At 43.1% G+C, this 72,089-nt stretch overlaps 1 protein-coding gene and 1 long non-coding RNA gene across 5 annotated transcripts; both read right to left on the minus strand.

The window, feature by feature from the left end:
- Window positions 1-13,995: 13,995 nt before the first annotated feature.
- On the minus strand, window positions 13,996-14,642 carry LOC123413591. Its single transcript, XR_006613769.1, has 2 exons — window positions 14,373-14,642; window positions 13,996-14,295 (listed from the first exon to the last, which is right to left on the minus strand). It is a non-coding gene; the product is annotated as an uncharacterized LOC123413591 (long non-coding RNA).
- A 20,973-nt stretch (window positions 14,643-35,615) lies between these two features.
- LOC123407281 lies at window positions 35,616-40,853 on the minus strand. 4 transcript variants are annotated; one of them, XR_006612580.1, is made up of 7 exons: window positions 38,200-38,287; window positions 38,007-38,120; window positions 37,789-37,930; window positions 37,332-37,439; window positions 36,751-36,863; window positions 35,787-35,858; window positions 35,616-35,687 (listed from the first exon to the last, which is right to left on the minus strand). XR_006612580.1 is itself a non-coding variant. In XM_045100383.1 (5 exons), the coding sequence occupies exons 1-5, from the start codon at window positions 40,826-40,828 to the stop codon at window positions 39,642-39,644; spliced, it is 537 nt and encodes a 178-aa protein (XP_044956318.1). In that variant the 5' UTR covers window positions 40,829-40,853; the 3' UTR covers window positions 39,362-39,641. The 4 variants fall into 4 exon arrangements, 1 of the variants encoding a protein (XP_044956318.1); XR_006612579.1 differs by having other exon boundaries at window positions 35,616-35,858; XM_045100383.1 differs by lacking the exons at window positions 35,616-35,687; window positions 35,787-35,858; window positions 36,751-36,863; ... (2 more) ...; window positions 38,007-38,120; window positions 38,200-38,287 and adding exons at window positions 39,362-39,648; window positions 39,737-39,768; window positions 39,863-39,913; window positions 40,263-40,431; window positions 40,551-40,853.
- Between the last annotated feature and the right edge of the window lie 31,236 nt (window positions 40,854-72,089).

The following is a 72,089-nucleotide window of genomic DNA, read 5'->3' on the forward strand; positions in this document are numbered from 1 at the left end:
TTTCATAACCCCGTTTGGGGCTTTTTGCTATGTATCCATGTCGTTCAGGCTCAAGAGCGCTGGGGCGACTTACCAGCGTTGCATCCAAAACTGTCTCCGCGGCCAAATCGGACGCAACGTCCACGCTTACGTTGATGACATTGTGGTTAAAACTCGTAAGAAGGAGACGCTCTTGGAGGATCTCAAGGAAACTTTTGACAATCTGCGGGTGTATCAGATGAAGCTTAATCCCACCAAATGTGTTTTTGGCATTCCCGCACGAAAGTTGTTGGGTTTCTTGGTGTTCGACCGCGGCATTGAGGCCAACCCGGACAAAATCGAAGCAATTACTTCGCTTGGGAAACCAGCAAATATAAATCAAGTTCAACGCATGGCGGGTCATATCGCGGCTCTAAGTCGCTTTATAAGCCGCCTGGGGGAGAAAGCTATTCCCCTCTATCAGTTGCTTAAGAAAGATGATCGTTTCGTTTGGACGGACGAAGCCAGTGAAGCTTTTTAAGCCCTGAAGCAGTAGCTGGTTAACCCGCCAGTTTTGGCCGCCCTGACTGAAAAGGAGCCGATACTTTTATACATCACGGCAAACTCCAAGGCGGTGAGCGTGGCAGTAGTTGTCGAATGGAAGGAAGAAGGAAAATAGTATCTGGTACAACGCCCGGTGTATTTCATCAACGAGGAGTTAACCCTCTCCAAACAACGTTACCCGCACTGGCAGAAGTTGGTTTATGGGGTCTTTATGGTGAGTCGGAAGCTCAAACATTATTTCCATGAACATCCTATCACGGTGGTTAGCTCCGCCCTCTTGGGGACATCATCCAAAACCAAGAAGCAACAGGGCGAATCGCCAAATGGGCGACAGAGCTTGGGCCATACCACGTGCGGTATACACCTCGCACGGCCATCAATTCCCAGGCATTGGTCGACTTCATCAATGATTGGACCGAATTGCAGATTCCGGAAGACATGCCTGATCTCACGTACTGGACTATTTATTTTGATCGATCCAGGCAATTGGAAGGCTCGGGGGGTGGCGTGGTGTTGATTTCGCCCCAGGGAGACAAGTTCTATTATGTTCTCCGACTCATGTTCCCGTGTACCAACAACGTTGCGGAGTATGAAGCCTTGCTTCATGGTTTGCGACTCGCCAATGAGATGAACCTCACACGCGTCAGATGTCTTGGCGATTCTGATCTGCTGGCTCAACAAGTTTCAGGTACAAGGGACTCTCGGGACCCCTTGATGGCGGGTTACAGAAGGGTCGTGTCTGATGTGGCGGGTCATTTGCATGGCTATCAAGTTGATCATATCGACCGGTGACTTAACGAAGCAGCTGATGCCCTTTCACGTCTCGGCTCGCAACGTAAGCCGGTTCGTCCTAATATTTTTCTGGATATTTTCCATAATCCTTCCGTGAGGTTGCCCTCAGAAGAGGAGTTGGCGATACCAGATCGTGAGTCCCAGTTTGTGGCGGCTCTCCGTGTTACGCTGGATTGGGTTCTTCCTTATTTGGCATACCTTACACGAGGCGAGTTACCTTTGGATGAGGTGTTGGCTCGCCAAATCGTTCGTCGGAGAAAATCCATGGTCATCATCAACGGCGAATTAGATAAGCAAAGTACTTCTGGGGTATTCCAACGATGCGTTTCTTCCGATGAAGGGTGTGTAATTCTGAACGACATCCATGCGGGAGATTGTGGGCATCATGCCAAGTCACGTTCCCTGGTCTCAAAGGCGTTCCGACTTGGATTGTTTTGGTTGACGGCTCATGCAGACGCAGAAGAGATAGTTTGTCGATGTGATGGCTGTCAGCGTTACGAACGACAGGCTCATGTGCCGGCTCAAGAACTAAGGATGATACTGTTGGAAATATGCCCTAGAGGCAATAATAAATTAGTTATTATTATATTTCTTAGTTCATGATAATCGTTTATTATCCATGCTATAATTGTATTGATTGGAAACACAATACTTGTGTGGATACATAGACAAAACACTGTCCCTAGTAAGCCTCTAGTTGACTAGCTCGTTGATCAAAGATGGTCAAGGTTTCCTGGCCATAGGCAAGTGTTGTCACTTGATAATGGGATCACATCATTAGGAGAATCATGTGATGGACTAGACCCAAACTAATAGACGTAGCATGTTGATCGTGTCATTTTGTTGCTACTGTTTTCTGCGTGTCAAGTATTTGTTCCTATGACCATGAGATCATATAACTCACGGACACCGGAGGAATGCTTTGTGTGTATCAAACGTCGCAACGTAACTGGGTGACTATAAACATGCTCTACAGGTATCTCCGAAGGTGTTCGTTGAGTTAGTATGGATCAAGACTGGGATTTGTCACTCCGTATGACGGAGAGGTATCTCGGGGCCCACTCGGTAATACAACATCACACACAAGCCTTGCAAGCAATGTGACTTAGTGTAAGTTGCCGGATCTTGTATTACGGAACGAGTAAAGAGACTTGCCGGTAAACGAGATTGAAATAGGTATGCGGATACTGACGATCGAATCTCGGGCAAGTAACATACCGAAGGACAAAGGGAATGACATACGGGATTATATGAATTCTTGGCACTGAGGTTCAAACGATAAGATCTTCGTAGAATATGTAGGATCCAATATGGGCATCCAGGTCCCGCTATTGGATATTGACCGAGGAGTCTCTCGGGTCATGTCCACATAGTTCTCGAACCCGCAGGGTCTGCACACTTAAGGTTCGACGTTGTTTTATGCGTATTTGAGTTATATGGTTGGTGACCGAATGTTGTTCGGTGTCCCGGATGAGATCGCGGATGTCACGAGGGTTTCCGGAATGGTCCGGAAACGAAGATTGATATATAGGATGACCTCATTTGGTTACCGGAAGGTTTTCGTGCATTACCGGAAAGGTTTCGGGCTCATCGGTAGTGTACCGGGACTGCCGGGAGGGGTGCCGGGGACCATCGGGAGGGGTGTCACGCCCCAAGGGGTCTCATGGTCTATGGGAAGAGATAAACCAGCCCCTAGTAGGCTGGAATAAGTTCCCACTAAGGCCCATAAGGTTTGAGAAGGAAAAAAACACAAGGTGGAAAGAGTTTCCAAGTGGGAAGGTGGAATCCTACTCCAAGTAGGATTGGAGTAGGACTCCTCCACCTCCAATTTCGGCCAAACCTTTAGGTTTTGAGGATGCCTCCTCCCCTCCCTCCCACCTATATATACGGAGGTATTAGGGCTGATTTGAGACGACTTTTCCACGGCAGCCCGACCACATACCTCCACGGTTTTTCCTCTAGATCGCGTTTCTGCGGAGCTCGGGCGGAGCCCTGCTGAGACAAGGTCATCACCAACCTCCGGAGCGCCGTCACGCTGCCGGAGAACTCTTCTACCTCTCCGTCTCTCTTGCTGGATCAAGAAGGCCGAGATCATCGTCGAGCTGTACGTGTGCTGAACGCGAGGTGCCGTCCGTTCGGTACTAGATCGTGGGACTGATCGCGGGATTGTTCGCGGGGCGGATCGAGGGACGTGAGGACGTTCCACTACATCAACCGCGTTCTCTAACGCTTCTGCTGTACGGTCTACAAGGGTACGTAGATCACTCATCCCCTCTCGTAGATGGGCATCACCATGATAGGTCTTCGTGCGCGTAGGAAAATTTTTTGTTTCACATGCGACGTTCCCCAACAGTGGCATCATGAGCTAGGTTCATGCGTAGATGTCTTCTCGAGTAGAACACAAAAGTTTTTGTTGGCGGTGATGTGCGTTTTGCTGACCTCCTTAGTCTTTTCTTGATTCCGCGGTATTGTTGGATTGAAGCGGCTTGGACCGACATTACTCGTACGCTTACGAGAGACTGGTTTCATCGCTACGAGTAACCCCGTTGCTCAAAGATGACTGGCAAGTGTCGGTTTCTCCAACTTTAGTTGAATCGGATTTGACCGAGGAGGTCCTTGGATGAGGTTAAATAGCAACTCATATATCTCCGTTGTGGTGTTTGCGTAAGTAAGATGCGATCCTACTAGATACCCATGGTCACCACGTAAAACATGCAACAACAAAATTAGAGGACGTCTAACTTGTTTTTGCAGGGTATGCTTGTGATGTGATATGGCCAACGATCTGATGTGATATATTGGATATATGAGATGATCATGTTGTAATAGATAATATCGACTTGCACGTCGATGGTACGGCAACCGGCAGGAGCCATAGGGTTGTCTTTATAACTAACGTTTGTGCTTGCAGATGCGTTTACTATTTTGCTAGGACGTAGCTTTAGTAGTAATAGCATGAGTAGCACGACAACCCCGATGGCGACACGTTGATGGAGATCATGGTGTGACGCCGGTGACAAGAAGATCGTGCCGGTGCTTTGGTGATGGAGATCAAGAAGCACGTGATGATGGGCATATCATGTCACTTATAAATTGCATGTGATGTTAATCCTTTTATGCACCTTATTTTGCTTAGAACTACGGTAGCATTATGAGGTGATCTCTCACTAAAATTTCAAGACGAAATTGTGTTCTCCCCGGCTGTGCACCGTTGCTACAGTTCGTCGTTTCGAGACACCACGTGATGATCGGGTGTGATAGACTCAACGTTCACATACAACGGGTGCAAAACAGTTGCGCACGCGGAACACTCGGGTTAAGCTTGACGAGCCTAGCATGTGCAGACATGGCCTCGGAACACATGAGACTGAAAGGTCGAGCATGAATCGTATAGTTGATATGATTAGCATAGAGATGCTTACCACTGAAACTATTCTCGACTCACGTGATGATCGGACTTGAGATAGCGGATTTGGATCATGCACCACTCAAATGACTAGAGAGATGTACTTTTTGAGTGGGAGTTCTTAAGTAATATGATTAATTGAACTAATTATCATGAACATAGTCTAATGGTCTTTGCGAATTACGATGTAGCTTGCGCTATAGCTCTACTGGTTTTATATGTTCCTAGAGAAAATTTAGTTGAAAATTGATAGTAGCAAATTTTGCAGACTAAGTCTGTAAAACCGAGGATTGTCCTCGTTGCTGCGCAGAAGGCTTATGTCCTTAATGCACCACTCGGTGTGTTGTACCTCGAGCGTCATCTGTGGATGCTGTGAACATCCGACATATACGTTTCTGATGACTACACGATAGTTCAGTGCAAAATACTTAATGGCTTAGAAGCAAGGCACCGAAAACGTTTGAAACGTCGCGGAACATAAGTGATGTTCTAAAGAGATGAAATTGTGATTTCATTCTTGTGCCCTTGTTAAGAGGTACAAGACCTCCGACAAGATTCTTTGTCCACAAAGTAAAGGAGAAAGGCTCAATCGTTGAGCGTGTGCTCAGATTGTCTGAATACGACAATCACTTGAAATCAAGTGGGAGTTAATCTTCCAGATGAGATAATGATGGTTCTCCAAAGTCACTGCCACCAAACTGTGAGAGCTTCGTGATGAACTATAACATATCAAGGATAGATACAATGATCCTTGAGCGATTCGCGATGTTTGACACTGCGAAAGTAGAAATCAAGAAGGAGCGTCAATAGTTGATGGTTTGTAAAACCACTAAGTTTCAAGAAAGGCAAGGGCTACAAGGGATACTTCGTGAAACGGCAAAACAGTTGCTGCACTAATGAAGAGACCCAAGATTAAACCCGAAACCGAGACTAAGTGCTTCTGTAATGAGGGGAACAGTCACTGAGGCGGAGCAACTCTAGATACTTGGTAGATAAGAAGGCTGGCAAAAGTCGAGAGAAGTATATTTGATATACATAATGTTGATGTGTACTTTACTAGTACTCCTAGTAGCACGAGGGTATTGGATACCGGTTCGGTTGTTAAGTGATTAGTAACGCGAAATGAAAGCTACGGCATAAACGGAGACTAGCTAAAAGCGAGGTGACGATACGTGTTGGAAGTGTTTCCAAGGTTGATATGATCAAATGTCGCACGCTCCCTCTACCATCGGGATTGGTGTTGAACCTAAATAATTGTTATTTGGTGCTTGCGTTAAGCATGAACGTGATTGGATCGTGTTTGTTGCAATACGATTATTCATTCAAAGAGAATAATGGTTACTCTATTTGCTTGAATAATCACCTTCAATGGTTTATTGAATCTCGATTGTAGTGTTACACATTGCTGCCAAAAGATACGAGTTAATGATGATAGTACCACTTACTTGTGGCACTGCCGCTTGAGTCATGTTAGTATAAATTGCATGAAGAGGCTCCATGCTGATGGATCTTTACTCACCTGATTTCGAATCACTAGTGACATGCAAATCATACCACATGAGCAAGGCTTTGTTTTCATTGAGATGAAACAAGATAGTAACTTGTTGGAAGTGACACATTTTGATGTATGCAGTCCAATGAGTGCTGAGGCACGCAGTGGATATCATTATGTTCTTACTTCACTGACGACTTGAGTAGATACAAGAGTATTTACTTAATGAATCACAAGTCTGAAATATTGAAAAAGTTCAATTCCGTTTCAGAGTGAAGTTCGTCGTAACAAGAGGATGAACTGTCTACGATATGATCATAGAAATGAATATCTGAGTTACGAGTTTTTGGTACACAGTTAAGACAATGTGGAAACTGTTTCACAGTTCATGCCACCTGGAACATCATAGTGTGATGATGTGTCTGAACGTCATAGCCACGCACTATTTGGTATGGTGCATACTATGATGTCTCTTATCCAATTACCACTATCGTTTATGGGTTATGCATTAGAGACAACCGCACTCACTTTAAATAGGGCACCGCGTATTTCCGTTGAGATGACACAGTATAGACTGAGGTTTAGAGAAATCTAAACTGTCGTTTCTTGAAAGTTTGGGGCTTCGACACTTATGTGAAAAAGTTACAGTCTGATAAGCTCGAACCCAAAGCGGATAAATGCATCTTCATAGGATATCCAAAACAGTTGGGTACATCTCCTATCTCAGATCCGAAAGCAAAGTGTTTGTTTCTAGAAACGGGTCCTTTCTCGAGGAAAGGTTTCTCTTGAAAGAATTGAGTGGGAGGGTAGTAGAACTTGATGAGGTTACTGAACCATCACTTCAACCAGTGTGTAGCAGGGCGCAGGATGTTGTTCCTGTGGCGCCTACACCAATTGAAGTGGAAGCTGATGATGGTGATCATCAAGCATCGAATCAAGTTACTACAAGCCTCGTAGGTTGACAAGGTCGCATACTACTACAGAGTGGTACGGTAACCCTGTCTTGGAGGTCATGTTGTTGAGCAACAATGAACCTACGAGTTATGGAGAAAGCGATGGTGGGCCCAGATTCCGACAAATGGCTGGAAGCCATGAAATCCGAGAGAGGATCCATGTATGAAAACAAAGTGTAGACTTTGGAAGAACTACTTCACGGTCATAAGACTATTGAGTAGATATGGATCTTTAAAAGGAAGACAGACGATGATGGTGATTAGTCACTATTAAGAAAAGCTCGACTTGTCGCAAAGATGTTTCCGACAAGATCAAACAATTGACTATGATGAGACTTTCTCACTCGTAGCGATGCTAAAAGTCTGTTAGAATTATGTTAGTAGTTGTTGCATTATTTATGAAATATTGCACGTAGGATGTCAAAACATTGTTTCCTTGACGGTTTCCTTGAGCAAACATTGTATGTGATACAACCAGAAGGTTTTGTCGATCCTAAGGATACTAACAAGTATGCAAACTCCAGCGATCCTTCAATGGACTGGTGCAAGCATCTCGGAGTTGGAATAAGAACTTTGATGAGATGATCAAAGATTTTGGGTGTGTACAAGGTTTATGAGAAACTTGTATTTCCAAAGAAGTGAGTGGGAGCACTATAGAATTTCTGATAAGTATATGTGGTTGACATATTGTGGATCGGAAGTAATGTAGAATTTCTATAAAGCATACAAGGTTGTTTGAAAGAAGTTTTCAAAGGAGTACCTAGATTACGCTACTTGAACGTTGAGCATCAAAGATCTATGGACATAGATCGAAAGCGCTTAATAGAAGTTTCAACAAGATGCATGCCTTGACAAGTTTTTGAAAGAGTTCAAAATAGACCAGCAAAGAAGGAGTTCTTGGTTGCGTTGTGAGGTCTGAATTTGAGTAAGACTCAAAACCCGACCACGGCAGAATAAGGAGAATAGACGAAGGTCGTCTTCTATGCCTTAGCCGTAGAATCTAAAGTATGCCATGCTGTGTACCGCACCTGATGTGTGCCTTGACTCAAAGTATGTTGAGAGGTACAGAGAGTGATCCATGATTGAATCACTAGCAGCGGTCGAAATTTATCCTTAGTAACTAATGGACTAAGGAATTTTTCTCGATTATGGAGGTGGTTAAAGAGTTCGTCGTAAAGGGTTACGTTGATGCAAGCTTTGACACTAATCCGAATAACTATGAGTAGTGAAACGGATTCGTATAGTAGAGTAGATATTTGGAGCATTTCCGAATAGCACGTAGTAGCAGCATCTATAAGATGACATAAAGATTTGTAAAGAACACACGGATCTGAAAGTTTCAGAACCGTTGACTGAATCCTCTCTCACGAGCAAGACGTGATCAGACCCCAGAACTATATGGGTGTTGGATTCGTTGGAATCACATGGTGATGTGAACTAGATTATTGACTCTAGTGCAAGTGGGAGACTGTTGGAAATATGCCCTAGAGGCAATAATAAATTAGTTATTATTATATTTCTTAGTTCATGATAATCGTTTATTATCCATGCTATAATTGTATTGATTGGAAACACAATACTTGTGTGGATACATAGACAAAACACTGTCCCTAGTAAGCCTCTAGTTGACTAGCTCGTTGATCAAAGATGGTCAAGGTTTCCTGGCCATAGGCAAGTGTTGTCACTTGATAACGGGATCACATCATTAGGAGAATCATGTGATGGACTAGACCCAAACTAATAGACGTAGCATGTTGATCGTCTCATTTTGTTGCTACTGTTTTCTGCGTGTCAAGTATTTGTTCCTATGACCATGAGATCATATAACTCACGGACACCGGAGGAATGCTTTGTGTGTATCAAACGTCGCAACGTAACTGGGTGACTATAAAGATGCTCTACAGGTATCTCCGAAGGTGTTCGTTGAGTTAGTATGGATCAAGACTGGGATTTGTCACTCCGTATGACGGAGAGGTATCTCGGGGCCCACTCGGTAATACAACATCACACACAAGCCTTGCAAGCAATGTGACTTAGTGTAAGTTGCCGGATCTTGTATTACGGAACAAGTAAAGAGACTTGCCGGTAAACGAGATTGAAATAGGTATGCGGATACTGACGATCGAATCTCGGGCAAGTAACATACCGAAGGACAAAGGGAATGACATACGGGATTATATGAATCCTTGGCACTGAGGTTCAAACGATAAGATCTTCGTAGAATATGTAGGATCCAATATGGGCATCCAGGTCCCGCTATTGGATATTGACCGAGGAGTCTCTCGGGTCATGTCCACATAGTTCTCGAACCCGCAGGGTCTGCACACTTAAGGTTCGACGTTGTTTTATGCGTATTTGAGTTATATGGTTGGTGACCGAATGTTGTTCGGAGTCCCGAATGAGATCGCGGATGTCACGAGGGTTTCCGGAATGGTCCGGAAACGAAGATTGATATATAGGATGACCTCATTTGGTTACCGGAAGGTTTTCGTGCATTACCGGAAAGGTTTCGGGCTCATCGGTAGTGTACCGGGACTGCCGGGAGGGGTGCCGGGGACCATCGGGAGGGGTGTCACGCCCCAAGGGGTCTCATGGGCTATGGGAAGAGATAAACCAGCCCCTAGTGGGCTGGAATAAGTTCCCACTAAGGCCCATATGGTTTGAGAAGGAAAAAAACACAAGGTGGAAAGAGTTTCCAAGTGGGAAGGTGGAATCCTACTCCAAGTAGGATTGGAGTAGGACTCCTCCACCTCCAATTTCGGCCAAACCTTTAGGTTTTGAGGCTGCCTCCTCCCCTCCCTCCCACCTATATATACGGAGGTTTTAGGGCTGATTTGAGACGACTTTTCCACGGCAGCCCGACCACATACCTCCACGGTTTTTCCTCTAGATCGCGTTTCTGCGGAGCTCGAGCGGAGCCTTGCTGAGACAAGGTCATCACCAACCTCCGGAGCGCCGTCACGCTGCCGGAGAACTCTTCTACCTCTCCGTCTCTCTTGCTGGATCAAGAAGGCCGAGATCATCGTCGAGCTGTACGTGTGCTGAACGCGGAGGTGCCGTCCGTTCGGTACTAGATCGTGGGACTGATCGCGGGATTGTTCGCGGGGCGGATCGAGGGACGTGAGGACGTTCCACTACATCAACCGCGTTCTCTAACGCTTCTGCTGTACGGTCTACAAGGGTACGTAGATCACTCATCCCCTCTCGTAGATGGGCATCACCATGATAGGTCTTCGTGCGCGTAGGAAAATTTTTTGTTTCACATGCGACGTTCCCCAACAGATACCTATCACTTGGACTTTTGCGGTCTGGGGGTTAGACATGGTTGGCCCCTTTAAGATGTCATCCAATAAAAAAACTCATCTACTGGTGGCGGTTGATAAATTCACCAAGTGGGTCGAAGCAGAACCTGTTGGCACCTGTGATGCAGAAACAGCAGTCAAATTCTTGAAAAAACTGATCTTCCGGTTTGGATATCCACACAGCATTATCACTCATAATGGTACCAATCTATGACAAGGTCAGATGCAGGAGTTTTGCCACCGTGAGCATATCCGGCTTGATGTATCTGCGTTCGCTCATCCACAATCTAATGGGCAGGAGGAACGGGCGAATCAGGAAGTACTGCGAGGAATCAAGCCCCGACTTATGGTTCCCCTGGAGTGCACCTCAGGGTGTTGGGTTGAGGACTGGCCTTCAGTATTATGGAGCATCCGAATCACCCCAAACCGTTCTACAGGTTTTACACCCTTTTTCCTGGTGAACGGAGCAGAAGCCGTTCTTCCCAGTGACATTAGGCATGACTCGCCCAAAGTCACTGCTTATGTGGAACAGGACAACGAGTTGGCACGTCAGGATTCTTTGGACGCTTTGGAGGAAGCGCGTGACTTGGCTGCCGCCCATCGGCTATTTATCAGCAGGACTTGCGGCGTTATCATAGCCGCCGGGTCAAGAGCCGAACTTTTCAGGAGGGCGACTTAGTGCTCCGTTTGATCCAAGATCGCACTGGCATGCATAAGTTGTCACCACCATGGGAAGGACCGTTCGTCGTCAGCAAAAACCTTCGCAACGGGTCATACTATCTGGTGGATCTTCGGCCTGATCGGCCAACCACGGAGGCTGAGTCAACTCGCCCCTGGAACATAGCCCACTTGCGGCCTTCTTACACTCGAGCTATTGGCTCCGTTTTTTCTTCTCTCGTCTTTTGAAAAATTGTAAGTCTTTCATTTATATAAAGCAATGAAGTTGATGCCCACGAATTCTGGGTCTTTCCTGCAACTTCATCTTATTGAAAGCCTGGATATTTATTGCTCTTCGACAAGTCGCCCAAGCATGGATGCTATCCATACCAGAGAGCATAAGTCGCCATGTTGTGTTTGTTACAACACTGGGTATCGATAAGCCAAAGAGGATCAAGTCGCTGCAAGCGCGTGATTCAAACATGGGCGCCTTATATGATTTTGGGGATTAGGCCGGCTTACTTGGGGGATATCATCTCTCAAGTCATTTTGTGGTAAGAGCGTATACGCTTCTACAATCCTATGAGCGGTCTTTCCCCTAATCATAGGTCATATGGGGGCTTCCTCTCACTGAGATCAGCCTTACTACCCATTTGGCTAGCAAAAAATTACCGCATTACAAATGGTTATACTGGACTGTGTGATGGCCGAATCGCCATATGGACCCATGAACTCTTGGCGAGTTAATCCTCTCTGTGGACCCTGAACTTGCCTTGGTTAAAACATGCATGGTACCGGCTAGCGCCCCACATGGAGAATAGAGAAACCATTGGTTCATTGAACCTGCTTCACTAAAGCTTGACTCGTGCCTGATCAGCCGGTCTAAATACTTGAGCTTTTTTACACAAAAAAGTCTCCCTCGGGTAGCACTTGAGTTTATCTAACTCGTCCTATCCTGTCGCGACTTGAACGAGCCGACGAAATTCTTACTTTCACCTTCCTGGCACTGCCACAAGGTTTCACAAATTTTTTACGACTCGCCAGATCTTTTTGGAACCAGGCTCTTCTGCATATAATTCGCGAGAACATATTGAGTCGGTATCATTTATTATCATCCATTATTCACTGAGGTGGTTTGATGTATGTTTTTAGCCCAACAGGTTGATGATCAAAATCTCTACTGACATGGCGGGTCAAGCATCATAAAGCGCCCCGAGGGCGATACAAGGTTTTTTCAATATCGCAGCAAGGAATTGTTTTCTACACTAACCTATTACATGGCTCGGATGACCGATTCAGTAAAGATCTATTCTGGTGGTGCCTCCGGGTCAGCTTGCCCTGAGCTCTGGCCGACTTCAAGTTGTAAGTCACCCAGCACCCAATTACATTTGGATAGAGCGGCAAATTCGTCTTCATCATTCAAAAATGCCGAGAGGTCCGCCTCCAAATCAAAAGGGTTTCTGGGCCGACGAGGAGTCAAGCTGGTTGTCACAAAGGTTGGCGAGTTTACTTTCTTGTTCTTCTCGTCATAAGCAGCTTGGTATTTTGACAAGTCCAAGCTTGCTGCTAGCTGAGTTGCCGCCAAGCGCGATTCCTTGACGACACGCTGATAATCATCTTGAGTAAATTCTGACTCGTCGTCCTTGAGCTGTGGGAAGCCGGCTGCTACTTCTTCGGGTTTCAGTTCTGGAGCATACGCCAAACACCGACTCAGCGTAGTCAGCACCCCTTTCTGGGCGGCTGATCGGGTTAGCTCACCTATCTGAGGCGGAAGGGTACATAAGCAGCCAAGCATCTTTTTGATCGATGTGATTGGTTACTTGGCGCCCATCACTGCTTTCACGGTCAGCACACTCCCAGTATACAGCTGCTCAGTCAATGTGTAAATCGCCTTTAGCCTCAAGATGCAGTCGTCCTGAAGGTTGGCGGCTCTCGGGCTTGCATAAGGGATGATAATGGTCAGCGTTTTTCACACTAATTTTTTCTCTTGCAAAGTACAAAATCAGGGATTTCCTTCTTACCAAAGATGCCCTGTGTCATGTTGGAGATATGTTTCTTTAAGCCGGCCAGCTCTTGTTGCACGGTTTCTAGCTTTGCTTCAGCCATTTCCGCTCGCTTTAGCGTGGCGGCCTGGTCAGCTTGGGATTTCTTGTTGGCGGTTTTCAACTTTTCCATATCAGCTAAAATCAGCTGGTATTTTTCCTCTGCTTTAGCCCACGCATCTTGCTTGTCGGCCAAACTTTTCTTTAAGTCGCCCAATGTCGACTCAGCTTGGTCCAGTGATTCCTGTCAAACATATTATCAAGGGACAAGTCTCAGAATTATTGCAAGCAACACCCCTGACACCTGGGGGCTAATGTATAATTTTTTAGACAAAATTATACCAATCAAGACCCGGCTCATCTTTCAAAAGATGACCCGACCCTTGGGAATTATAGGTCGAAAGGTTTTTCTACAATCAAGACCCGACTCATCTTTCAAAAGATGAGCCGGCCCTTGGGGGTTACAGGTCGAAATTTTTTCTACAATCAAGACCTGGCTCATCTTTCAAAAGATGACCCAGCCCTTGGGGTTTACAGGTCGAAAGGTTCTTCTACAATCAAGACCCGACTCATCTTTCAAAATAAGAGCCGGCCCTTGGGGGTTACAGGTCGAAAGTTTTTCTCTACAAATCAAGACCTGGCTCATCTTTCAAAAGATGACCCGGCCCTTGGGGGCTAATGAGAAGGGTATGCATTAAGGTGTACCTCATGTTTATTCTTCATTATATGGAGGAGACTTTTCTCCAGTTCATAACTTGTTTCCAGGCGACTTGCGAAGCCGGAGCAGAGCTCTTTAAACTCAAGATTTTCATATTGGGAGAGTTTTGCCTTGGAAATTTCATGTCCAGTAGAAGGATCGGACGATGTTGATACATGTTTCGATAAGACTGTCGAAGCCGGCTTAGAAAAGCTAGTACCAGTAATGATTACAGTGTTAGGATCTTCAGTCGCCTTGAATGGATTTGACGGGTTCGGCGTTTCCATGCCTTCCTTGGAAGAACCTGGAAGGCCAACCTGATCATCAGGTATATCTTTCGCCCGGTCAGCACGAGCCGGTGCTGGCATTTCTTTAAGTTCTGGAGCCGGGGTGGAAGTTGAGCCGCCAGGCTTTCTCTTCTACGCTTGTGCTCTAAAGGAAAAGAGGGTCATGCTTAAAAGCAAGCATCATCAGTTTCAGGAAGAACATAGGTATTATAAAGAACTTACCCTGGTACGCGAACCATTGGCGAAAGGGCTGTCATCATTGAGTCGCCTGATGAAGGGGGAGAAGTCTGCAAAGAGTAATATCTTAAAATATGAGCGGGTTACAAGTATGATCCAAAAGAAAATGAAGGTGGACATCGATAAAGGATACCTCATGCTGCCGTTTCTTAGTGGGAGTCTTCACTGGTAACCCGGACACTAAATCTCCTAAGTGGCTCCGAGTCTTCCGATAGGAAGCGTGTTGTGATTTCTTCAAGAGAAAATTAGGATCGAGACAAGCATTCGGGTGAGACATGGGAACTTTCCCACAAACCCGCCTTGCCGGCTTAGGCGGAGGAGAAGGTGAGTCAGATGAAATAGAAATTACCTCTACGCCATCATATTGACTTTCGTTATCATTATTCTATACGTAGGATATGCAGAGATATAACCTCAAATTATAGCAACGGATGTCAAGACAAAGAAGATATAATTTTACCTCTGAAGACACGTCGCCGATTTGGGATTCGTTCACAACGGACGATTCAGTGATGGCGGCTTTGCTTTTACCCTTGGTTTTCTTTTTTGGAGGCGGCCTGGCTTGCTTCAGGGCCATCTTCTTCGGCCTCTTGGACCAGAATCGGTCGCCTTTCTGAAGTGGAATTTTTATTATGCGAATCAGAATCCAAGTAAGTCGGGAAGAATGAACCAAAGGCGGGTTAAATTATTTACCTTAGGAGCCGGGTTAATCTTGCAGAATGGCTTGAGCCCTATTTGGCTACACTTGGCCATGGGCTCGCCGTTAACTTCTTGATAATGGTCACAATATCATCTTCTGTGAGTGATGTGCGGGAGTAGCATTGGGGGTGGTCCAGAGTGCCATCAAACTCACACATCAAGCCGTCTCGGCGACTCAAGGGAAGGATGCGCCATTCCACCCAGCAACGGATCAGATCAACCCCAGTGAGACCATTGTTCGTTAGAGATCATAACTCGGATAGAACCGGAAAAAAACCCGACTCCTCTTCTTCGGTGAGCTTGTCTGGAAGTTTAAAGTTTGTAGGTAGGCGTTCCTTCCTATAGCCAAGGAGTTTGTTTTCACTCGGAGGAGAAGTTTCCTGGCAATAAAACCAAGACTCGCCCTAGCCTTTGGGATGGCTTCGCATGGCGAGTGATGGGAATGAGCTGTCCCTACGACGTTGAACGTTGACACCTCCAAGTTCTAAGCTACGGCCATTGGCAAACTCGGTGTGGCGATTCAAATGAAAGAAGTACCAGAACAAAGGGACTGAAGGTTCCATCTGCAAGTAGGCTTCACAGAATACTTGGAACTGACATATGTTGCTAATCGAGTTTGGGCCTAGGTCTTGGAGGCGGACATTGATGAAGGGCATAGCATCTCTCAGGAATTTTGACCCTGGCGGCTTAAACCCCCATTCGAGGTGTTCAGCAAAAACCACTATTTCCCTTCCTTCGGGTTGGGGATTTCTTCGCCTAACCCGGATCGCCATCCGATAACTTCTTTCGGGTCAAGATTCCCCGTCTTCACGTAATCATTGAGGAAAGCGTCGTCAACTTTGGTCGGGAGCCAATCGGCCTTGAAAACGGTACCCATAGCTACAGAGGAAAAGGTCACGGATAAATTAACTCGCCGAACGCTTGCTGAGTGGCTAAGAGGATCTATTAACTGGTGGAACATTTGTCAAGTGACTAAGGGAATCTGTTGACTCGCCAATAAGGGACCAGGTCTTGATAGAAGGGCGACTTAGGAATTTCCTATTGTTTAGGGGAGACAACTCAGAGCCTCAGAGATGTTCATTAAAATGGTAAAGTGCGGATCTATAAACAGGTTTTTACACGGCAGGCAGTAAAATATAGATCTACGAGTAGGTAAAAATTAATAGAAAAGAGCGTGGATAAGGTGAAACAGCCTATGGCTAGGGTAAAAATAGTGAGGTTGATTTGACACAAGCCTTTCCTAGTTCCTTGACAGGAGCTAATCGATTGAGAATATGGTCGATATTACCGCGCCTATCACTACTGCGAATCAATCAACATATATGAAGGTATTCGAGGTGCTCTAAGGAACCGGCAGATGATGAACATCGAAGAGCTAAGATTTGTTTCTAATGGAGAAGGGATGACCTGATGATGGCGTCCGTAGGCGACCGAGAGAGATTTGAGGTGCGTGTTGCCACTACAACAAAAGTGATAATTTATGACGCTCATTCCGTGACGATTCATTGAAAAAATGTCATAGTTTGTGAAATTAAGAAGATTCCCTGACGTTTTTTCACTGAATCGTCATAGAATGCGTGTCACAGATTATCACATTTGTTCTAGTGTGCATCCTTGGTCGGCCTGGAGACGCGTCGAACGCGGTGGCCGGAGATGGAGTTTCCTCGGGCGGCGATGGAGCTCTTGGTGTGGTTGCGAGGAAGAAGAGGCCAACGAAATGGGTAGGTCGAGATATTCTCTGCCCCCTTTCCCGAGCCTATTTATTGGGTCGGGTGCTGGAATCGAGGCGTCTCGCGCGGGAACTGAAGACAGGATAAAGATTTGCCATAATAGCGCCAAGATTTTTAGGATATCTGTGCCGAGAGATCCGTTGGGGATTGCGTCATCATTTTTTCCGAGATCGAAGGGATAAGATGATGTCATCAAGAAACGGTTCGGCGACTTGGATGTTTCCGCAAAAGGTGGCGGTTTAGACGTATGATATATAAAAAAAAGCAAAATGAGTCGTTCCTGCCTAGGTAAGAGTATTGGCGTGAACAGGTTCAAGTCAATCTGGGGCCTAATGTTGGGGATATTATTTGCTGTGTGACCCGCCCTAGCTGGGCCGGGTCACCAAGCGGGCAACTCATCCTTTGGCGATTCAAGATTTGGCCATGTAGGCCCAGGAGCTGGATGGCGGTTCAAGATCATCATGGAGAATCAATCATCGGGGAGTTATCCAGTCTTGGAAAGCATGGTGGCTTAGAGATAGAAAGGATCATGACTTGTATGATGGCAAGGACTCTTGTAAACCCTAAGGGCTCGACCTGTATATGAAGGCGAGTCCAAGGGAAGGAGGGCGGAAGTTAGAAATCATCGAGAGCTAGGTCAGGTGAGTTACGCCCTCCTTGTAATCGAAACATCATCAATACAACACAAAGTAGGACGTAGGCTTTTACCTCTTCACGAGGGGCCGAACCTGGGTAAATCTCTGTCTCGCTCCCTTTCAACCCCTTTGAGTCACCACCAAGGTGCGATGGATCCAACACTAAGTCCTTTCACGAGGACATCTGCCGTGACAAAACCACGACAGTATCCGTCCTTCCAGTTTCCTTAGCTGAAGCATTTTCTTCACCTAGAGCAGATTCATCAGCTGGCGTAGATGCAACAACTGGAATTTCCTTAGCTATTTCCTCAATAGACGGTGCATCAGCACGACTTTCTTGAGGCATTTCCTCATCAAGGGTGGTTTGTTCTTCCTCTATCTCAGGCTGCTGTGGTATTGCTGGCGGGGCATCCTTTTTGTTGCAGTCATCAACTGTGCTTGTTGCAAACTTGATGAAATTGTTCTTGAGACTTTGACGATCAAATAGCTTGGTATACTTGTCTGACAAAGTCTTCAGTCCTGCCTGGGTTGACACAAGAGCATCAGGCGTCAGGCTGAGGAGAATTTGTCTGAGGAATTTCTCCTTCTTCAACTTTGCAGCCTTTGCTTGTTTGGCTTGCGTTTCCTTCCACTTGGCCTCGTTGATGAATGTGGCCACCATATGGCTGATGCCCGGGGGAAGTTTCAAGTCATCAATGGGTGTGTTGGGGTCATCATACCAAACATTGATGTAGTCCAACAGCACTTTTGGGTCCATGGCCAAAGGAAGGGGTCTGCCTGAAGCTTGAGCGACCCGCTCCTTCTTGTTCCTGATGATTGCCTGCAGTGTCTGGTCACCAAATTCATCACTTCCTTCGGATGCAGAAGGGACTTTGATGACTTTGCTTGAGATGGGTGTGTTTCCTCTTCCAGTAGTCATCTTAGTCTTCAATGGTGTTGGTGAACACTTTGTCTCTGAGCTCGTTGCAGAAGGAACAGAGGAGCTGGGGATAGTAGGAAGTTGCTTCACAATCTGCTTGTGTTTAGGCTTTGAAGCCTGTGTTGTTGCTGAGGGTTTTGGCGTAGACCCAGGCGCAGCCTTCTGAAGCAATTTCTCCTGAGGCTTTGAAGCCTTTGATTTCTGTGGCACATGCTTCACTTGAGGAATGGTCGTGCCAGAAGTTTCAACGGCTGAGGAGGTGGCTGCGGCAGTAGCAGTAGCAGTATATTCTTCATTAAATTTCCTCACAGCAGCTTCTGATTGCTTCTGAAGCTTTGACAAGTGTTTTGTGTTTTCCTTAGGATAGTCATCAATCGTCTTGAGGCTTGAAGGATGGGCATCCTGATGATCTTCGAGAGGAGACCTTTTGATAGGTGGCTTAAGAGCGAATTTCTTCGCGTACTTTAGAGTGACGAATCGATATTCCTTCCACTCCTTAGCCCACGGACGTTCTATCTTTGGGAGCCTTATTTTCCTCTTGGGCATTGTTTCTTGTTGATCTGGTGTGCAGTATTCCAAGTATATATCCTCAGTGATATCAATGGTAGTGTTTTGTTCGAGCTTCTTGCCACCCTTTTGCTTCCTGTCATCTTCCATTTTCTTCAGCTGAGGCTTTTGCTGAGGAACTTGAACTCTTGAGGATTCTGATGACACTGACAGATTTTCTTCAAGAAACGCTGCAAATGAGTTAAGTTGATGAGAACCTAGAGATTCATCGGCTGACATTTTGTACCTGTGAACAGAGTATAGTTGCGAGGAATTTGGAGAGGTCATATGCGTTCTCAGATTTGAAGAAATTGAAAATTTTAAAGTTGAGGAATTTGACTAGTAGGTTGAGGAATTTTTCTAAGCACTCTGATCTTGGGTTCTAGAATTGTACAGATTCGAAAATTAGCATAATTGAGGAATCTCGTGAAGACTTTTAGTTGCTTAGTGAAATTCATCAACAATTTGAGGAATAGAGACTGATAGACGTTGAGGAAAAACAGATTCCACGAATCGAATGTAAAATAGTAGATTGAAAGGCACTGTAAAAATATGGTTTTATTTACCCAATATAGCACGCACAAAAGAACAGAAGAAGAAGTTGTACTAGATGCTCTTCGGTGCGAGTCCAGCGCGCCCTAACTTGGCGAAGAAGACGGCTACGGTGGCGGCGGACGAAGACGTTCCGGTTCTGGTATGATTTCGGCGATGGAGAGGTCGAGGCAGTGAAGCTTTTCCTTGCCGACGACGAAACTTCTAGCGGTGGCGCTAGGTCTTTGTTATAGCGGAGAGGAGGTCCAGAGAGAATGAAGAGTTTTGACTGGAGGGGGTAAGGACATATTTATAGCTCAGGTGAAAACTGTCCGGGCGATTCTTTCGGAACGAACTACCCTTGTCCTTTCGTCTCCGCGGGACACGTGTAGCAAACGTTTAAAGCGGTGGACATCGTGCTTACTGGATCGCGGGAAGTGGGGTTCAGTTACAGTGAAAAAACATTTTTGAGGATTTGAGGATTCTGTTACAAAATCATCACTTGACAAGGATGCAGTGAGGATTTTGAACAAAGTTTCAAGTAGAATGCATATGAAGAATTGAATAGACTGGGTGAGTATAGCATAGAGGGGAGTAGGGTCCGATCACATTCACTTAGATGAACTATCAAGTTGAAGAAATAGCTATAAGTTAATGTTGTTGAGGACTTTGAAATCATAGTATATATATATATAGGCAAATGAAAATCGTCAAGTGTTTTTGAAGGTTTTGACTAACTTGAGGATTTTGTGACAAGCGTCATGTTGATGAATTTTTTCTTTGAATAAAAACAAGTTTGATTAAAATCAACTTTGAAGAACATCATCTTTGAGGAAAAACAACTTCGAAGAAAATCAACTTGAGGAATTTCAAAGTTGGGTGGTGGCGTGACCCACCGTATAAGAATGATGATTTCAGGCGTCGCGTACAATTGTCGTAGGGCCGTGAGAACCAAATTCTTTATTAATTTCCTCACACTAAGAGTGAAATTATTCATTGGTTCAAGAAAATTGATTCTTCGTGTGTGTCACATCTAAGTCATCAATTTTGCATAAGTGTTAGGATGTGTGCATGTTTTTACAAAACATTTGAAGATTCTAAGATATTTAGCTCACACCGCAACTTGCAAAACCTTTTATCATACAAGGGCTTAGTGAAGATATCTGGTACTTGATCGTCAGTCTTCACAAGGTCGATGAGGATATTGCCCTTGAGGACATGGTCCCGAAGAAAATGATGACGAATCTGGATGTGCTTAGTCTTCGAATGTTGTACTGGGTTGTACGCAATCTTGATTGCACTCTCGTTGTCGCAATAGAGAGGCACATTTTTCATGTTGATGCCGTAGTCCTTGAGTGTTTGCTTCATCCATAGTAATTAAGCATAGTATGAACCAGCAGCATGTACTCAGCTTCGGTAGAGGAGAGAGAAACGATGTTTTGCTTCTTTGAGGACCAGCAGACTAATGATCTTCCGAGGAAATGACATGTGCCTGAAGTTGACTTGCGATCCACACGGTCACCAACATAGTCAGAATCAGAATATCCCACAAGATGAAGATTTGAGCCCTTGGGGTACCATAAATCTAGTGTTGGTGTGTGAGCTAAGTATCGAAGAATATGCTTCACAGCCTTATGGTGTGATTCCTTTGGTTTTGCTTGAAAATGTGCACACATGCAAACACTAAGCATTATATCTGGCCTAGATGCACACAAATACAATAAAGAGCCAATCATGGAGCGCTATACCTGTTGATCGAATTCTTTACCATTTTCGTCAGTGCAGAGGTGGCCGTTGGTAGGCATGGGAGTCTTGGCACCTTTGCATTCATGCATGTCGAATTTCCTCAGAACATCCTTGAGGTATTTCTCCTGTGATATGAAGATCTCGTTGCGTTGTTGACGAATTTGAAGGCCTAAGAAGAATTTCAGCTCCCCCATCATAGACATATGATATTCTTCACTCATCATGTAAGCAAATTCATCAGTGTAACGTTTGTCGGTATAGCCAAATATGATGTCATCGACATATATTTGGCACACAAATAGTTCATTATCATAGGATTTAGTGAAAAGAGTTGGATCGAGTGAACCATATTTGAAGCCTTTCTTCATGAGGAATTCCTTCAATGTATCGTACCAGGCCCGAGGGGCTTGCTTGAGACCATAGAGCACCTTTATGAGTCTGAAGACTTTGTCTGGATTCTTTGGATCCTCAAAACCTGGGGGTTGAGCAACATATACATCTTCCTCAAGCTTACCATTGAGGAATGCACTTTTCACATCCATTTGATATAAGATAATATTATGATGATTAGCATAAGCAAGTAGTATTCGAATAGCTTCAAGTCTAGCAACAGGTGCAAAAGTTTCATCGAAATAAATTCCTTAAACATGTGTGTGGCCTTGGGCTACAAGTCGTGTCTTGTTCGTCACCACTTGACCATACTCATCTTGGATGTTTTGGAAACTCCACTTGGTGCCGATCATATTGTGCTTGCGAGGATTTGGTCGTTTGACGAGCTCCCATACATCATTCAGCTTGAATTGAAGAAGTTCGTCTTTCATGGCTTGAATCCACTCCGGTTCCATGAAAGCCTCAGCAACTTTTGAAGGTTCTGATAGACACAAAAGAAGAATGCCCACAAAACATAAGTAATTGTGAAGCTTTTGAGTGAGTGAGAGGACCTAGCGCGTGGATGTCCTCGAGGATTTTGTCAAGTTCTACTTCATTTGCAATCCTCGGATGAGCTGGTTGAGGATTTCGTCTGGGCTGAGGAATTGGTTCTGGAGCAATTTCGTCAGGAGCATCTTCTTGATTTTCATCAGTGCTGGGAATGATTTCTTCAGCAATTTCCTTAGTAGGAACAATGTCTTCATTAGCTTTGAGCTTTATTGCTTCCTCAGGAGACAACTTATCTGGGTCAGGAGGCAATTGCTCTCTTTGCGAGCCATTAGTTTCATCGAACCGCACATCTACAGTTTCAACAACCTTGTTGTGATAGGTGTTAAAGATTCTATAGGTGTGTGAGCCCTTTCCGTAACCAAGCATAAAATCCTCATGTGCCTTAGGTGCAAACTTTGAGCTATGGTGAGGATCTCTAATCCAGCATTTTGCACCGAAGACTTTGAAATAACTTACATTGGGTTTCTTGTCAGTGAGGAGTTCATATGAGGTTTTCTTGAGGAATTTGTGAAGATATACCCTGTTGATGATATGGCAAGCAGTGTTGATTGCTTCAGGCCCGAAACGACGAGGAGTCTGATATTCTTCAAGCATGGTCCGTGCCATTTCAACCAGAGTCCTGTTCTTTCTTTCGACGACGTGATTCTGTTGAGGAGTATAAGGAGCAGACAATTCGTGAGTAATACCAAGTTCATCAAGATAATTATCAAGACCAATATTTTTCAATTTTGTTCCATTATCACTCCTGATGTGTTTGATCTTGACGCCGAAGTTCGTTGAGGCCCTTGAGGAAAATCGTTTGAACACTTCCTGCACTTCAGTTTTATACATAATGATATGCACCCAAGTGTATCTAGAATAATCATCAACTATGACAAAGCTATATAAAGATGCACCGTTTGTTACAGTGGCATAATGAGTAGGTCCAAATAGATCCATGTGAAGCAATTCAAATGGACGAGTAGTGGTTATGACTTCGAGGGGTGCTTGGCTCTGGCCATTTTTCCAGATTCACAAGCACCGCAGAGGTAGTCCTTGAGGATTTTCACTGATTCGATGCCAATGACATGCTTCTTCTTCGCCGACGTGTGAAAATTCCTCATGCCTGCATGACCAAGTCTTCGATGCCATAGCCACCCTTCTGAGGTTTTTGCTAGTAAGCATGTGGTTGGTTGAGGACCTGTAGAGAAATCAACAATGTACAAATCCCCTCTTCTAACACGTCCGAAGACTTTGGATCTGTCAGATTCCATGATGACAACACATCTATATTTTCCAAAGTTAACAACCATATCAAGATCACGAAGCATTGAGACTGACATGAGGTTAAACCCAAGGGATTCAACAAGCATCACTTTGTCCATATGTCTGTCCTTGGTAATAGCCACTTTGCCAAGTCCCAATACCTTGCTTTTACCTTTGTCAACATATGTGATATGCTTCAGGGGTGATGGAGTCAGTGGCATGTTCATCAGCAAGCTTTTGTCACCAGTTATGTGGTGTGTGCAGCCACTATCAAGAACCCACTCACTGCTCTTGGGTTTGTCATCCTGCAGATGAATTAGTACAGCTTACCATCTCATATGCTTCAAACTTGAAGAATATGATATCAATTTCATCGGATAGGAATTTCATCATAAACATTAATTTTGAGGACGTGTGAAATAATTCCATTTCATCAATATTAGCTTGCGTCCTATCAATCATTTTCCTCAGGTCTCCAGCAAATTCTTCAGATGATGATTTTCATCTGGAGACCTGACCTGTAGAAGTGATTAGTTCAATTTCTTCACCACCCACATCTCAAGGGGTGGTAAAGAATTCATCATCCTGCGAGCACCATATGATAAAGGGGGCATCGAAGCTAATGCACTTCTCTTAACAGTTGGGTGGTTAAAGTACTCAAATGAATATGCAGAGAATTTCTTTGAGGATTTACGAACATAATGATTTGAAGAATAATGCTCGTGTTCATATTCCTTGTAAATTCCATGCATGTTAGAAGCATTAGCACGGGTACGAGCATAGTTTTGACCAGTTGAGGATTTTGATCCTCTAGAAGACTTTGGTCTTCCTCAGGAATTTGATCTGGGGTTCAAATTCTTCACAGGTGGTGTCATGAGGACATTCACTTGAAGATTTTCAAGGCAACTTTTGGGGACCCCGATTTTCCTCAGGGGTGGTCCATTCCTGCAGTTAGTTCCAACATATTGAGCAAATACTTCACCATATTGATTTTTGAACAGTTTGTAGTTGGAGTCAAATGACTCATCTGAGGAATAGGATAATTCATATGCAAAGCCTATTAGATTGGATGGATCAACAGAAGGCCCTTTAGCAGCAACCCATGAGGTTTTGGGATACTGCTCAGGTTTCTAGTATGATCCATCAGCATTCAATTTCCTCTCAAAGGCAATTCCTTCTTTCCTCGGGTTCTTGTTCAAAATCTTCTTTTTGAGCACATCGCAAAGGGTTTGGTGCCCTTTGATACTTTTGTACATGTCGGTCACATACAATTCCTTCAGCCCTGTATTTTCATTAGTGACATTTGTGGTTTCCACAAGTGCGGAATTTGATACCACGGGAGCAATTGAAGAATTTGTAGCAATAGAAGCATTTGATGATTCTGGTGAAGAATTAGCAGTTTCACGTTTGATGCATTTAAGACATGGAGGAATGAGTTCAACCTAAGCGGCACTGATCTGTTGAGCGAGTAATGAGTCATTTTCGATACGAAGATCATCATGACAAATCTTCAGCTTCTCAAGATCAAGTTTCCTTTGAAGAAATTCATAGGAAAGTTTCTCATGATCAGCGAGGAGTGTGCCATGACGATCTTGAAGATTATCCACTCTAGACTAAAGACTTTTCAAATCTTTAGTGAGGATTTGGGTAAGACTCATTTCATCATTCAACAGGTCATCACTTCTATCTAGCAGTTTCTGAAGCTTTTCGAGGGCATTTTGTTGTTTAGTTGCAATGATAGCAAGTTTACTGTAACTGGGTTTTTTATAATCATCAGGTTCACTGTCACTTGAATCAAAGGAGGTAACATCATTCGATACCTTTGAACCTTTTGCCATGAAGCAATAGGTTGGAGCGAAGTCATCAGCATAGTCATCAGTGTGGATGGTATTGTCATTTTCTTCAAGGTTCAAGATTGACTTGCTGACGAATGTGGTGGCAAGTGCAAGACTAGCCTGTCCAGATTCTAAGTCTTCATCAGAACACTCCTCTTCATCACATTCCTCAGATTCTACCTCAGAATCCATTTCCTTGCCAATAAGTGCCCGGGCCTTTCTGAAACTAGTCTTCGTGTGCAATGAGGACTTTGAGGATGAGGATTTTGAAGATTTCTTCTTTTTCTTCGAGTCATCAGAACTTTCATCCTTGTATTTCTTCTTCTTTGATTCCTTCATCCAACGAGGACAATCAGCAATGTAGTGACCTGATTACTTGCATTTGTGGCAGGTTCTTTTCTTGTAGTCCTCAGATGAAGATTCTGATTTCCTCATATCTCTTCTTGAAGATTTACCAAACTGACCACGTCTTGTAAACTTCTGGAATTTCCTCATGAGCATTGCAAGCTCCTGTCCAAATTCTTCAGGATCACCAACACTGCCATCCGAGTCTTCTTCTTCGGATGAGGAAATTGCTTTGGCCTTCAATCCATGAGGTCTAGAATAGCTTGGTTCATATAGATCTCTCTTTTCTTCTTGTTGGAATTCATGAGTATTGAGTCTTTCGAGTATATCAGCAGGATCAAGCATCTTGTAGTCTGGTCTTTCTTGAATCATCAGAACTAAAGTATCAAATGAAGAACCAAAGATCTTAGGAGTTTCTTCACAACTTCATGATAAGTAATGTCTCGAGTTCCCAGTGCTTGCAGTTCATTTGATATGTCGGTGAGGCAATCAAGGATATCTTGGCAGCTTTCATTGTCAAGCCTCTTGAAGCGATTGAAGAGATTTCGAAGAACATCAACACGAGAATCACGCTGGGTTAATACTCCTTCATTTACTTTGGACAACCTTTCCCAGATTAGTTTTGTTGATCCCAAAGCACTCACTCTGCCATACCAACCTTTGCTCGGATGGACACAAATTATATTCTTCGCTTGAGAATCAAGTTGCTTGAATTTCTTCACATCAGCGACAGAGACAGTAGCACTGATGATAGGGACACCATGTTCCACAATATACCAGAGATCATTGTCAATAGCTTGTAGATGCATCTACATATTGGTCTTCCAGAAGGAAAATTCCTTTCCTTCGAAAGTAGGACATCCTGCAGTAACCTTGATCATGCCTGGAGTCGACATAACTAAAACTCTAGGTGGTTAAACCAAAATCACACAGAACAAGGGAGTACCTTACTCTGATACCAATTGAAAATGCGTTATATCGACTAGAGGGGGGTGAATAGGAAATTTTTAGAATTTCATCACTGAGGAAATTCCTTTTGAGGAAATTCCTCACTGATGACAAACTTGCAGCGGAAACACCAAAGGATCAGGGATGCAAAGTATCACAACAACAGATTTGAAGGTGAAGAATATGAAAAGCAGTTTGCACAGTATGCAGGCACGGAGAAAACTGGTGAGGATTAACTCTCGTGAAGAATTTGGGGTTGAGGAATTTCAGAGAAAGTCTTCAGCAAATTCTTCAAACAGTGACATTGAAAATCTTCCACATACAATATGAGGAATGGAAAGAGTTGAAGAAGTAGAACCCGTTTCACAGTGAAGACAGTGGTTGATGACCCAGTTCCAACTGCTGTGACAGTTGTACATCTGGTTTGGAGCGGCTAGGTATTGAAACCAAAAGGCACACAGTACCGGGACACACAGTCCCTACCGTATTCTCTTTGAGCTAAGAACACACAGTCCTCGCCCAACACTCGTGGTAAGTTTTCAGGGCAGACTTCCAAACCCTAACAAACTTGGTCACCCGGCGATCCACAATTGACTGCTGGATTGCTCTAGACCGTGACGCCTAATCGTCTGGAGGATGCAGAGTCCTCAAAGGTAAAAGTCTTCAGTCCCACACAGGAACAACTTCTTTAGTGATGCTCAATCACTTGGTCTTGGTTTGTGGTTAGGTGTTTGGGGTATTTCCTCACTGATGATTTACTCTCGAAGACTCTGAGGAATTTGGGTTGCTCTTATGACAAGTGTCAGTTTCTAACGGAGCAGCCAACCAGCTAATGGTTGTGGGGGCGGCTATTTATAGCCTGGGAGTATCCCGACATGATTTGACATTAATGCCCTTAAATAATATGACCGTTGGTGTGGATAAGATCAGTGATGTGGCGCGAATTGCGGTAACGGTCGGGACCCTCAACTGTGAGAGTCCTCATGCCTCTCATATTCCTCACATGAGGCTTTCGGTAGGATTAGGCTTGGGTTGAGAATCATGAGGAAATTCATTCCAAAGTGTTACCTGGACACCATTTAACAGTACGGTGTTCCTATGACTCAAGAGTGAAGAAAATAAAAAAGAAAGAATAAATCTTCATCCTTCAAAGTCTTCACATTGATTTTCTTCAGGACACACCGAGTTCCTCATCTTCAATATCTTCATGAGGAAGATCAATTGGATCGCAATTTCTTCGCAATTCAATTATTCAACAGAAGACCAATTTCTTTAGCCGAAGATCTACATTTTTAGCGGTCGATATTCATTGAATATTTAAAACTCCTCAGCGACTTATAGAACCTGTGTACACTTATGAACACATTAGATACTTAACCTATAAGTCTTCAAACCACCAAAATCACTAAGGGGCACTTGATGCACTTACATGAAAAAGTAGACAAGGAGTGCGAGAGAATAAGGGTGGAAGGCTAAAGTATAACCTTCATTTTCTTTGAAGATTTAGGAGAGGCGAGAAATATATAGGTTTGCAAGTACTTTTGAAGGGTTTGGAAAGCAGTTTTATCCTAACTAACGTTTGTGCTAACTAAGGGCTTCCTATAGTCAACCTGGCTCTGATACCAGCTCTGTGGGGACACCGACTTATGGGGCGAGATCGTCGAATGCACATGCTCAGTGATCCCAGAGATCAATTCTCACCGAACACACAGAAACTGAATAACAAGAGTCTTACATCCATAAATACCGTTTCTTAGAATAAATGTCCGTTGCGGTCAAGTCTTACATATATAAGGCCTTGAGTGCCAACACACCAAACTTGACCAATAGCGGAAATATTGGTCGAAAGCGTGAACCCTTGCCATCAGCCTTAACCTATAGACATTCTGACTCGGAAGCGTCCTAGCTCACAGCAACGTTACCAAGTTAATCTTCACCATATCCCGTTCTCTCATACCTGGTCAATGAAATAACCAGTGGCCAGCCAATGAGTACTTTGAATGTACTCGCAAACAGCCCATGATATGGATACTGCAGTTGGTAAGCTAACAAGTAATATGCAGTATTGGTGGATAGCAGCTTAATTGTAAATCAACATGATCATAGATGTGCAACATAAGCTAGATGGTATTTAGAAGAACAGGTTACAGATATCAATATATCTGTCAAGGGCTGACCACTCCGGTTCACCCGATATGCCAAGTCACCAAACTTGGTCATATGAACTCTTTCTCAGATAACACCATTAAACACACACACACACACACTTGGTTTATGCCCAAACGACTGGACGTAGTTTAAGAAGGATTACCCAACTGTTCTTGATGGTGGACACGACTATTTGAATAGTTTTAAACTCTGTATAGGTAGTACGCTGGACCCATGGATCGGGAAACTTCTGTGTCATCCACGACTCGCGGTATATAACATACCTGAGGTAAGTACCCGATCAATGCCTTTCCCCTGACGATACTAGACAAAGAGGTCCACTCGATTGGTACCCATCCCACATGTTGTACGTATTACGAGCACCAACTCTGGACAGTATCAACCATGCGGGGACCAAAGGTATGTATTACGAGCACCGACTCTGGACAGTATCGCCCTACCTTGCACGACCCCATCACGAGAGTGAGCACACATCACTCCTGCCACTAGTAATGTGGCTCTTTGCTAGCACCGACCAGAGTAATCAACAAAGCCCCATCCCGTAAAGGGGTAACGTGGTCGTACATATAAGGTTGGGACGGTCGACGCATCATAAATCTAATCCCATTTCTGGAACCATACACACACAAAATACCCGGTGCACCACTTCTCCAAAAGTGACCACCTAACTCATCATCACCCTTGGGCATTAGTGGCACCCCACGGGGTTTTCATAAACCTTTGAGTTTATACCATCATCATGCTCATGCTACAATCCTTAGCTCTACTTGTCAACATGATATTAGCGCGACCCTCATAGGTGGTAGGATCATGCTCAACATGCAGGTGCTCCGGAGGAGCCATCGGTAACATCACTTCAATGATTTACTGATACTTATGATCACATGCAATGAAAATATTTGCTACACTAGCATGCAATATAACATATGCTCAGACATGGTCAAAGGGCTGCTTGCCTTTGCTCTCATAGTTCTCGAGGTCTTCCGGTTCAACTTTGAGTACTCCATCTACCTGTCCACTATCGTAGGAAACAACATAGTAGGCCACACAACAAGCAGAAACAAAAGTGCTACATAAATAGGAATTTTGTTTTTCTTGGACCTCTTTGGCCATAAGAAAATACCTGAAGCTTTCTATAGGAGATTTGGGCCATCGGGGATTTTTGAATGGATGGAACGTGGAATAGGTGATCCTTAAAGAAGCCTACATAAATCATTCTGTTAGAAATGAGTGGAGGCACTCAATAAACAGAGAATGATTTTAGAAATATTCAGGAAGTTGTTTCACTAGATTTGGAGGTGATATGAATAGACTAGGGATTTTATAACATGGAATAAATAGCAAAAGCGAGCTATTTATTTAATGCAATAGAAACAAGGTAGAGAAAAATGTCCACCTTGGCTAAGAAATTAGGGAAGGATTTAATATGTCTCTGGAAGTTGGAATCACCCCATTTTGGAGTTGATTTGAGCCCGCTAGGGATTTCACACGGGGTGCTTAAAATATCCAAATTTGATTTAAATAAAAACACCACCGAAAGTTTCTCTGGAAAAATGTGGCATACACATATTCAGATAGATCTTGATTTTAGGAACTTAGGATTAAGATGCCCTCAGGCACAGGATGGCCATTGGGCCGGCCCATCTGCTCGGCTCGCCACCGAAGGAGCAACGCAGAAGTCATATTCTGCGGAATACGCCTCCCATGCAGGGATGCGGCATCCAGTCAGAGGCGCGGCCACTTAAACCAGTGGCCCGGGGTCCTAGCCGCTGATCGAGGGGGCCCACCTGTCAGCTCCTTCGTCCTCCTCCCGCTCGACATAGAGGAGGGCAGGGGAGGATGGGCCGCGCGGGGGTCGGTACTAATCTGGCTACTTTGGCCATCTCCCGTGCTCCGGCGATGGGAGGGAGAGGGGAAGCACAAGGGAGATCCTCGAAGGGACTGGGGACCTAGGTGCGCTTCGGAGTAAAGGAACGGAGGCGGGGCTGCTCGTATATGCCTGAGGCCGAAGCGGCACCCTTGCGGCCATTAGAGGCATGGTGAGCTTGAGAGCTCCAATGGCTCGATCCAGGAGGCTCCTGGGAGGAGGGAGAGGGATATGAGGACAGAGAGGGCTCGGGGGGAGAGGATAACGGAGAGAGGCGACATGGTGGAGCTCGGTAGCTCTCTGGATTTTATGGACGCGGCGAGAGCACGCATGCCAGAAGGGGTTTGGAGGCAAGATGGCATCGGGGAGGGGTTGCACTGGTCAAGGGGAATCCCGTGGCATGTTGGGACAAGTTGTGGTCGCCTGAATCAAGCTGCAGATAGGAGACAAGGTGCAAAGCACCGTTCTTGCATGCCAGGGTGGTGGTCACCACACCACTTAGTGCCCTGGGCCACCCCTTGGCCACGCCAAGGTGTCAAGCATGCAAGGCATGCGTGCCATGAAGCACTGGTGGAGTTTGAACCCAAGAGGACCAGTTTAGACTGGGGTTGGCTGTTGTTATGTTTGCAACAGAAAACTTAGAGTTATGGAAAGTGGGTCTCAAATGGCGAGTCTTGAGGAAACATTATGTCTGGCAGTGTTAGCTATGCAAGGACTACAACACTGCCATGTTTGAGCTCAAGCAATGAATGGTAGCTAGTACTTGTTGTACAAAGCTACATTTCAGCCAGACATCTAGATGTAGATGTGCTGCTCATTTTCTCCACATGATCATGCCATATCTTGGTATGAATTGATGCCTTCGGATGCTGGGGACCCTCTAGAAAGAGGTGGGGGCTTTGGCTTAAGAAGAAGTGGGACACGAGGGGTAAAAATGGTGATCCAAGGGTAAAAGTGAGAGGTAGATACATGGGGCCTCTCTCCTATAATTGACCAGAGGTCATGGAAATGCTACTGGAGGTAAAATGTAACTATATGAAGATGTGATAGAAAGTAGCCATTAAAGTGAGTGCACACAAGGTGTTTGATGAGTGTCAGAGCAACCAGATGAACTTCAATGGATATGAAACTTAACACGATCAATTAATAGATTAAAATAAGCTTAGACACCAAATTTCGAATGTAGACTTGGAAAACCCATGAAATGGGCAAAAATGGCCTTTTGTTTACAAAACTACGCAAATCAATTCCCACAAATCCAATATTTAGTGTGGGGCATTATTTGAGCATTAAATCATGCCCAAAAACTTTGGGGTCAATTGGAGAAATTTTATAATGTAAAGTTTCCCAAAGTCAGAAATCAACAGAGAGGGTTTTGAGGGTCTTGGGACAAATTCTGCTATTATCCTTGATGCACCAGTTGGTGTGGATGCATTATTGAAGTATAACGACATGTCCACCAAATTTGAGCACAATTGGAGACACTTGACAATGTAGAGTTGCTCAAATTTGGATCTGGACACATAGGGTTTTAGAATAATTAGGGGAGTCAAATGAACTTGGATTTGGATGAAACTTGGCAAGATCATCAAACATATTATATGTGACATGCTAGAGTTTTACAGGAATTCATTGAGAATATTTCTTATAGAAATATTCCAAAAGCTTGAAATAGGCAGGAAGGGTTTTGAAGGGTTTTGCCCAATATTTTGAACATGACCATGTGTTGAAACTCATATATATGTAATATATATGTCCATTGAGTTTATCTAAATTTTCTCAAATATTTTTAAAGCAATACAAATAACTTCCCTTCATAAGAGACCATTTCTGGCCTTACTGAAAGGCATTTGATTAAAATAGAAAAATATGTTTTAAAATAATAATATTGTGGTTTTGTGAAGTTATTTTGATAATGGGTTTTAAATAAATAATTGGTGCAGAGTAAATTCCCTAATTTGAGGACTTGTAATACAAGTCCCATCTGAGGGATTTTGAAAGTTTAATTCAAATAAATGCTTTTTGATGTAAATAATATTTGGTAAGAATATGTTTTTGTCCTAAACACATGGCATGATCATTAGGAAGGAGTTTTGGGCTAAGGAGGTGAGTCTGGAGAGTAACAGGAATTATTGAGGATCAACACAGGCATACAAGCAAGCAAGCATGCAATAGTCACTTCAAGCATCACAAGCATTCACAAAAAATTTAATTGGTCCTAAATTTTGAAATAAGTTAATTAGTCAGGAAAGCTAAACACAGAGTTTTACAGAAGATCATCATGAGACATTTTTAACTTCTCAAGATCAAGCTTCCTTTGAAGAAATTCATAGGAAAGTTTCTCATGAGCAGCCAAGAGTGGCCATAGTGATGTTTAAGACTATCAAATCTATACTGGAGACTTTGAATGTCTTAAGTGAGGACTTGAGTACAATTCATTTCATCATTCAACAGATCATCGCTTTTGTCGCAGTTTCTGAAGCTTTTTAATGGCACTTTCTTGCTTAGTGGCAATGTTGGCAAGTTTATAGTAACTGGGTTTTTGATAATCATCAGGTTCACAGTCACCAGAATCAAAGGAGGAAGTGTGGTTTGGTGCCTTTGTACCTGTTCCCACGAAGCAATAGGTTGGAGCGAGGTCATCAGCATAATCATGAGTGTAGTTGGCGTTGTCATTTTCTTCAAGGTTGAAGATTGACTTGCTGACGAATGTGGTAGCAACTCCAAGACTTGCCACACCAGATTGTGACTCCACTTCAGAACCTTCCTCTTCACCACATTCCTCGGATTCTTCTTCAGAGTCCGTTTCCTTGCCAATGAGTGCCTGAGCCTTTCTGAAACTGGTATTCTTGTGCGATGAAGTCTTTCAAGATGAGGACTTGGAAGACTTCTTCTTTTTCTTTGAGTCATCAGAACTTTCATCCTTGTATTTCTTCTGTCGTGATTCTTTCACCCAGCAAGAACAATCAGCAATGTAGTGACCATAATTCTTGCATTTGTGGCAGGTTCTTTTCTTGTAGTTCTCGGATGAAGATTCTACTTTCCTCATATCTTTTCTTGAGGATTTTCCGAACTCGCAACGCTTTGTGAACTTATGGAATTTCCTCACGAGCATCGCAAGTTCCTGTCCAAGTTCTTCAGAGTCACCAAGGCTGCAATCAAATTCTTCTTCTTTAGATGAAGAAACAACGTTAGCCTTCAGCGCATGAAGTCTAGAATAGCTGGGTCCATACAGATCTCTCTTTTCTTCTTGTTGGAATTCATGAGTATTGAGTATCCCAAGTATATCAGCAGGATCAAGCATATTAACCAGTGTGTCAATGATGGATCAAGAGATCGTAGCAGTTTCTTCACAACTTCATGGTCAATGATCTTGCAACTCAATTGAGATGTTAGTGAGGCGATCAAAGGTATCTTGGCAGCTTTCATTGTCAAGACTCTTGAAACGGTTGAAGAGATTGCGAGAAACATCGACACGAGAGTCATGCTGTGTTGAGACTCCCTCATTGACTTTGGACAGCCTATGCCAGATAAGCTTAGAAGTGCCCAAAGCGCCAACTCTTCCATACTGACCTTTGCTCAAGTGGCCACAGATGATATTCTTTGCATGCGAGTCAAGTTGCTTTAACTTCTTCACATCAGCGGCAGGGACAGTAGCAGTGATGGAGGGAATACCATTTTACACAGTATACGAGAGATCATTATCAATTGCTTGAAGATGTATTTGCATCTTTGTCTTTGAGTAGGGAAAGTCCTTTCCTTCGAAGGTGGGACATCCTGTAGTAGATTTGATCATACCTGCGGTCGACATAACTAAAACTCCAAGCGGTTAAGCCAAAATCACACAAAACAAGGGAGTACCTTGATCTAATACCAATTGAAAGTGCATTATATCGACCTGAGGGGGGACGAATAGGCGATTTTTACAATTTCATCATCGAGGAAATTCCTAGTGAGGAAAGTCGTTGGTCATGAACTAAGAGCAGCGGAACTAGTACCAATTCAGAAGTGCACAAACGTCTAGAACAAAGTAGTCAACGTGATTTCAGAGATTCGGTTTGCAAAGGTCACAAATATAGGATAAGCAGGTGAAGAATAACTCAGGTGAAGAATTTGAGGTAAGGAATTCAAAGTAAGTCTTTAGTCAAATTCTTCAAATAGTATAGGTGAAAGTTTACAACATGCAATTGCAGAAATGAGAGAGTTGAGGAAATAGAACGAGTAGCTCGATGAAGGCAGTTGTTGATGACCTAGTTCGAACTGTTGTGACAGCTGTACGTCTGGTTTGGATTGGCTTGGTATTGAAACCAAAGGACACACAGTCCCGGGAGATATAGTCCCTACTGTATTCTCCTTGAGCTAAGGACACACAGTCCTCGCCCAACACTCGTGGTAAGTCTTCAGGGCAGACTTCCAAACCCTCACAAAGTCGGTCACTCGGCGATCAACAATTGACTACTGGATGCTCTAGACCATGATGCCTAGCCGTCTGGAGGATGCACAATCCTCAAAGGTAACAGCCGTCGATTCCATAGAGGAACAAGCCGTTGTCTCTCAACGTGGTTTTTTAACGTGGTTTTATTTCATTATCATCAGTAATTTTTGTTAACAACAATATTTTCTCCGGATGGGTATTGTCCCGTAATATGTGGTAAACGTGTTGGCCGAACTGTATTCCTTATGGTACCGTACTTCTTCATCTAAATCAATGCAGTATGTTATGGAGAGCTGCGGATTACACGTGTTGTGTGTACTTGTTGCAACCCCTCGCGAGGGTTGGGGGGTTGGGGCCCATTTTCTGTTTGTTGTGACACTTATTTGAAACAAGACTTTTTGTCAGACGTGTTATCTTAACATGCTTGTTATTTTTTTACTTTAACTGTTTATACAAACTATATGTATTTCTTTGTATGATTGTCCTAGCTTCATTTTCCGTCATAGCAAACTGCATCTAGTACGAATTTCATTTTCCCTTTAGCCGGGCCGTTTTGGTAGGCCTGTTTATCCAACCCTTCCCATGAGGACCTCACACGTAGCCCTACCAGGCGCTCCCATTGCTCCGCTCATAGGGAGATATCGAAAAATACCTCTCAACACTCTTCAAGATCCTCCCGAAACATCTGCCACTCGTGCAAACTGCCATCATCTGTAGCATCGCGCCAAAGCCAACATCCGGAACACGATTACAATATGCTTCTTTCAATAAAGCAGCAGGTTCGCACATAATGGGGAGAGATAAACATACGGTCTTGTTAAATCTAGTATTGTTTCCCTCGCCGCCATCTTCAGTTCCCTTGCTCTCACTAGACTTCTTCCTCTGTGTAAAGGAAAATGCAGTCCACATTAGAATATTATCCACAAAAGAGATAAAAAACGGCAGATAGAATAACACACTACTAGGAAAAGGCCTGCTAGTGGCGCACCTATTTTGGTTACTAATGACGCACTACAGGTGCGCCACTAGCATCACGCCATTAGATTTTTTTACTAATGGCGCACCACAAGTGCGCCATTAGTATCTGGTATACTAATGACGCACCAGGCAGTGCGCCATTGGTATTGCTCCTGATGCGCCATTAGTATCTGGTATACTAATGGCGCACCATTGGTGCGCCATTAGTACAGCTCCTGGTGCGCCATTAGTATCTGGTATACTAATGATGCACCAGGAGGTGCTCCATTAGTATTGCTTATGGTGCGCCATTAGTATGCCTCCCGGGGCCATATTTACCCATGCGCTCTGGCTTACTAATGGCACACTAGTTGACGATGCGCCACTAGTGTGCTTTTGAAGTGCGCCACTAAAGTGTTGAGTGGTGCGCCACCAGTATGAATATTAGGTATTTATTTTATTTTTTCTGATATTTGCACAGGTTACAAACCATACTAGATCATGAAAGGCGCGCGTTGTCGCGCCCATACATTTTAAAAATGGATTGATAGGATATTTGTAAATATATAGAAACAAAACATGTAGACAGATTTTTAAAATTTTTGGTCGGTAGTAGCCAAGGAGTGCACTAGTTGAGCAGTAGGTCCCCAGAAAGAAGGCCCATACACTATCACATTATGAAGAATTATCTGTCAAAGGATCAAAGTAGTGTCCGCCACTCTGTGCAAACAACCATGCCCTGAACGTAAAGCTCCTTTGCAAACTCTGGAGAAGGCGGGCTTAGCTCTTTGGTGTCGGCACTAAGCTAGGGATCAACCTTGTCATCGAGATCAAGGTTGACGATGTTGTTGTTGTCGAGCTCGTCAGGCTCGGGGGTGAGGTCACACATGTTCATCGTCGTGGGTGGTCCTCCTCGTCCATGAAGTGTGCCTGCAGCAGTACCATGTGAATGGATTATGAGCATAATCATCCTAGCATACAAATTCTCTCAAGGCAAAGCTTGACAACATAACTTATATCTACCACAGTTTGAGCCACTACAAAGAATTGCAAAGGAGTGGCTAATCAGATTACAAATATCAAGTCATGGTGGTTATCTTAATAACAAAAATACTTGCTGTTAACAGTGAATTGACTAACTAAAGCCACATCAGGCATCACATACTGCTAGTGCTGCTGCTAAAGTTGGAGTCTGGCATAAAACATATTCAAAAACATACTATACACAGCACAAGAAAAAGAATGTGCTGATAATCAGACAACAACTCATCTCATCTTTTCAAATCTCATACTAGACACACAGAATTTGGTGTAATACTGAAAATAAGCAACACCCCCAGGTAACCGATGGCAGGGACATGTAGAACATGAGAGAGGGAGCATAGTGGGGGATGATACCTTGGCGAGCTCCATTTTGTCGGCACTTGGGTCGGAGGAGCAGCGGAAGAGTGGCGCCCACGGAAGAGGCCCAATTGGAACTTCAATCTTGCTTGACTGTACAAGTACCTGGAGAAAATTTAACATAAAATTAATAATCAGACCAGTATACCTTCATGAATGTGTCCAAATTCCTTTGTTCATATCATGCAGCCTCTTTTTAAAAATGTTTTAAAGGGTTAGGTGAATGCATTCTTTATTTTATAACTATGGCGTCGTTCACCAATTTTTTGCCCTGTTTTTCTTTTAGCTCAACTATGGCGTCGTTCCTTTTCTGTCGCACGCTCACAACAACAACAACTCTTGGCCCAATTTTCGATTTTATCTGTTGTTGATGTTGTTGCAAAAAGAAAAGAAAAGATTTGCAGTACAGATCTGGTTGATTCTGAAATAGACTAGTTTCGATAGAGAAGGATACCAGCATATCCAATTGAAGGAGAAGATTAGCCGCCAAAACCCGTTGCTCAGGTTCAGTTTGATGGAGGCAGGCCACCAATGTATGCATAATGGCAATGCCTCCTAGCTGCTGTATTTTTTGTAGCAAAGAAATTGCAGAGGACCTGAAGGTTGACACAATTGGACAAGTTATTATGGTAAAGATTTAACAATTGAGCCTTATCAGGGTGTGGATCATACCGAGGAATCTGAAGAACCACTTTTCTTGTGCTTCTACATTATTTTGTGTGGAACATTAAGGTGATGTATGCATAAGAAGGTAAGGGTGCCGGAAGCAGTTAATACTTAATCATCCTGTAAGAGCATGGTTATTTGGAACCACCAATAAGAATGAATAACAAGTATGAAGTCTGAAAGTTAATAGCATAATCACCTAGAGCAAAATGTGTTGGCAAAGGACGTGCAAGCTTGCGCAGGTATGTCAGCTCCTCATCTGCTAGTGTTGGTCTCACACCAGGAGGGCACTGTCTAAATGGAGTTTTGAATCCTGGAACAACTTCTGGAAGGAGATCAGCATCCACAGGCAATGGCGTGTTCCACCACCAATCTACAAACCGAGGGCCCAAGCTGTCCAACAGTCTGTTGACTTCTCTCTCATAGACTGTTCCTTCGACAGGTTCTTCATATGCGTGAACAGCAAGGCTTGGATCAATCCCTCAGAAAACACCATGAGCATCATCATTATGATTTGTTGAAGGCTCGGCGTTGCTTTCGTGTTTCCACTGGGGTTCAGGCGCAGTGCATTTTTCAAGGGGAACTCTCTGAATATCAGCTATGGACTTCTGACGATGTTTTATGTTTTCTAGATAACTACTTCATCTGTAAACAAAATGAACGTCTCCTTTTGTCCAAACAACTAGACCTCCTGATTTTATCTGATAAAAGGGAAGTCCAAAAAACAAAATTTGAGGCTTGAATCGAGCATGGTAGTTGTGTAATCGAGAAATTAAAATAGCTGATTAGTAAACAAATTGCACTCTGCGTTAAAATTTATAACAAAGCATAATTTTAGTAGGACACAACTGGTTGCCCTCACTCAGTAACCTTAAGTCAATTAGAGCCTCTGCGGAATAGAGCATAGGAACTGAAAAAACATGAGCAGGACAGAAATTGGATGCCATAACGTGTTCTGTCCTACATATACTGAGCATAAGAGGTTGTTTGTTACAGCACGGGAAACCACATGAATTGTCTTCGGGGATTAGTTGCATGCCATAATTGTCATCAACAAAAAGAAAAGAAAAGAAATCCAGTAGGTTAGGCATAATGGAACATTTCCTTTGAAACTGAGTGCAGAGTAGCACACAAGAGGAAGAGGAAATATTATATCCTACAAATCAAACAACCTCTATGAGTTAAGAACTGAAGTCCTACAAAAATTTCCTTTAGTTGAAGAGGCCATTAAAAACTCAAAAGTGGCCAGAGAATGTTTCAACATTTGCAACTATTATTGGCAGATAATAGACTGTGTAGCTAATTAAGCACTCACACCAATCAAATACACTATCCCACAACAAAAATATTGGTAGACTCACCTCAAGTATCTCCCTTGCTCTGTCCATGCACTGCCGGAGCGGCTCGATGACCACACCTTAATGATTAATGTTCCAGCTTTACTGCAAAATGTTCTCCTGTTCCATCGTGTGATCACATCCATCGCACGCCGTACATCCGACGGAGACATTGGTTCTGGAGCTATCCATTGAACGGGCCGTCGATTTAATGCCCATCCATCTACTCTCATATCTGCATCTATCCATTCCATCTCATGTAAAGTACACGTCCATCCGGATCCGGTCCTTCCCTGCTGCTTCATCAATTTCTGTAGTCACATGCAAAATCACTTATCTTCGCAGAAAAAACCTAAAAACTTATCACATGTAAATTTCTACAACTTCAATAATTATTACCTTGTATCAAGATCGTAGGGACAGTAGCCATACTTCAGAATTATCACTGAGCATTATCAGCAACAAGTAACAGCAAGAGTCAAGAGAGAGAACCTTGCACTGTTTGACCAGTCTTTCTTTGTATACCTTGGCCATGGCACCTTGTCTTGCCAAAAAAAGAAGATAGATGCGGCTGCACTGCATTTTAGGAGTTCAGGAACCTACCACATGCTTTAGCAGCATACACATTTTTTTCTCGAGTAATTAGTATGTATCCATAGGTATACATAAATCTAGAGAGATTTTCTGCTGAGATCTGAGTATCTGATCAGTGTGCATGATCCTTACAAATCTGGTGCTGCACATTGACCAGTACTATGACTCAACTAAGCACAACACATTAGAGCATCTACAACTGGAGTCAGCAAATCCATTGATTGAATCTTGACCGCATCTCAAATACAAACAAGATAAATAAGCATCTGATGCCTAACTAGCAATGACTAGAAAGTAGTACCAAAAGGGTTTGGGATGCAGTATGACGCACCTGAGGGCGGCATCCTCCCTGGCGTGGATGGCGGAGAGGTCGAGCACACAGCCAGCCGGGTCGAGCGGGTCGTCGTACTTGCCGACGACGGAGAACTCCTGGATGTAGTTGGCCTTGAGCACCCTCACGTTCCGCCGCTCGCCCCTCTCCGCCCTGCCCACGCCCTCCTGTGATCTACGCCATCATGGAAACAAAGCAACCAGGCAGCACACAGAAATAGAGCAGGAGGCAGAAGTAAACGGCATGGAGACGGGGGCGGGGAGCAAAGGTTGGATTTGGGAAGGATATGGATGACGAGGAGGTTGCTCGGGCGGTCGAAGGAGACGATCTAGCCCTCGAACTCCTCCCCGAGGGTGGTCTTCGCGGAGATCACCACGCCGACCGCGAACTCCTCGCCGCCGACCTCCATGGCGCCGGCGGCGGCGGTGGGTGGGAGGAGGTGGCCGCGGTGAGGTGCGTGAGGGCGGAGCGGAGCACGCACGGTCTGGGTGGGTTGGTGACTCTACTGAGAAGACCCAAAGCCGCCGCCGCCGAGCAGTGCGGGTTAGCAATGGCGGGTGCGCCATTAGATTTTTTCGATAACAATGGCGCATGCCCGTGCAGTTCGCCATTAGTATTTTTTTTATATAGCAATGGCGCATTCCAGAGAGGTGCGTCATTAGTAATCTTTTTTTTTATAGCAATGGCGCATCCCAGAAAGGTTCGCCATTAGTAATAATTTTTGTTCGGATAGCAATGGCGCTCGCGGGGAGGGAGAGGGTGGGTGGAGCGCTCGGCCGATTCCGTTCGGGGGAACCGAGCGAGGAAACAGGGGAGTGTGCGGGGGGTCGGCGGCGGCAGTGGAGTGGCCCGGGGAGGGTGCGGGGGGTCGGCGGCGGCGGTGGAGCGAGGGAGGGTGCGGGGGGTCGGCGACGGCTGTGGAGCGGCCCGGGAAGGGTGCGGGGGGTCGGCGGCGGCGGTGGAGCGGGGGAGGGTGCGTGGGGTCGTCGGCGGCGGTGGAGCGGGGGAGGGTGCGGGGGGTCGTCGACGGCGGTGGAGCGGGGGAGGGTGTGGGGGGTTGGCGGCGGCGGTGGAGCGGGGGAGGGTGTGGGGGGTTGGCGGCGGCGGTGGAGCGGGGGAGGGTGTGGGGGGTTGGCGGCGGCGGTGGAGCGGGTCGGGGAGGGTGCGGGGGGTCGCCGTCGGCGGTGGAATGGGGGAGGGTGCGGTGGGTGCTCGGCGGCGGTGGAGCGGGGGAGGGTGCGGGTGGTCGTCGGTGGCGGTGGAGCGGGGGAGGGTGCGGGGGGTGCTCGGTGGCGAGGGGGATGTGGCGAGGGGGGATAGCAATCGAGATGGAGGGGGATCGAGATCGAGTGTCCTCATGAATATTCAATATTTTTTCATATTGAATATGAAAAAATATCATCAAATTTGAAAAAATATTCATGAATTCAAAAAGTGCCCATGAAATTTAAAAAATGAGTGTGGTAGGTGGCTGTCCAAAATATCTAGCTGGTCCGAGGTTACTAATGGCGCACCACCTACATATGCGCCATTAGTAACCCTGGTTACTAATGGCGCACCTTCTGTGGTGCGCCATTAGTAGTTCTGCAAAAAAAAATAGTAGTGGCGCACCACCAACAGATGCGCCATTAGTAACCCTGGTTACTAATAGCGCACCAGCTCTGGTGCGCCATTAGTAGTTTTGCAAAAAAAAAATTATAGTAGTGGCGCACTACCAACTGATGCGCCATTAGTAACCCTGGTTACTAATGTGCACCAGCCGCTGGTGCGCCATTAGTATTTTTGCAAAAAAAAAAAATAGTACCGGCGCACCGATTGTGTGGTGCGCCATTAGTGTCCATCACACTAATGGCACACCTGTACATGGTGCGCCACTACTATATAGTAGTGGCGCACTACTTGTGTGGTCCGCCATTAGTGTCTATATCATCTATAGCCCTTTTCCTAGTAGTGACAATGAAAGAAACAAATGCAGTACACTTCAACAAACCTTTGGAACAACATCCACCTCCCCATTAGAGTCAACATCCGTATCATCGTCGCCATCATCACGGGGCCGCTTAGGTTGACTCTTAGATGGAACACAATATTTTTGTCTACCAGTATGAACATCACTCACGAAATCGACAAGCACAAAGACATCATCGTCAGATTTGGTCCCTTCACTGACATGTGGTCGCTTCCGCTGAGGATCCTCTGCACAAGCTCCGCTGAGGATCCTCTACACAAGCTTCAGCAGCTCTCTTACCAAGGTTCTTATTCATGCAAGCAACACAAGGACTCCGCCGAGGAGTACCACATTCCTCGGCAAAATAACCGAGTCTCTTCTTCTGCAAAGCACGCTCCTTGACTTTACCAAATTTGGCACCTTTGACAGCATCTGCAGCCCTCCTATGCTTCTCTTTCTCCGGTTACACCTTTGGGTCACTTTCAAACCTCAACTTTTCCTTGCATTGCTTGAATTCATATGCACGAAGTTGATCCAGGGCCATCCACTCCTGCATAACTTCCTCTGTGACATCAACAGATTGTGAATGTGTTTCAAACAAGACGGGACGCCTAATGCTCTGGTCAAAGCTCACACCGACGTCACCCTCTACAAAATAATTGTTAATCAATTGAGTAACCTCCTCAAACCCAGGTGCCCAAGCATAAAAACTAGACACTGCGTCAAAAATGAAGTTTAACTATGGTAATTAAGAAGTGCGCAAAAGGAACAAATGCAACAGACATATACATATAAATGCGGTGATGTATACACAAGCTAAATAAAAAAAACAATGCAGTTCACATCTCAATGTAATGGAGTTAACCCGTCTACATACAAAACCAGAATAAAACGACAATGTAGTTCACACATACATATAGTCGAGTTCACATATACATATAAATGAAGTGTTGCATATACTAACTACATGTTTATTTCCAAAAAATGTGTGACTAACTTCAGGAAGGAAACAATAGTTCGTACAACATCAAGTAAGCAGCATACACAATAAACAAAGCATGCACATCAAAAATAACAATTATATATGTGATCAATGTAGTTCAAAACTCACATGGCACATATGAAATTTAGAAGAAACAGAGTGATACAACTAGTTTCGCAAACTAAATAAGAAAAAGAACAAACAACATACCAAAAGGAGCGCCCAAGCTTACAGGAGAAGATTCAATTAGTGAATTCAGTTAATGGCCTGCCTTACCACCATGATCCTTGCCACTAGGAATAAGAGTGCCAATTGGTGTATCATGAACAGTATCATTATGACAAGTGCCATCAAAATCACCTACTGGAAACAATAACATCAGAAATAGAAATTAAAAACACCACATGACAATAATGCCAGCAACGCTGAGAACTAACACACCATAAACAAATATTCAAGATGAACTAGAAATTTACACATGTGCGAGCTTCAGTCTTTTGACAAAAGTGAACTGCAGTTATTTTACATATGTGGGTTATAGTCTTTTGACATAAGTGAGCTTCAGTTTTTGATAGAAGTGATATGTAGTTCAATTTATATATGTAAGTTGTAGTCTTTGATATAAGTGAGCTTTAGTATTTGACAGAAGTGAACTACAGTTCTTTTACACACGTGTGATTCAGTCTTTGATATAAGAGAACTGTGTGTTGTTGTGTTAATTCTCCCCTAGCTCATTTGTGTTATTGTGGCTTTTTTGAACTTTTTGCAGCCTAGAGATGAAAACGTAGAAGTTCGTCAATCGGTTGGCGTTGTTCGTGTTGATGTGAACTAGGGGGTTTGTGCTGTTGCTGGTGGTGATAGTGTGAATGCTTCTGTATCAGTTGTTCTTGACAGTGCAGAACCTTATTTAGTTTAGGAATCCCACCATGCCATTGCCCCTAGTCAACGAGAAGGTGTTGATGTTGACATTGAAAAGCCGTTGGAGAATGACGTTCTTATTGATAGTGTTGTTGGTTCTCCTGTTTGTCTGGCGTCCAATGATGTTCATGATGTATTCAGAGTGGAGCCTCATGGAGCTGTGTTATCTGAGGACGTTGTGGTTGTTTGTACTATTCAAAATCGAGATAACGCTCATGTTGCTACAATAGGGTGGTCCAGTGAGGCTGTGGTGGTTTCGTCGCAACCTAGTGGGGAAACTGTTTTGGTTAGATCTTAAGAGCAACAACATGAGAATCTGACACTAAAAGCAAGTGTTTTGTTTCGAACAGTGAGATTCATGGTTTTCTCATTCATTTTCAATTACTATGGTGGCTACATAAAATGTCTATTGATAAGTGTACTTCTTCTTTATTGGTGATTATTCAAATTAGTTACTAGCTAGCACACTTCCTCATCTTACAACTAAACTTCATATTTTAGATAAGTGAACCTCACCTTTTATATGTTCCTTATTTTTTATTGCCGATGATGAACTTGTTGGGGAACATCGCATGGGAAACAAAAAATTTCCTACGTGCACGAAGACCTATCATGGTGATGTCCATCTACGAGAGGGGATGTGTGATCTACGTACCCTTGTAGACCGTACATCAGAAGCATTAGTGAACGCGGTTGATGTAGTGGAACGTCCTCACGTCCCTCGATCAGTCCCACGATCTAGTGCCGAACGGACGGCACCTCCGCGTTCAGCACACGTACAGCTCGACGATGATCTCGGCCTTCTTGATCCAGCAAGAGAGACGGAGAGGTAGAAGAGTTCTCCGGCAGCGTGACGGCGCTCCGGAGGTTGGTGGTGATCTTATCTCAGCAGGGCTCCGCCCGAGCTCCGCAGAAACGCGATCTAGAGGAAAAACCGTGGAGGTATGTGGTCGGGCTGCCGTGGAAAAGTCGTCTCAAATCAGCCCTAAAACCACCGTATATATAGGGGGAAGAGGGGGAGCCTTGCCTTGGGGTCCAAGGACCCTCAAGGGCTTCGGCCGAGCCAAGGGGGCAACCCTCCCCTTCCAAACCGAGTCCAACTAGGTTTGGAAGGAGGAGTCCTTCCCCCTTTTCCCACCTCCTCTTTTTTTTCTCTTTGATTTTTCTTCCTATGGCGCATAGGGCCTTCTTGGGCTGTCCCACCAACCCACTAAGGGCTGGTGCGCCACCCCCAAGGCCTATGGGCTTCCCCGGGGTGGGTTGCTCCCTCCCGGTGAACACCCGGAACCCATTTGTCATTCCCGGTACATTCCCGGTAACTCCGAAAACCTTCCGGTAATCAAATAAGGTCATCCTATATATCAATCTTCGTTTCCGGACCATTCCGGAAACCCTCGTGACGTCCGTGATCTCATCCGGGAGTCCGAAAAACATTCAGTAACCAACCATACAACTCAAATACGCATAAAACAACGTCGAACCTTAAGTGTGCAGACCCTGCGGGTTCGAGAACTATGTAGACTTGACCCGAGAGACTCCTCGGTCAATATCCAATAGCGGGACCTGGATGCCTATATTGGATCCTACATATTCTACGAAGATCTTATCGTTTGAACCTCAGTGCCAAGGATTCATATAATCCTGTATGTCATTCCCTTTGTCCTTCGGTATGTTACTTGCCCGAGATTCGATCGTCAGTATCCGCATACCTATTTCAATCTCGTTTACCGGCAAGTCTCTTTACTCGTTCCGTAATACAAGATCCGGCAACTTACACTAAGTCACATTGCTTGCAAGGCTTGTGTGTGATGTTGTATTACCGAGTGGGCCCCGAGATACCTCTCCGTCACATGGAGTGACAAAGCCCAGTCTCGATCCATACTAACTCAACGAACACCTTCGGAGATACCTGTAGAGCATCTTTATAGTCACCCAGTTACGTTGCGACGTTTGATACACACAAAGCATTCCTCCGGTGTTAGTGAGTTATATGATCTCATGGTCATAGGAACAAATACTTGACACGCAGAAAATAGTAGCAACAAAATGACACGATCAACATGCTACGTCTATTAGTTTGGGTCTAGTCCATCACATGATTCTCCTAATGATGTGATCCCGTTATCAAGTAACAACACTTGCCTATGGCCAGGAAACCTTGGCCATCTTTGATCAACGAGCTAGTCAACTAGAGGCTTACTAGGGACAGTGTTTTGTCTATGTATCCACACAAGTATTGTGTTTCCAATCAATACAATTATGGCATGGATAATAAACGATTATCATGAACAAAGAAATATAATAATAACTAATTTATTATTGCCTCTAGGGCATATTTCCACTTGCACTAGAGTCAATAATCTAGTTCACATCACCATGTGATTCCAAGGAATCCAACACCCATATAGTTCTCGGGTCTGATCACGTCTTGCTCGTGAGAGAGGTTTTTAGTCAACGGTTCTGAAACTTTCAGATCCGTGCGTTCTTTACAAATCTTTATGTCATCTTATAGATGTTGCTACTATGTGCTATTCGGAAATACTCCAAATATCTACTCTACTATACGAATCCGTTTCACTACTCATAGTTATTCGGATTAGTGTCAAAGCTTACATCGACGTAACCCTTTACGACGAACTCTTTAACCACCTCCATAATCGAGAAAAATTCCTTAGTCCACCAGTTACTAAGGATAAATTTTGACCACTGCTAGTGATTCAATCATGGATCACTCTTTGTACCTCTCAACAGACTTGCTGCAAGGCACACATCAGGTGCGGTACTCAGCATGGCATACTCTAGAGTCTACGGCTAAGGAATAGAAGACGACCTTCGTCTATTCTCTTTATTCTGCCGTGGTCGGGTTTTGAGTCTTACTCAAATTCACACCTTACAACGCAACCAAGAACTCCTTCTTTGCTGATCTATTTTGAACTCCTTCAAAACTTGTCAAGGCATGCATCTTGTTGAAACTTCCATTAAGCGCTTTCGATCTATCTCCATAGATCTTTGATTCTCAACGTTCAAGTAGCTCAATCCAGGTATTCCTTTGAAAACTCCTTTCAAACAACCTTGTATGCTTTACAGAAATTCTACATTACTTCTGATCCACAATATGTCAACCACATATACTTATCAGAAATTCTATAGTGCTCCCACTCACTTCTTTGGAAATACAAGTTTCTCATAAACCTTGTACAAACCCAAAATCCTTGATCATCTCATCAAAGTGTATATTCCAACTCCGAGATGCTTGCACTAGTCCATTTAAGGATTGCTGGAGCTTGCATACTTGCTAGTATCTTTAGGATCGACAAAACCTCTTGGTTGTATCACATACAATGTTTGCTCAAGGAGACCGTCGAGGAAACAATGTTTTGACATCCTATGTGCAATATTTCACAAATAATGCAGCAACTACTAACATAATTCTAACAGACTTTCAGCATCCCTACGAGTGAGAAAGTCTCATCATAGTCAACTGTTTGATCTTGTCGGAAACATCTTTGCGACAAGTCGAGCTTTTCTTAATAGTGACTTATCACCATCGTCGTCTGTCTTCCTTTTAAAGATCCATCTTTACTCAATAGTCCTACGACCATCAAGTAGTTCTTCCAAAGTCTACACTTTGTTTTCATACATGGATCCTCTCTCGGATTTCATGGCCTCCAACCATTTGTCGGAATCCGGGCCCACCATTGCTTTCTTCATAACTCATAGGTTCATTGTTGCTCAACAACATGACCTCCAAGACAGGGTTACCGTACCACTCTGCAGCAGTACACGACCTTGTCAACCTACGAGGTTTGTAGTAACTTGATCCGATGCTTGATGATCACCATCATCAGCTTTCACTTCAATTGGTGTAGGCGCCACAGGAACAACTTCCCGCGCCCTGCTACACATTGGTTGAAGTGATGGTTCAATAACCTCATCAAGTTCTACCACCTTCCCACTCAATTCTTTTGAGAGAAACCTTTCCTCAAGAAAGGATCCGTTTCTGGAAACAAACACTTTGCTTTCGGATCTGAGATAGGAGATGTACCCAACCTTTTTGGATATCCTATGAAGATGCATTTATCCGCTTTGGGTTCGAGCTTATCAGACTGAAACTTGTTCATATAAGTGTCGAAGCCTCAAAATTACAAGAAACGACAGTTTAGATTTCTCTAAACCTTAGTCTATATTGTGTCATCTCAACGGAAATACGCGGTGCCCTATTTAAAGTGAATGCGGTTGTCTCTAATGCATAACCCATAAACGGTAGTGGTAATTCGATAAGAGACATCATAGCATGCACCATACCAAATAGTGCGTGGCTATGACGTTCAGACACATCATCACACTATGATGTTCCAGGTGGCATGAATTGCGAAACAATTTCCATATTGTCTTAACTGCGTACCAAAACTCGTAACTCAGATATTCATTTCTATGATCATATCGTAGACAGTTTATCCTCTTGTTACGACGAACTTCAATCTGAAACAGAATTGAACTTTTCAATATTTCAGAGTTGTGATTCATTAAGTAAATACTCTTGTATCTACTTAAATCGTCATTGAAGTAAGAACATAATGATATCCATTGCGTGCCTTAGCACCCATTGGACTGCATACATCAAAATGTATCACTTCCAACAAGTTACTATTTTATTTCTTCTCAATGAAAACAAGGCCTTGCTCATGTGGTATGATTTGCATGTCACTAGTGATTCAAAATCAAGTGAGTATAAAGATCCATCAGCATGGAGCCTCTTCATGCAATTTATACCAACATGACTCAAGCGGCAGTGCCACAAGTAAGTGGTACTATCATCATTACCTCGTATCTTTTGGCACCAATATCATGAACATGTGTAACACTACGATCGAGATTCAATAAACCATTGAAGGTGATTATTCAAGAAAATAGAGTAACCATTATTCTCTTTAAATGAATAATCGTATTGCAATAAACACGATCCAATCATGTTCATGCTTAACGCAAGCACCAAATAACAATTATTTCGGTTTAACACCAATCCCGATGGTAGAGGGAGCGTGCGACGTTTGATCATATCAACCTTGGAAACACTTCCAACACGTATCGTCACCTCGCCTTTAGCTAGTCTCCGTTTATGCCGTAGCTTTCATTTCGTGTTACTAATCACTTAGAAACCGAACCGGTATCCAATACCCTCATGCTACTAGGAGTACTAGTAAAGTACACATCAACATCATGTATATCAAATATACTTCTTTCGACTTTTGCCAGCCTTCTTATCTACCAAGTATCTAGAGTTGCTCCGCCTCAGTGACTGTTCCCCTCATTACAGAAGCACTTAGTCTCGGGTTTGAGTTTAATCTTGGGTCTCTTAATTAGTGCAGCAACTGTTTTTCCGTTTCACGAAGTATCCCTTCTAGCCCTTGCCTTTCTTGAAACTTAGTGGTTTTACAAACCATCAACTATTGATGCTCCTTCTTGATTTATACTTTTGCAGTGTCAAACATCGCGAATCGCTCAAGGATCATTGTATCTATCCTTTGATATGTTATAGTTCATCACGAAGCTCTCACAGCTTGGTGGCAGTGACTTTGGAGAACCATCACTATCTCATCTGGAAGATTAACTCCCACTTGATTCAAGTGATTGTCGTACTCAGACAATCTGAGCACACGCTCAACGATTGAGCTTTTATCCTTTACTTTGTGGACAAAGAATCTTGTCAGAGGTCTCGTACCTCTCAACAAGGGCACGAGCATGAGATCACAATTTCATCTCTTTAGAACATCACTTAGGTTCCGTGACGTTTGAAAACGTCTTCGATGCCTTTCTTCTAAGCCATTAAGTATTTTGCACTGAACTATCGTGTAGTCATCAGAAACGTGTATGTCGGATGTTCACAGCATCCACAGACGACGCTCGAGGTGCAGCACACCGAGTGGTGCATTAAGTACATAAGCCTTCTGCGCAGCAACGAGGACAATCCTCTTCAAAGTTTGCTACTATCAACTTTCAACTAAATTTTCTGTAGGAACATATAAAAACAGTAGAGCTATAGCGCAAGCCACATCGTAATTCGCAAAGACCATTAGACTATGTTCATGACAATTAGTTCAATTAATCATATTACTTAAGAACTCCCACTCAAAAAGTACATCTCTCTAGTCATTTGAGTGGTTCATGATCCACTTACACTAGCTCAAGTCCGATCATCACGTGAGTTGAGCATAGTTTCAGTGGTAAGCATCCCCATGCTAATCATATCATCTATATGATTCATGATCGACCTTTCGGTCTCATGTGTTCCGAGGCCATGTCTGCACATGCTAGGCTCGTCAAGCTTAACCCGAGTGTTCCGCGTGCGCAACTGTTTTGCACCCGTTGTATGTGAACGTTGAGTCTATCACACCCGATCATCACGTGGTGTCTCGAAACGACGAACTGTAGCAATGGTGCACAGTCGGGGAGAACACAATTTCGTCTTGAAATTTTAGTGAGAGATCACCTCATAATGCTACCTCGTTCTAAGAAAAATAAGGTGCATAAAAGGATTAACATCACATGCAATTCATAAGTGACATGATATGGCCATCATCACGTGCTCCTTGATCTCCATCACCAAAGCACCGGCACGATCTTCTTGTCACCGGTGTCACACCATGATCTCCATCATCATGATCTCCATCAACGTGTCCCCATCGGGGTTGTCGTGCTACTCATGCTATTACTACTAAAGCTACATCCTAGCAAAATAGTAAACGCATCTGCAAGCACAAACGTTAGTTTAAAGACAACCCTATGGCTCCTGCCGGTTGCCGTACTATCGACGTGCAAGTCGGTATTAACTATTACAACATGATCATCTCATACATCCAATATATCACATCACATCGTTGGCCATATCACATCACAAGCATACCCTGCAAAAACAAGTTAGATGTCCTCTAATTTTGTTGTTGCATGTTTTACGTGGTGACCATGGGTATCTAGTAGGATCGCATCTTACTTACGCAAACACCACAACGGAGATATATGAGTTTCTATTTAACCTCATCCAAGGACCTCCTCGGTCAAATCCGATTCAACTAAAGTTGGAGAAACTGACACCCGCCAGTCATCTTTGAGCAACGGAGTTACTCGTAGCGATGAAACCAGTCTCTCGTAAGCGTACGAGTAATGTCGGTCCGAGCCGCTTCGATCCAACAATACCGCGGAATCAAGAAAAGACTAAGGAGGGCAGCAAAACGCACATCACCGCCCACAAAATTTTTTGTGTTCTACTCGAGATTACATCTACGCATGAACCTAGCTCATGATGCCACTGTTGGGGAACGTCGCATGGGAAACAAAAATTTTCCTACGCGCACGAAGACCTATCATGGTGATGTCCATCTACGAGAGGGGATGTGTAATCTACGTACCCTTGTAGACCGTACAGCAGAAGCGTTAGTGAACTCACGTCCCTCGATGTAGTGGAATGTCCTCACGTCCCTCGATCCGCCCCGCGAACCGTCCCGCGATCAGTCCCACGATCTAGTGCCGAACGGACGGCACCTCCGCGTTCAGCACACGTACAGCTCGACGATGATCTCGGCCTTCTTGATCCAGCAAGAGAGACGGAGAGGTAGAAGAGTTCTCCGGCAGCGTGACGGCGCTCCGGAGGTTGGTGGTGATCTTATCTCAGTAGGGCTCCGCCCGAGCTCCACAGAAACGCGATCTAGAGGAAAAACCGTGGAGGTATGTGGTCGGGCTGCCGTGGAAAAGTCGTCTCAAATCAGCCCTAAAACTTCCGTATATATAGGAGGAAGAGGGGGAGCCTTGCCTTGGGGTCCAAGGACCCTCAAGGGCTTCGGCCGAGCCAAGGGGGGCAACCCTCCCCTTCCAAACCGAGTCCAACTAGGTTTGGAAGGAGGAGTCCTTCCCCCTTTTCCCACCTCCTCTTTTTTTTTCTTTTCTCTTTGATTTTTCTTCCTATGGCGCATAGGGCCTTCTTGGGCTGTCCCAGCAACCCACTAAGGGCTGGTGCACCACCCCCAAGGCCTATGGGCCTCCCCGGGGTGGGTTGCCCCCTCCCGGTGAACACCCGGAACCCGTTCGTCATTCCCGGTACATTCCCGGTAACTCCGAAAACCTTCCCGTAATCAAATGAGGTCATCCTATATATCAATCTTCGTTTCCGGACCATTCCGGAAACCCTCGTGACGTCCGTGATCTCATCTGGGACTCCGAACAACATTCGGTAACCAACCATATAACTCAAATACGCATAAAACAACGTCGAACCTTAAGTGTGCAGATCCTGCGGGTTCGAGAACTATGTAGACATGACCCGAGAGACTCCTCGGTCAATATCCAATAGCGGGACCTGGATGCCCATATTGGATCCTACATATTCTACGAAGATCTTATTGTTTGAACCTCACTGCCAAGGATTCATATAATCCCGTATGTCATTCCCTTTGTCCTTCGGTATGTTACTTGCCCGAGATTCGATCGTCAGTATCCGCATACCTATTTCAATCTCGTTTACCGGCAAGTCTCTTTACTCGTTCCGTAATACAAGATCCGGCAACTTACACTAAGTCACATTGCTTGCAAGGCTTGTGTGTGATGTTGTATTACCGAGTGGGCCCCGAGATACCTCTCCGTCACACGGAGTGACAAATCCTAGTCTCGATCCATACTAACTCAACGAACACCTTCGGAGATACCTGTAGAGCATCTTTATAGTCACCCAGTTACGTTGCGACGTTTGATACACACAAAGCATTCCTCCGGTGTCAGTGAGTTATATGATCTCATGGTCATAGGAACAAATACTTGACATGCAGAAAATAGTAGCAACAAAATGACACGATCAACATGCTACGTCTATTAGTTTGGGTCTAGTCCATCACATGATTCTCCTAATGATGTGATCCCGTTATCAAGTAACAACACTTGCCTATGGCTAGGAAACCTTGGCCATCTTTGATCAACGAGCTAGTCAACTAGAGGCTTACTAGGGACAGTGTTTTGTCTACGTATCCACACAAGTATTGTGTTTCCAATCAATACAATTATAGCATGGATAATAAACGATTATCATGAACAAAGAAATATAATAATAACTAATTTATTATTGCCTCTAGGGCATGTTTCCAACAGAACTTCCTGTTGTGACACCGCCGAGCATTGATCTAGCTCTTCTCAAAAGAAAGAACGGCTTGTACATTACTGTTACTAGGGTTCGGAGGGACGAGAAGAAGATGTCTCGTTTTTATAAATTGTTTTGTTAATACATATTTTCTAGCTGTAGTCTTTGCCCTTTTTATTCTTGTTATTTCTGTATTTTCTTATGTTTCATTTTTTTCAAAAAAACAATAATTCAGGGACATGATTGCTTTTACAACCAATTTTGCTGATATTACAATTGGCGAAGTTGGAAAATCATTTTAGAATAAAGGGATGCTCACTACAAGCATTGTAAATTTCGGGGTTTCTTTGTCGGTAGATAAGTTTAAGGAATCTCCGACGAGGGTTGTCCCATTCCATATTTGTTTAAGCATGGAGAACTTCTTGTTTGTTCTTTGATTCTCTTTTTGTGTTTTCGTGTGACGACCGGTTTGCTTCAATACCTTTTTTTGTTTGGTTTTTTTTTGCAGACAAGTATTTGCAATGGTAGTAGTGTAGGCACGACTGTGAAATTGATGTTATCTTCAAAAGCTAAGGAACGTGTCGATAAATAAGATATGGTGAGTAATGTTTTTATGTGTCCTAAACCATTTTTTGTGTGTTAGTTTTATATTGTTCTATTTCTTGTTCCTGTAATACTTTTATTTTTAACTTCCAGCAGGTCATGTTTGCAACATTTGATCCGCTAGAGACGAGGGATGGCGCTCGCCATTATTATGTAGTTGCCTTGAATGAGAAGGAATGGTGGTTTGAATTTCTTGACTCGCTCAATAAACCTGGCAGCTATAAAGAAAACATAGTTTTTAGGAGGATGGTTTAAAATGGGGCTAATTAATTTGGTGCCCTTAGTTGTGTCTCGCTCGACAGTTTTATCCCTCATTTCCAAAAAATACTGAGTTATGCTCAAATCACTTTCCTCCTCTTATGCATTTTCCCTTTGACACTTTGACCATCACTTTGAAAACTTCATAAAAAACTCATAATAACTTTGAAAAATTCATATAAGATGTCAAAATGTTCACAAAAACATAACCTATATGTGCATCTCGTTCGCATTTATGATAAAAATGCTGGAAAGTCCCTATCTGAGTTTGAGCTATCATATGAGATGGGGACTGTACAACATTTTTGTCAAGAATAGAAATGGCATGCATATAGGTGATGTTTTTTGAACATTTTAATATCTTAGTTTAATTTTTCTGAGTTAGTATGAATTTTTTGTGAAGTTTTCAAAGTGACACTCAAACGGTAAAAGGGCAAAATCATAAGGGAAGTGAATTGTTTGGGCACGAGCGAGTGTTTTTGGAAACTTGGGGTAAACCTGCCTAGTGCGACCCAACTAGGGGCATAGAATCAATTCCCCCTTAAAAATATCAAGCATGCATGGAAAGAAGGTAGCTCAAGTTCTGATGAGCTGCTAAATCCTCCTACACATGATGGATTTACGTTGAAACATGTGGTTGCCCCATGATACAACTTTCACATATTTTTGGCAACATTTTATATGATTTATTGGACTAACATATTGATCCAATGCCAGTGCTAGTTCGTGTTTGTTGCATGTTTTTTGTTTAGCATAATATCCATATCAAATGAAGTCCAAACGCAATAAAACTTTATGGAGAATTATTTTGGAATATTTTTTATTTTTGGGAGGTGGAATCAACGCAAAAGGAGGCCCACAACCACCACAAGATACCAGGGCGCACCTAGGGCCCAGGCGCGTGGTGGTGGATTGTGCTCACCTCGTAAGGCGGTTGCACCTCTACTTCAGGTGCAAGGAATCTTAGATCCAGACAAAATCTGTTAAAATCTCAGCGCAATCGCAGTTACGGGTCTCCGGGAATATAAGATACGGTATCCAGCCAGAAAACAGAGCGTGAAAAACAGAAGAGAACAGAGAGGGAAATCCAATCTAGGAGGGGCTCCTGCCCTGCCGCCGCCATGGAGGCCATGGATTAGAGAGGGAACTCTCCTTCCATGTAGGGGGAGGAAAAGGAAGAAGAAAAACGAGGGTGGCTCTCTCCCCCTCTCTCCCGATGGCGTCGGAATGCCGCGGGGGCAAGGATAATGACGACAATCTACATCAACAATCTTGCTACCGTCAACACCAACTCCCCCCCTCTATGCAATGGTGTAACTCGCCTTTTCCCTATTGTAATCTCTACTCAAACATGGTGCTCAACTCGGTATATCTTTTCCCAATGATATGTGTCTAACCTATGATGTTTGAGTAGATCCATGTTGTCCTATGGTCTAATTGATGATCGTGGTTTGTTTGAGTGTATATTTTTTATGGTGCTGTCCTATGGTGTCATCCGTCTCGCGCAAACGTGAGGAGTTCCTACTATAGGTCGTTGCAATATGTTCATGATTCTCTTATAGTGGGTTGCTTCAATGATAGAAGCATAAACCCGAGTAAGGGGGTTGTTGCGTATCGCAGTAAAGAGGACTTGATACTTAAGGCTATGGTTGGGTTTTAACTCAATGATCTTTAGTAGTTATGGATGCTTGCTAGAGTTCCAATCATAAGTGCATATGATCCAAGTAGAGAAAGTATGTTAGCTCATGCCTCTCCCTCATGTAAAATTTCAAGAAGATTACCGGTCTAGTTATCAATTGCCTAGGGACAAATAACCTTCTCGTTTAACAAAAGCTTTCTACTAAACAGATACCTTTTATTATCTTGAAATTTACATATAGTTTTATTCCTGCAAAGTACTTCTAGTTTTATTCATGCAAAATATCCTATCACCTACAAAGTAGTTTCATACTTTTTCTAGGTAAAGCAAACATTAAGTGCGCGTAGAGTTCTATCGGTGGTCGATACAACTTGAGAGAATATTTATTCTACCTTTAGCTCCTCGTTGGGTTCGAAACTCTTACTCATCAAAAAAGACTACAAATGATCCAGTACACTTTTTGGTTATCAAGGCCTTCTTTGGCGCTGTTGCTGGGGAGCAATAGCGTGGGGTGCATATTCTCATGTGTGTTTGTTTTCTTTATCACTAAGTAATTTTTATTTTCTGTTTTTAGTTGTTTTTTATCTTTAGATATGGTTAGGAAACGGGAAATACCAAAAGAATTAGATGTACTTGCTGCTCCAAAAGTTGAGGAACCACTAGTGTCCCATACTACAAAAGAATATTACTTGGATCATCTTTGATCCACTTGTGCTCGTGCTGAAAACCCAACTAGCTTAGTTGAGGGAAATCATTAAAAGAGCACGCTCATTATGTGCGACACCGCATATCTCAAAAAGGGAAACTCTTGAGGTATCATATTAATACTTTTTGTTGTTATTCTTGGAATTTATGTGAATTACATGATTTTACTTGTTGTTCTGAAGAAGCTAAAAAACACCTTCAGTACCAATGTGTGTTTAATGATAATGAAATACTATCTTCTTATGCCGACTAAACCTATTGTTGTCATGATGTTGAACAAACTGAAGATTTTGTTGCCTTTAAAGGTGCTTATGAAATTGCTTCTTTAATTGAAAAGTATGATGCTATTATTTACAAATCTGGAATTTTTGCCATACTGGAATATTGCTATGAAAACTAGGCTTCTAATGCTTATGTTAAAGAATTTATTGAGAGAATGTCTACTGCCTTGGAAGAGACTAGTATTTTGCAGGAATATATGGAATAGGAAGTTGCCGAAATGGTGAGGTCATTAGATGAAAAAGATGAGGAGGATAGCAAAGAAAAAAAGGGAGGAAGAGTGGATTAGCTACCTGTGACCACCTTCTAATGAGAGTAACTCTCCAACTCATACATTGTTTAGTTACCCTTTGCACATACCGAAGGATGAATGCTATGATAATTGCTATGATCCCTTGGATTCATTTGAAATATCCCTTTTCGATGAAGTTGATGATTTCTATTCTTGTGGCCATGATGTCAGTATGAATTATGCTTATGGAGATGAACTTACTATAGTTCCCTATGTTAAGCATGAAATTGTTTCTATTGCACCCACACATGATAGTCCTATTACCTTTTTGAATTCTCCCAACCACACTATATCTGATTAGTTTTCTCTTGTTAAGGATCATATTGATGGGTTGCTTTTTGCTACTAAACATCATGATTTTGATGAGTATATTATGTATGTGCTTGCTTCTCGTACTTGCAATTACTTTGAGAGAGGAACTACATCTTCACCTCTCTATGTTTCCAACCCTATAAACTTACAAGAAATTGTTTATACTATGCATTAGCCTTTATTTAGTGTGAATGAATTGTCCTTGTAAGACATGCCAATGCATGGGAAGAGAGTTAGACTTCATTGTCACATGATATATATCACTTTGTGCTCATTACTAAATTACAAATCATTGTTAATTAAAATTGGCTTTGATATATCTTTGGATCCGGGTGGATCTATTACTTGAGAACTTTATGCCTAGCTTAAGGGCTTTAAAGAAAGCGCTGCCAGGGAGACAACCAGGAAGTTTTAGAGAGTAAATTTATTCTTTTGTTCTCTTTTATAAAGTTTTAAAACAAAAAATATAGATGGGAACCTAAAGCTTCACAAAAGGAAAGGTAAAAGTGAGAGATATGATGAGCATCGTTGAAGCGGGGACGTCCTTGAATTTTTGTTCATGCCCATGGAAACATTGTGAATATTGATTATAGAAACTTAGTCAACAAAAACAATTATCCACTTGTACAAATTCATTGTATTATAAACATTTTGTGTCAAGGTTTTCCTTTAGGATGATTAAATTGCTTGTTGGTATGTGCCGTGTAAAAACAGACACTTTAGCTGTAGTGCGTGAATTTACATTTTTTACTAGAAGGAGAAAATTTTCTGAAATTTGTACACATTATTACTATACAAAACGTTTATTTATTTCTAAGTGTTCATAATTTTTGGATTTACATAAGTATGGTTAAAGTTCAGATTACTTGAGAGTGTCCTATTTAAGACAAATTCTATTTTTGATGCATTGTTTTTCTTGTTTTGATGAAACTATCGATTTTATCAGTGGTATAGGCATTGGAAAAGTTATAATAAAGTAGGGATAATGAAAATACAAAATATAAATGGGTTCGCAACCGTACTTAAAGTAGTAGTTTGCTTTATTATACTAACAAATCTTACTAGTATTCTGTTAAGCTTGGGGATGCCCCGAAAGGCATCCCATTTTTCTTCAACAAGGATCGATATGTTTTCGAATTCGTTTCGTTCATGTGATATGTGTAAATCTTGGAGCGTCTTTTGTGTTTAGTTTTCACTTTTCTTTTATGCAGCATGGTAGTATGAGATATTACATGGTTGATTTATAGAATGTTCATTGCAGTTCACTTATATCTTTTGAGTATGGCTTTATAGAATGCTTCATGTGCTTCACTTATATCATTTGAAGGTTGGATTGCCTGTTTCTCTTCACATAGAAAACCATTATTTGTAGAATGCTCTTTTGCTTCACTTATATTTATTAAGAGCATGGTCTTTTGTATAAAGTATTTAACTCCTTATATCTATTTAGAGAGTCAACGGGAATTGGTCATTTGCATGGTTAGTCATAAAATCCTACATAAAACTTATGGATCACTGAATATGATATGTTTGATTCCATGCAATAGTTTTGTGATATAGAGATGATAATATGTGGGTGGTACTAGTAAATGGTTGTGGATTAGTAAGAATATTGATGTTAAGGTTTATGATTCCCGAAGCATGCACGTATAGTCTCCCATTATGCGATGAAAGTTGGAGCACAATTTTTCCTAGATTGTCCATCTTTGGGTGAAGGTCAGAGGCACGCGATGGTTAACTCCTACTAACACCCCCCTAGGATCATGGATAGTAATACTTTCCTTCGAAGGCTAATAAACTTTTGCAATAAGAATGTGAGTACTTTACGAGTAATGTGAGTCCATGGATTATATGCACTCTTACCTTTCCGCAATTTGCTAGCATCTACGGTACCATGCATTTCCCTTTCTCACCTAGAGAGTTGGTGCAAGCTTCGTCGGTGCATCCAAACCCCGTGATATGTGCTACCTCTTGAGATTGTGTTGGTTTTCGCTTGAAGAGGAAAGGGTGATGCAGCGAAGTAGATAAGTATTTCCCTCGGTTTGTTGAGAACCAAGGTATCAATCCAGTAGGAGGAACTAGCAAGGCTCCAATAGTAGTACCTACACAAATAATCAAACACTTGCACCCAACGCTGTAAAGGGGTTGTCAATACCTTCAGAGCTATTTGCAAGGATGAGATCAGATAGAGATAGGTAGAAAATAGTGATGATATGAAAGTAAAACAGAAGTAAATAAATTGCAGCAAGGTATTTTTGGTATTTTTGGTTTATAGATCTGAAAATATATTATGGAAAATAGACCCGGGGCCATAGGTTTCACTAGAGGCTTATCTCATGTAGGAAAATAATACGATTGGTGAACAACTTACTATCGAGCAATTGATAGAAAAACGAATAATTATAAATTACTATCCAAGGCAATGATTATGCATATAGGCATCACATACATATCAAGTAGACCGTCACGATTCTGCATCTACTACTATTACTCCACACATCGACTGACTCGTGCCTGCATCTGTAGTATTAAGTTCATGGAGACAGAGTAACACATTAAGTAAGATGACATGATGTAGAGGGATAAACTCAAGCAATATGATGAAAACCCCATCTTTTTATCCTTCATGGAAAAAATACAAAACGTGCCTCGATACCCCTACTATGTCACTGGGTGAGGACACCGCAAGATTGAACCCAAAACTAAGGACTTCTTCCATTGCAAGAATACCAATCTAGTTGGCCAAACCAAACAAATAATTCGAAGAGACTTGTAAAGATATGAAATCATGCATATAAGAATTTAGAAGAGGCTCAAATAATATTCATGTATAATCATAACATAAACTCACAATTCTTCGGATCTTGACATACACACTGCAAAAGAGTATTACATCGGATAGATCTCCATGAAGATCATGAAGAACATGGTATTGAAGATCAAAAGGAGAGAAAAAGCCATCTAGCTACTAGCTATGTACCCGTAGGTCTGTGGTGAACTACTCACACATCATCGGAGGGGCAATGGAGTTGATGTAGATGCTCTCCATGGTCGATTCCCTCTCCGGAAGATTACCAAGAAAGGCTCCCAAATTGAATCTCTCGGGAACAGAGACTCCCGGATGTGTAAAAGTATTTTCGTGGCTCTTTTTGGCGATACGGGAATATTTGGGAATTTATAGGCCAAGAATTAGGGTTAGGAGACCTGCAGGGAGGCCACAAGCTAGGGGGCGCGGCCACCCCCAGGGCCTTGTGGCCTCCCAGCAACTTCCTTGCCCCCTACTCCAACCTGTTGCGTGTCCTCTAGTCGAAAAAAAATCTTTCCGGAGATTTTATTCCGTTTTGACTCCATTTAATATTCCTTGTATGTAATATTCAAAAACGTGGAAAAAACAGAAACTGGCACTAGGCTCTGGATTAATAGGTTAGTCCAAAAAATAATATAAACCAACATATAAATGCATATAAAACATCCAAAATAGATAATATAGTAGCATGGAACAATAAAAAATTATAAATACGTTGGAGACATATCAGCATCCCCAAGCTTAATTCTTGTTCGTCCTCGAGTAGGTAAATGATAAAAACAGAATTTTTGATGTGGAATGCTACCTAACATATTTATCCATGTAATATTCTCTATCGTGCCATGAATATTCAGATCCATAAGACTCAAAACAAAAGCCTTATTTTATCTTCCACAAAACAACCACCATACCTACCTATTATGGCATTTTCATAGCCATTCCAAGATATATTGCCATGCAAGTTCCACCGCTTCTATTTTTATGACTTTAGCATTCATTAACATATTGCTTTGCATAATCGTAATATAGATAGCATCATGTTTTCATGGCTTGTCCGTTTTTTGATAACTTTGCTACGCTAGATCATTGCACATCCTGGTATGCTGCCGGAGGCATTCATATAGTGTCATATTTTGTTCTAGGTATCAAGTTGTAATATTGAGTTATGAGTAAATAGAAGTGTGATGATCATCCTTATTCATTATTACCTAGTGAGGAAAGGATGGTGGAAACTATGATTCCCCCACAAGTTGGGATGAGACTCCAGACAAAAAAGAAAAAAAAGGAAAAAAATAAAAATAAAATAAAAAGTAAAACAAAACATAAAAGAAAAATAAGAAAATGATGAGAGACAAGGAGAGAAAGGGCATGCTAATTCCGCACTTGTGCTTCCAAGTAGCACCATGTTTTTCATATAGAGAGTCTCATATGTTGTCACTTTCATATACTAGTGGGAATTTTTCATTGTAGAGTTGGGTGCACACCCACTTAGTTTTCATATTGAGTTTTCATACACTTATAGATCTTAGTGAATCCATTGCATGGAAATCCCTACTCCTCACATTGATATCAAATGATGAGCCCATCGATTAGCCGATTCGATGTGAGACTTTCTTACCTTTTTGTCTTATCTATATTTACCCCTATCATCATATTCCGTTCCACCCATAGTGCTATATCCATGGCTTGCACTCATGTATGGTGTGATATTTGAAAATACTGAAGCGCGTTAAAAAGTATGAACCAATTGCTTGGCTGACACATCAAAATTTATCTTTTTTTATCATTTACCGACTCGAGGACGAGCAGGAATTAAGCTTGGGGATGCTGATACGTCTCCATCGTATCTATAATATTTGATTGTTTCATGCCATTATTATACAACTTTAACATATTTTGGCAACATTTTATATGATTTATTGGACTAACATATTGATCCAGTGCCCAGTGTAAGTTCCTGTTTTGTTTCAGAATATATCCATATCAAATGAAGTCCAAACGCGATAAAAATTTACATAGAATTATTTTGGAATATTTTTTATTTTTGGGAAGTGGAATCAATGCAAAAAGGAGGCCCACAACCACCACAAGATACCTGGGCGCGCCCAGGGCCCAGACACATGGTGGTGGGTTGTGCTCACCTCGTAACACCAACTTTATCCCTCTCTATGAAGTGGTGTAACTCCCCTTTTCCCATGCTGTAATCTGTACTTAAACATGGTGCTCAACTATGTATATTATTTTCCAATGATATGTGGCTATCCTATGATGTTTGAGTAGACCCGTTCTGTCATGTGGGCTAATCGGTGATCATGGTTGGTTTGAGTGTATATTTTATTATGGTGCTATGCTATGGTTCCCTCCATCTCATGAAAACGCGAGGGGTCCCCATTGTAGGGTGTTGCAATATGTTCATGAATCTCTTATAGTGGGTTACTTGAGTGATAGAAGCATAAACCCGAGTAAGGGGGTTGTTGCGTATGGGAGTAAAGAGGACATGATACTTAAGGCTATGGTTGCATTTTACCTTAATGATCTTTAGTAGTTGCGGATGCTTGCTAGAGTTCCAATCATAAGTGCACATGATCCAAGTAGAGAAAGTATGTTAGGTCATGCCTCTCCCTCATGTAAAATTGCAAGAATGATTACCGGTCTAGTATCGATTGCCCAGGGACAAATAAAATTCTTGTTTGACAAAAGCTTTCTACTAAACAACTAACTTTTATTATCTTGCAATTTAGTCATAGTTTTATTCCCACAAAGTACTTCTAGTTTTATTCGTGCAAACTATCCTATCACCTACAAAGTAGTTTCATACTTGTTCTAGGTAAACCAAATGTTAAGTGTACGTAGTGTTGTATCGGTGGTCGATAGAAGTTGAGAGAATATTTCTTCTACCTTTAGATCCTCATTGGGTTCGACACTCTTACTCACTGAAAAAGTCTACAAACGATCCCCTACACTTGTGGGTTATCGCCCCATTTCAGCCAAATGGATATGTTACTTATAGCCCCTCTCCCCCCCATACTGCTCAACTATTATTTTATATTTATGTGAAACTAATGTTTCTGTTCTTTTTTGCATGCATGATTGTGGATTCTATATGTTTCAATTCTTGCATACTTGGTATGGTGTTCAAGTTGCGAAGTTTGGGGTGTAACACACTAGCTACATCATAAAGACCATCCCTACAGCTAGCTTAGCTCGACAAAGTGTTCCTTTGATTTATCGTCACTTTTAATATTTGAAGATCAAGATTGTGTTAGAGAACTGCTTTCTTTCCCTCATTTATTTTTTCTACTGCTTTCTTCCGCTTCTTAAGGTTTTATTTATTAGTGTGCTATTGAAATGCATGTTTTTGGCGGTGGAGGGCTTCATATTTTTGTGTAAGTGAGATGCATTGTTGTAGACAAGTGAGCTGCATTGTTCTGGACAAGTGGGCTTCATTATTCTAGACAAGTGAGTTGCATTATGTTCTTTACTGAACTGCATTTTTTTATCGCTGAGCTGCATTTAATGATTTTGGTTTTGTATTTGGGCTGAAGGTTCCCATGTTTTTCCCCTCGTTATCAGGTTTTGATGTAGGTCTCCATGGACGTTGTAGACCGTTCTTTGAGTCCTAGAGTTCTGAGGTAGGTATGGATGATTGTGCCATTGTGTCAGCGATGCTAGGTCGACACCTATGAGGATGAACATGATACCCTTGTGATCATAGGGCGGGGAAAGACAACGTCAAGAGAATATCTAACGATCAACACCCGGCAAACCCTTTTTACCCAGGTTCGGGCCGCTTACGCGTAAGACCCTACGTCCTGCTCGTCTGATCGTATTAAGAGTTTTTTGTTGTTCGTTACAGTGATGATAACCGTCTTCTTGGCGAATCTCCAAAAAGTCTAACACCTTGTGAATGAGCTAAGGGCCTCCTTTTATAGGCAAAGGGGTCACCTACACTACTCGATGGTAGGTTCACGAGATGTTACAGAGAACCTAGAGCGGTGCTTATCCATCTACCGATGTCAAGTGCATTAAATGCACGTCTTGACTTTGGGGCGGCGCGAGCATTCGACCCGGCCCCTTCACCTCCTCCTGCTGCGCTGTCCCCCGGCGCAGTTCTCGACTGCACAATGCTGGTCCAGGAGGGACCAGCCTAGGTTGTGCCAGGGGATGACCCACCTTTTTGTCTTCTTGAACTTCACTCCTCCGCGTGGGTCGGTCCTCGTCAAAAGATAGAGTCTTTAGGTTAGTATAACCATGCTTTGTAAGTGAAGCCAAATATATCCATTCATATGAATGAAAAAGACTGTTTTTCCCTTTTTGATTCTGTTCTTTGTATGATTTGTTTTGCATAATCTAAGAGCTTGTCGGCGACTACCCGCAAGTCTCATTGCCGCGTTTGGCGCAACCATGGAAATCGCCAAGCGCAGCTTGAAACGAAATCGGGTGCTACATAGCCGCTTGATCTGTTGATCAGGTTCGCAACTATTTGAAGGCGCTCTGTGGCCATTCAGGTCGTTTGAACAAGTTCGAAACAAAGACAAGGTGCACAGAACTTTGGGAAGCTCCCAGTACGCACAAATTCCTCACACAAAGACTGGAAACTTTTGAAGGGAAAAAGCAAATGATCTATCTACGTCAGATCTGAATCTCAAACTTAAAAACTTATCTGTCCGCGCCGTGGTTGTGGGGCGCTTGAATCTTTTGCCAGGGCATCGGAGCCCTCGGCAAGCAGGAAATCACCGCTCCTGGTAGTCTCTTCTCCGGCAAGGACATCTTGACGACGGTCGATGACTGTCGCTTTGAGCAAGAGCCAGCCAGGGTGTAACCCCTTTGCCTTTCTCTTGCAAGGCCATTCTTGCGGAGCCCCCGAGCGCGTCTTTGGGTGACGATGCAACGCTTTCAGGGGCACAACAGTCGTGGTGGAGTGTGCGCCAGGGCTTCAGGACCATGTGGCGCATCCTCAACGAATATGCATCGGTCCGCGGAGGTGCGTCCACCAGAGTATGTGCCGGGGCCTTTGTGAAGGGCCCAGGCACGCACTCGATAGCTGCTCGTCGGCCCTCGAGGGACGCATCCGCCTGGCGACGCTGCTCTTGGAACCTCCACCTCCCAGCCCCCCCCCCCCGCGCGCGCGCGTGTAGCAACGTGCTCATGCGGGCCTTGGGATGCCGTAACAGAACAGGGCGCCCACCGCGGTACCCCCTTTCCGGGGGAACGCGACATAGCATCCAAGCTTCGATTGAGCCGATGTTGAATTTGCTCCGATTCACGCGTCTCTCCCCGCTCCCTACCTAGGGCGCCAAATATGTTGGCGATGCTAGGTCGACACCTATGGGGATCAACTTGATACCCTTGTGATCGTAGGGCAGGGAAAGACAACGTCAAGAGAAGATCTAACGATGAACACCCGGCAAACCCTTTTTACCCATGTTTGGGTCGCTTATGTGTAAAACCCTACGTCCTGCTCGTCTGATCGTATTAAGCGTTTTTTGTTGTTTGTTCCAGTGATGATAACCGTCTTCTTGGCCAATCTCCAAAGAGTCTAACCCAGTGTGAATGACTAAGGGCCTCCTTTTATAGGCAAAGGGGTCACCTACAGTGCTTGATGGTAGGTTCACGAGATGTTACAGTGAACCTAGAGCGGTGCTTATCTATCTACCGCTGTCAGGTACATTAAATGCACGTCTTGTCCTTGTCAGCTAAGTGCTGGTGAAGACATGTGTCCAGGTGTTTCAACACCTGGACGCCCCGCTAGCGCATGCGGAATGCACTGGAACTCAGGGGCGGTGGCACTGTGGCAAGGGAGGTCGCCCTCCAATGCCTAGCCACGTCATCCCGGCAAGGGTGCTTGCCGAGGCCTTGGGTCTTCGTCCCAGCAAGGAAGCTTGCCGGGGGCTTCGGCTATCTTCCTGACGAGGGAGGCTCGCCGGGGTCTTGTGCTTCGTGCGTACATCACGCCCATTAAATGAACGTGGCCATGCGTATCTTCCCGGCAAGGCAGGCTTGCCGGGGCCTTTGATATCTTGGGGTTGCGTCTTGTCTGGACTCTGCCACGCCCTACCGTCAGGTGCTCTTTATGCCCATGCACTGGTCTGGGGCACTGGAGACCCCAGTCTTTAGTGCACCGACACATTGATATCTCTCCACAGAATTCTGGTTCTTTGTCTCCACATGGTTTGAACATAGATGTGGCATCTAGACCTGATGGTGGAAAGGTTGCTCCACCTTCACATGAGGTAGTTGATATTGATGATGATTTTGTTATGTCGGTGCCACACGTCGCTAGGACTAGAAGTGCAACAATCCATCATCACCCCGTTGAGAGGCTCAAGTATTTTTGAACAAGAGGGCGGGAGAGAGGGCTTTTAAGTTAAGAGACTCTTTAGAGAAATTGAGGCCTCCGAGGTTCAAATATATTGATGAGGCGACGAAAATAAAGGATCTCGTTCTCAGCCAAGATTTTGTAAGCAAATACAACGAGTAAGTTTTATGTGTGTGCCCTTCATCCTTTTGTGTGTTTTGTTTTGAACTTTTTTGATCGCATCTGTGTATCTTTATCGCAGTAATGCGCTCTTGATGGTGAATACTGCTTTCGATTATGTCGAATGACTCAAAGTTGACTATATCTTTAAAAATAATTGGCAAAGGTGCTTAGATGGACTCGTATCTCATGGATTATATAATTAAGTAATGGAAGCAAGATCCTCAGATGAGTTTAGTTTATAATTCTGGTGAACGTGTGCTACTTTCACCTCAATTTATCATGGTAAATGTGCTTGTTGTCATGCTTTTTTGCTTTGGTGCATTTTTCTATTGTACTTATTTTTTTATGTCAATGCATGCATGCATATTACTCTTTTTTCATCTCCCATTTGTTCTTTTTCTGTGTAGTGTGTTCTTCAAATGGATGTCGTGGTGAAGAAAAATGATGAAGGATACCCTGTGTTGCCGATTGTGCATAGGCCATTTGGTTTAGAAGATGCGGTTAATCAGTTCAAGTTTTTGTTGGTGATGAAAAACTGTTGGAGGCAAAACTAGTAAGGCCATTGTTTGTGTCATTTCTTCTTCTTTCTTGCATTTCTTTTATAGTTATTTGTAGTTGTGGTCCTAATGTTATGTGTTGAGTGAACTTCGTTTTCATTTGTTTTTTGATGCCACAAATTTTGATGTCGCGCTGCAAGGATGAACATTACACCATATACACGATGAACCAGCATTGCAAGACCATTGATATCGATGAGACCAGGAGGTACACTGGCAATGATGATTACACGACAAAGTGGCGCAAGAGCGACTACCACTCAGATTGCACTCACGTGGTATGTCATGTTTTTCTCATTAAGGTTTACCAAAAATCTATTTTTTTACTTGATGTGCTTCAAGCGTTTACTCGTTTTTGCTATATATTTTAGCCAACTATAAAGCTTGTATTTCTCCTAGTATGTAGTTTTTTCAAACTACAAAGTGACTACAATGTTAGTACATACAGTGGCACACATGTTAATATAGTGCACTACAACATCCGTGACACAGAACTGCAATTATCCCACCCCCAAACATGGGTAAAAGAGTGATACAACGATGAACTTGCATGCATTAGAAGAGGGACCGTCTAGACGTTGTGAAGAAATTATAGTTCCATCATCTCAAAGTTATAACTTATTCATATAATTTCTCTATTTTTTGATATACCCTTTTATTTATTGATCTGCAATGTGTTTTTTACTTTGTTTTGCATTTTCCCCTTTAGCCAGATGAGGAGGATGACTCAATTGATGAAGATGATTTATCATGAAAAGGTATATACCTTTAAGAAGCACCCTGAACTAGGTTTAATTGGCACAGAAACCCTATTACCTGGTCGTGCCATTGAAGGGGCTAAAGAGTGTGGAATTGATACATCTCAAACGTATCTATAATTTTTGATGGTTTCACGCTGTTGTCTTGTCAACTTTGGATGTTTTGTTTACCTTTTATATCTTTTTTGGGACTAACTTATTAATTCAGTGGCAAGCGCCAGTTCCTTCTTTTTCTGTGTTTTTGACTCTTTTCAAATCTGATTTTGGAACGGAGTCCAAACGGAATAAAATCCCCGAAATAAATTTTTCCAGAACGGAAGAAGATCGGGAGGCTTGAGGGCCAAGCAAGTGGTCCCACAGGGGGCCCACAAGCCCTGATGCCGCGGCCAGGGGGGAGGTCGCGGCAACCAATCTTGTGGCCCCCTGGCGCTCCCCTGCCCTAGGTCTTTGGCCTATAAATTCCCTAAAAATTCAGAAAAAATAAGCGCATCCACGAAAACACTTTGCCGCCACCGCAAGCTTCCGTTTCCGCGAGATCTCATCAGGAGACCCTTCCCGGTGCCCTGTCGGATGGGACTTTGGAGTTGGAGGGCTTCTTCATCAACATCATCGCCCCTCCAATGACATGTGAGTAGTTCACTTCAGACTTACGGGTCCGTAGTTAGTTGCTAGATGGCTTCGTCTGTCTCTTGGATCTTCAATACAAAATCTCCATGATCTTCATGGAGATCTATCCGATGTAAGCCTGTTTGGCGGTGTGTTTGTCGAGATCCTATGAATTGTGTATTTCTGATCAGATTATCTATGATATATATTTGGGTCTTTGCTGATTTCTTATATGCATGATTTGATATCCTTGTAAGTCTCTCCGAGTCTTGGGTTTTGTTTGGCAAACTAGATCTATGATTCTTGCAATGGGAGAAGTGCTTGGTTTTGGGTTCATACCATGTGGTGACCTTTCCCAGTGAGAGAAGGGGCAGCAATGCACACATCGTGTTCTTGCCATCAAGGGTAACAAGATGGGCTTTTATCGTAGATATGAGATAGTCCATCTACATCATGTCATCTTGCTTAAGGCGTTACTCTGTTCTCATGAACTTAATACACTAGATGCATGCTGGATAGCGGTCGACGTGTGGAGTAATAGTAGTAGATGCAGAAAGTATCGGTCTACTTGTTTTGGACGTGATGCCTATAGATATAATCATTGCCTTAGATAAGGTCACGACTTTGCGGGGTTCTATCAATTGCTCGACAGTATTTCGTTCACCCACCGTCTACTTGTTTTCATGAGAGAAGCCACTAGTGAACACTACGGCCCCCGGGTCTATTCACACCTATCCTTTCCACTTTCGATTTTACTTTGCTTTGTTTCTTTGTTGCTTTCAGTTCTCACTTGGCAAACAATCTATAAGGGATTGACAACCCCTTCATAGCGTTGGGTGCAAGCTCTTTGTGTTTGTGCAGATACTTGTGATATTCCTTCACTGGATCGATACCTTGGTTCTCAAAACTGAGGGAAATACTTACTGCCGCTGTGCTACATCACCCTTTCCGCTTCGAGGGAACACCAACACAAGGCTCCAAGGCCACGGGGTAATCCTTTGCATATTTGCCAAGGAAGTCCCTAAAGGCGTAGCCGTAGCACAAGGATTCCTGGTGCCGTTGCTGAGGAGTATCAAGACAAGAATAGTCTCCCGTCAGCACGTGTTTCTGGCGCCGTTGGAAGGTCTTTTGTTGCAGTAGCAGAAGTATTTCTGGCGCCGTTGCCGGGAAAGGAGAGATCTATCCAAGTAGGTGTCACAAACTCATCTCTTGCATTTACTTTGTTTGCGAGTTGATTCTCATTTTCCTCTCCCACACTTCACCAATTTGACTTTTTCTTTTGCCTTTTTCGTTTGCCTTTTTCGTTCGCCGTTTTCCTTTGCTTGCTTTTTGTTTGCTTGTGTTGCCATGTGCCTTCAATATGCTTGCATCTTAGCTTGCTGAAAATCTAGTGATATGGATCCTCATACACTTGCTAATCTCTTTAAGAGATCCAATCATGTTGATCCAATTGCTAGTGAGTTGAGTGCACTTGACTATCTTTATGGAGTTTTGCTTGAGATGCGTGAATCTGATAATCGTGATGAAGAAATTTATGAAGTGATTCATGAGGGCTCCTTGAATGAAAAGCATGATTGCAATGGTTTCACTATGAATTCTGTTAGTGACAATCATGCTAAAAATATGCAAAACCCTAAGCTTGGGGATGCTAGTTTTGCTATGTCCACTACTTGTTGCAATAATCATGATTGGGTTGATGATCTTTCTTATGATCTTGAAAATTTGTTCAAACCTCATGATGAATATGATATTTGCAATAATATTGAAAGTGGGTTTGGAGAAGTTATAACTTTAGTTGATGATAATCCCACTATTTTTGAAAAGCGTCAGCTTTGCATGCATGTGGATCATGAAAAGAATATCCTATGGGATATCTATATTGTTGAATTTGAATATGATCCCACATGTAATTGCTATGAGAGAGGAAACTATTGTGGTAGAAACTTTCATGTTACCAAATTACCTCTCGTTATGTTGAGATTGCTATTGTCTCTTTCTTCTTCCTTGCTGTTGATAAGTATTGGTTGTCTTGCCAATTTGTTTTCCTATAAAATGCCTATGCATAGGAAGTATGTTAGACTTAGATTTGTTTGCCTTATGCCTAGCTAATGGCGTTAAACAATAGCGATTGTTGGGAGGAAACCCAACGAATCTATCCTTTTTTTCTTTCTGTTTTGTGTCTTCCACACTTTCATATTTCTATTAATATTGTGTTTTTTGTGTTTCTTTTGCGTTTGTGCCAAGCAAAACTGTTATGATTAGTCTTGGGGATGATCGTTTGGTCATGTTGGAAAAGACAGAAACTTTCTGCTCACGAAAAGAATTTTCATTTCTTTCTGTAAGAGCTTTTGAGTTGATTCTTTTTGCTACTGATTTCTACGCAAATTCTTCAGACTTTCGTAATTTGTAAGAATTTTTGAAGTACCAGAAGTATACGAAGTATACAGATTTCTATAGACTGGTCTGCTGTTAACAGATTCTGTTTTTGTTGTGTTGGTTGCTTATTTTGATGAAACTATGGATAGTATCGGGGGTATTAGCCATGGAAGATTGAAAATACAGTAACCCAACATCAATATAAGTAGAATTTAAGTTTGCTACAGTACCTAAGGAAGTGGTGGTTTGCTTTCTTATACTAATGTTATCACGAGTTTCTGTTTAAGTTTCGTGTTGTGAAGCTTTCATGTTTTGGGTGAAGTTCTTATGGACAAAAAGATAAAGAGTGGCAAGACCTCAAGCTTGGGGATGCCCAAGGCACCCCAAGTTGATTCAAGGATGCCGTAAAAGCCTAAGGTTGGGGATGCCCTGGGAAGGCATCCCCTCTTTCGTCTTCAATCCATCGGTAACGTTACTTGGGGCTATATTTTTATTCACCACATGTTATGTGTTTTTCTTGGAGCGTCTTGTATCTTAGGAGTCTTTTTTTGTGTCACAATCATCCTTGCTGCACACCTAGAGAGAGAGACATGCACTCACCATGATTTTGTCGAGCTTCACTTATAGCCTTTGGTAGACAATTCAGCTCACATGTGCTTCACTTATATCTTTTGAGCTAGTTGATTTTGCTCTATGTGCTTTACTTATATATTTTAGAGCACGGCGGTGCGAGGCTTGGTAGTTTATCTATGCTATGAAAGTAGTCTCAAAAAGGGGTAGTTATCCAAAGGGATACGAAAACTTCCACCTTCATGTGCATTGAATAGTTAGAGAAGTTTCATTCATCTCAACTAGTTTTGAGTTGTGGTTATGGTAATATTGAAGTTATATTAGTAAGGTGTTGTGGATCTAGAAATAATTGTGTTGAAGTTAGTGATTCCCGTAGCATGCACGTATGGTGAACTGCTATGTGATGAAGTCTGAGCATGATTAGTTTATTGATTGTCATCCTTTGTGTGGCGGTCGGGATCGCGCGATGGTTTATACCTACCAACCCTTCCCCTAGGAGTATGCGTTGAATGCTTTGTCTCGATTACTAATAGAACTTTTGCAACAAGTATATGAGTTCTTCATGACTAATGTTGAGTCCATGGTTTAGATGCACTTTCACCTTCCACCATCACTA

This window comes from Hordeum vulgare, chromosome 7H (genome assembly GCF_904849725.1).
Source record: "Hordeum vulgare subsp. vulgare chromosome 7H, MorexV3_pseudomolecules_assembly, whole genome shotgun sequence".
NCBI classification, from domain to species: Eukaryota; Viridiplantae; Streptophyta; class Magnoliopsida; order Poales; family Poaceae; genus Hordeum; species Hordeum vulgare.

Bases quoted from the DNA above. Each gene is read 5' to 3' on its own strand.
- LOC123407281 (XM_045100383.1), bottom strand. From the start codon at position 40,828: ATGGCGCACCCGCCATTGCTAACCCGCACTGCTCGGCGGCGGCGGCTT. The intron at 40,432-40,550 runs ATATCCTTCCCA...GGCGTAGATCAC, and splicing joins GAGCAACCTCCTCGTCATCC to AGGAGGGCGTGGGCAGGGCG. The intron at 39,914-40,262 runs GTGCGTCATACT...CCTAAAATGCAG, and splicing joins AGGGAGGATGCCGCCCTCAG to TGCAGCCGCATCTATCTTCT.